Here is a 59655-nt window from a genome sequence, read left to right on the forward strand (position 1 = left end):
TTTTTTTTTTTTTTTTTTTTTTTAGTGGTGATGTGTTAGAGATAAGTGCTGTTGCAACCCAGTGGGCTAGGGTATTAAAACTTGTTAAGTCTGTTTTCTTATGACCCAGATCAATTTGTGGCACGTATTTATTTGCTTCCTGGGAGTTGGTAGGAAATTTATACAGCTCAGCAAGATTATTTTGATAGTTACTTTTGGTACTTTATATATTTTCAGGAAATTATGTATTTCCTTATATTTGCAGATTTATTAGATAAAAGTAAATGGTGTGGTGTTAAGACTAATCTCTGGAGGGCAGAAATGAGGGTTAGAATGCTGAGCTCTATGTGGAGCATTGGGCAATTTGTTTAACATCCCGAGGACCCAGTTTCATCCGTGGAATTGGAAAACAATGGCATCCTACCTTCCTGGTTGTCAGGAAGATTAAATAGAAATCTTCTACTTAACCACAACACCTGGCAGCATAGGGAAAGTTCCATAACTGCCAGCTGTTGTTATTTCCATTCTGCAGAGTTCTTTCCAATTAAAACAGCTTAGGGATTGTAAACCTCTGTGAACCAGTTAATTAAAATGAACTGGGAAGCCCTCCACTGTTTTCTAGGCCTTGGAACACTTTATGGAACGGAGACATTATTTGTTCCTTGAAAGTTGGAGGTTAGTTTCCATTCCTACTCCAGTCACCTTTTGAGGCCATGCTTTTCTTGCTTTTCCCGGGGAGGGGTGGAGGGGGGGGGACGGTACTTTCTGTGTACTACTCCTCCATTTTAATAAGAGTTTTAAATATAATAACAAAGAGGGTCAGCAAATCTTTTCTGTAAAGAGCCAAACAGCAAATATTTCAGGCTTTGTGCGATATACTGATGTCTTGTCAAAATTACTCAGCTCTGTCCTTGTAGTGTGAAAGTGGCTGTAAATAAATGGGTGTGTCTGGGTCCAATAAAATACAGCCAGTGTTATTTATGAACATTGAAATTTAGGTTTCATTTAATTTTCTCATGAAATATTTTTTTTCAACCATCAATTTTTTTTTTTTTTTTTGAGACGGAGTCTCGCTCTGTCGCCCAGGCAGTGGCGTCTTCTCGTCTCACTGCAACCTCCGCCTCCCAGGTTCATGTGATTCTCCTGCCTCAGCCTCCTGAGTACCTGGGACTATAGGTGTGTGCCACCACGCCTGGCTAATTTTTTGTATTTTTAGTAGAGACAGTGTTTCACCGTGTTAGCCAGGATGGTCTCGATCTCTTGATCTCGTGATCCACCCACCTCAGCCTCCCAAAATGCTGGGATTACAGGCGTGAGCCACTGTGCCCGGCCCATCTATTTTTGATTCAACCGAATTTTTGTATGTAGGCTGTGTGAACTGTATAAAAACACAGCAGACTGGACTTGGCCTGCTTGCTGTAGTTTGCTGACCCCTACCATAGTATTTCATGACATAGTGACTAGTGGTGTGATGTAGAGTCAGAAAGACGTGGGTTTAATACAATTTTGGCTCTGATATGTGTTAATTGGGTGTATTTGGGCAAATCAGCACATCATTCAGCCTCATGGTCTTCATCTTGCAATAGGCAGTAAACTTACCTACCTTTCTGGTTGTCAGTTGGGATAATACATATGAAGGGAGTCAGTGTGATAATCCACAGTGCTAGGAGTCCAGTGAATCATATATTAGCTATAGCATATTCTTTTTTGAGAGTTGGTTGTGTAGACTTAAGTGCTGGAGAGTAGAGCTAGATGACTTGGTTTTTAATCCTGGCCACTTTCTAGCCATGTGACTTTGTGCCAAGCATCTACCCTCTCTGTGCCTCCCCTTCCTCATCTGTAAAATAGGGATTATTAATAGTACCTACCTTAGTTGTGATGAAGATTTAAGAAGCTAACAATTACAAAGTGCTCAGACACATTCCTGGTACATACACATTCTTATGTCAAAATAAGGTATATTTGGGGTTGAAAATCCACGTGCTTTCTTCAAATGAAACTTTTGTCTCCTTTTGCTGAAATTACACAATTTATAAAGCATAAGAATTATTTGTTCTTTGGAAATGTGAAGAAAGTTGCCTATAAATGGCAAAGGCTTGGATAACTTTTTGAGGAAAGTACTCCCCTGACATTTGCCAAGTTTTTATTATCTCCCTTCCTTTCAAGAATGATCCATTTCATTATGGCTTTCAAATGTAATAGCCTAGAAATGTGCCTGTGGTGGTTGAGGGCTGAGGCTCACGAATCTAACAGATTTGGGTTTGATTTCTAGCTCTGCCACCCTTTAGCTTGTAACCTGGGAAAAGATACCTCTTAAGGCTTGCCTCTCATCTGTAAAACCTGGATGATAATAGCATCTACCTCATTAAGTTGTTATGATAATTAAACATAATAATTCACATAAAGTGCTTGGTGCCAGGCCTTACCCACTGTAAAAGTTTAATAAATTATAGCTATTATTTTTATTATTCTCCGGGGCACTCTTGAATTCAGATGCACTTGGAAGCCATCTGCTAGCTTCTTAAATGGACAGCTTCCCTCTTACTTTAGGTTTGAAATGCTTAATAGCATTATAGGTTGAGTATTCCTTATCTGAAATGCTTGACACCAGAAATGTTTGGGATTTCTGATTTTTTTGGATTTGGGATTTTCAACTGTATATGAATTATTTGTTCTTAGGAGGCTCCCTTCATGAACCTGTTAGTCATAAGTATGTTTTCTAAGAAAAAAAGGGGCCATTTATTGAAGATTTTCAGTGTATTTGCATAGGATTGTGTTGGGAGATAGTAAGCAATATACACAGAAAAACTCATATTTGATTTCTCGCCTTCTCAACTATTTAGATTATGACTCTGAGTAGATAGCATCCTCTCTGAGCTGCAGATTTCTCGTCTACAAAATAAGTATATTAGTTTCAGTTTCATTAAGGTTGTTGGGAAAATATACCTAGATATATATTTTTAATAACAGCCTTATCAAGATATAATTCATCTGCCTTACAATTCACCTGTTTATAGTGGGTACAGTTCAGTGGTATTTAGTATATTCAGAGTTGTACAGCCATCACTGCCATCAATCTGAGAACATTTTCATTACCCTAAAAAAAACCCTTCAGTCCTCATTCCCCTCTTCCTCCAACCATAGGGAACCATTCACCTATTTTCTGTCTATAGATTTGCCTGTTCTGGACATTTCATATAAATGGAATCATATAAGATGTGAGCTTTTGTGCCTGACTTTTTTTACTTAGCATACCGTTTTCAAAGTTCATCTATGCGGTAGCATGTATTAGAACGTTGTTCTTTTCTATTGCCAAATAATATTCTGTTGTTTGGATATACATAATTTATCCATTCATCAGCTAATGACCGTTTGGGTTTTTTCCCCTTTTTGACTATATTATGAATAATGCTGTTAAGAACATTGATGTGCAAGGTTTTGTGTGAACATGTGCAAGTTTTCTACCTACCAGTAGAGTTACTGGGTCATATGGTAACTCTAACGTTTTGAAGAACTGCCAGATTGTTTTCCAAGTGGCACCCAGATCTTTTCTAAAGCACTTACTCCAGTGCCTGGCACAGGGTGAGTGTCCCATACAAGAGAGCTATTCTTGTAACACATTTTCATTGTAAGAAATATGTTCTTGAAAGCCACTCTTCTAATTCAGTTCAATGAATTGGCAAGCCCTCGTCTTTTTCTTCTTAATGTCCTGGGAACTATCTGTGCAGACTAAGAATAATTTGTTCCTTAGGCATTGGAAGAACACTTCCAGTCAAATAGATTTCAAGTAATTTCTGTTTCCCTAGAAAATGATGCATTTCTTTAAAGTTTTCCAGCTTATTAATACAGAATTAACGTAGGATAGTGGTTGCAGACTCTGACTTCTGGAGTTACTTACTGGGTATGCTTCAGTTTCCTTATATGTAAAATAGAGGTAATGAGGTCACCTATCTCAGGAGTTGTGAGGATGAGCTGCAAATACATGTAATGCTTGATGCAGTATATAGCACACAGGAAATATTCAATACATATTAGTTTTATCTCATGGAACCTGTAGGGGCTAGATTATTAAAATGTACTAGAAAGTTTTAACATACAGGATTCTTTGTAAGAAGGCTTTTCTTACCTTTTTTTCCCCCCTATTCCTGTGGCAGTCAGTTTGCTAATTTTTATTTTCCTTGAAAATGTTCCTTTTCATTAAAATTTTCATAAGTACTCATCTAAAATCATATTGAATACTAACTTTTTTTTAACTTTTAAAAGGTAATATATTTGTGTGGTTTGAAATTCAAAAAGGAGAAAATTCCTGCTCCCCACATCCCATCTTCTAGCCATCAGTTTCCCTCTCTATACATAACCAGTGTCTCAGATGTGTTTGAGTCAGAAAAAGAAAAAAAAAAAAAGATAACCAATGTCAATAGTTTTGTGAATATCTTTCCAATGTTATTTCATGCATATAGAAGCAAATACGTATGCAGTGTGTTTCTCTTTTTATTTAATAAATGAAATATACTGTGTTTACTGTTTAACACCTTGGCTTTTCATTTAACAGTGTATCTTGGTGGTTGTTCCATAAGAGTTTTTGCATGCTTTTTTATCATTGTAGATTTTTCTGTTAAATGTATGTGCCATAATTTATTCATCTAGTCTCCTCCTTGTAAATATTTTACTTATTGTTAGACTTTGTTAAATCTATATCTCTTACCTCCAGCTGTTTTTCTGCTTTCTGATTCATGTTTTACTTTTATATCAATTATTGCCTTTTTCTCCATTATTAGGTTTATCTCATGATGGGCCTTAAAAACCAACCAGATAAAAATGCATTTTCTCTATCTGCACGATGATCTGCATTGTGGAAGCCAGAGTAGCTCTCCTTATCATTCTGGTCATGTTCTCAGACATTGACATGTGAGTATGTGTGGAAATCATGCTGTTTTTCAGGGGACGTGGTTGAGATGTGAGTGCCGATCTCACCTGGGAGAAATTCTTGTAGTGTGCTACAGTTGTGGGTTGTCTGGGACCTCCAGTCATTAAATGGCCTACAGGGTCTTACAAGGTCTGACTCTTCTCTGCTTCTGTAGCCTTTATCTTACGCCATTCTGTATTCTAGCTACACAGGTTTCTGTATTCCTGCAGCCTCATAACCCTTGTGCACACTGTTAACTAGGCATAGAATGTCTTTCCTTACTACCTAGACTGGGTCAGGCTCTCTGATATATGTTATAGTACAATGTTTGTTTCATCACATTTATTGCTTGTTACTTATGTTATTTATATGCTTATTTGATTGTTTGGCTTCATCAGTGAGCTATAGGCCCCATGAAGGCAGAAGACTATGTCTCCATTGTTTATCACTGTGTCTCTAGTGTCTGAATGTAGTTGATACTCATTACCTGTTTATTAGATGGTCGGATAAATGAACGTCTACCATTTTGACAGTTCAGGGTTAGAGCTTTCTGGCTGGTAAACCAACTTGAGCAAAAAGCGGATGAGTAACCCTGCGTTTTCTACGTGTACTACTTTGGTTACCATGTTATAGCTTGATTTCTGAATGTTTTTGCTTCTTATGAGAAATGGTGCCCAGTGACCTTTTGGACAGGGACATATAAGCTGAACTTTAGTTCTGAACCGTAATGCTGTCTGCCAGACTTGACATATTTTCCTTTTATCATATCTGATTCATGATGGGGGTGGGCTTTTGCCTGTCTTTAATTCTGTATGTAATTCATTGCTTTTGGGAACTGTTCTTTTTTTTTTTTTTTTTGAGACGGAGTCTCGCTCTGCCGCCCAGGCTGGAGTGCAGTGGCCGGATCTCAGCTCACTGCAAGCTCCGCCTCCCGGGTTTACGCCATTCTCCTGCCTCAGCCTCCCGAGTAGCTGGGACTACAGGCGCCCGCCACCTCGCCCGGCTAGTTTTTTGTATTTTTTAGTAGAAACGGGGTTTCACCGTGTTAGCCAGGATGGTCTCGATCTCCTGACCTCGTGATCCGCCCGTCTCAGCCTCCCAAAGTGCTGGGATTACAGGCTTGAGCCACCGCGCCCGGCCGGGAACTGTTCTTTTAATATTTGAACTTAGTAGTACTTTCTGTGAAAGGGTTGGTTACTTTAATATGAATGTTTGGCTTTATGTTGTCCTGAAACTCCTACTTGAGAGAGTTAAAAAAAAAAAAACAAGTTTTCCTTAAGGAAAATTTGTTAGATTTGCATTACTGAGGAATGGTGTACAAATTTGTATATGAAGATATTTATCCAGCAGCACTGAATATATACACACGAGTTCTAAATACTGAAGAACTGGTTTCTTTATCTTGTAAAGTAGTGTTTATTTTAATCTGACTATTCATGCAACAAATCAGCTATGTGTGGAGGACTTCAGAGCTCTAGCAGAGACCTCTCCAGAATCCCTGCTCAGTGTCTCCACTTGCTTTAGTATAAGTATTTTAAATATTACATGTCCCACATAGCTCTTGATGTTGTGCTCTTCCCCTGAAACCTGTGTCTCAGATACTCACCAAATAACACTTCTGTGCACCCAGTTGTCCAAACCAGAAATGTGGAACTCATTCCTGATTCTTTTTTCTTTGCCACACATATACAGATCATCAGCAAGATCAGTCTATATTGTTTCCAAAGTACATCTTGATTTGTTCACTTCTCCCTATCTCTGCTGCCACCATACTAGTTCAGAGCCCTGTCATCCTTTGCTGCCCCTTAACTGGTCTTCTTGCTTCCTCTGTTAAGTATCTCCAGTCCCCTAGTTTTCCACAGAGCAACATGAATCATCTTAAAATGCACTGTCAGGCCTTATTTAAAATCTTTAATGGCCCCATTACATTTAGGATTAAGTTCAAGCTCTTCCTCTTAATCTACAGTTCCTAAAGAGCTGGCTTTTGAATACCTGTACAACCTCATTTTACACCCCTCATTATCCTCTAGCCACTCTGATGTCTTTTCTGTTTTTTTTCCTTTATTATCTTTGTATATTGCTGTTTTGTTCTTTCTTTTTTTTTTTTTTTTTTTTTTTTTTTTTTTTTTTTTTTTTTTTTTTTTTTTTTTTTTTTTTTTTTTTTTTTTTTTTTTTTTTTTGAGATGGAGTCTCGCTCTGTTGCCCAGCCTGGAGTTCAGTGGCACGATCTTGGCTCACTGCAACTTCCACCTCCTGGGTTCAATCGATTCTCCCACCTCAGCCTCCTGAGTAGTAGCTGGGATTACAGGTATGCACTACCATGCCTGGCTAATTTATGTGTTTTTGGTAGAGATGGGGTTTTACCATGTTGGCCAGGCTGGTCTCAAGCTCCTGACCTTGGGTGATCCTCCACCTCAGCCTCCCAAAGTGCTGGGATTACAGGTGTGAGTCACCACGCCCTGCCTGTTTTGTCTTTTTGAAATGTTCTTCCCTTCCTCTTCCCCAGGCTGCTGGCTTTTTCAAAATTTAGTCTTAGTTTCTCTTCCTCAGAGATCCCTGACTATTCTGTATCTACCATACAAACACAACATTCCTCATCTCGGCATCCTGGTTTTTTGTTGTTGTTGTTGTTGTTTTGTTTAAAGCATTTACCATAATCTTTAAAGGTTTATTGAATGTCTCCTCCCAGCTGGACTGAAACTCCAAAGACATATTAAATAAATAAGTTATGGCAGGGGCCATTTCAGTTTGATTTACAGTGAACCATGAACTTGACCTAGCATTGGGTCTTATAAGTAATTGCAAAAACCACTATTACTTTTGCACCAACCTAATAAGATAGTAGGCACTCAAATATTTGCTGAAGCAATAGCTGAATAAACACTTACTGAGAGACTTCTGTGTACTAAGCTTTGTGCCAGGCCTTGAGATCATAGTAGTGAAAAAGACAGATTTCCATCCAATCTGCTCAAATAACCCAAACTATTACAGATTTATTGTAGACCACAGATTCTCAAGCTTTTTGGTCTCAAAACCTACTTACACTCATGAAAATGAGGACCCTAAAGAACTTTTGCTTACGTGGCTTATACCTATCGATATGTATAGTTTTAGATATTTTAAAAACTAGAAATATGGCCAGGCATGGTGGCTCACACTTATAATCCCAGCACTTTGGGAGGCCGAGGTGGCAGATCATGAGGTCAGGAGTTCAAGACCAGTCTGGCCAACATGGTAGAACACCATCTCTACTAAAAATACAAAAATTACCTGGGCATGGTGGCACGTGCTTGTAATTGCAGCTACTTGGGAGGCTGAGGCAGGAGAATTGCTTAAACGGGACCTGGGAGGCAGAGGTTGCAGTGAGCCAAGGTCACGCCACTGCACTCCAGCCTGTGCTACAGAGCGAGACTCTGTCTCAAAAAACAAAACAAAACAAAAAATAAAGCTAGAAATAAAGTCAGAGGACTTCAGTACTTGTATTAGTCTGATTTCATACTGCTGATAAAAACATACCCAAGACTGGGAAGCAAAAGAGGTTTAATGGACTTACTGTTCCACATGGCTGGGGGGCCTCACAGTCATGGCAGAAGGCAAGGAGGAGCAAGTTAAGTCTTACATGGATGGCGCCAAGCAAAGAGATAGCTTGTGCAGGGAAACTACCATTTTCAAAACCATCAGATCTCATAAGACTTGTGCACCATCATGAGAACAGCACGGGAAAGACCCGCCCCCATGATTCAGCTATCTCCCACTGAGTCCCTTCCACAACACGTGGGAATTATGGGAGCCACAAGATGAGATTTGGATGGGGACACAGAGCCAAACCACATCATTCCTCCCATGGCCCCTCCCAAATCTCATGTTTTCACATTTCAAAACCAATCATGCCATCCCAACAGTCCCCCAAAGTCTTAACTCATATCAGGATTAACTCAGAAGTCCACAGTCCAAAGTCTCATCTGAGACAAGGCAAGTCCCTTCTGCCTATGAGCCTGTAAAATCAAAAGCAAGTTACTTCCTAGATACAATGGGGGTACAGGTATTGGGTAAATAGAGCTGTTCCAAATGGGAGAAACTGGCTAAAACAAAGGCTGCAGGACCCATGCAAGTCCAAAATCCAGCTGGGCAATCAAATCTTAAATCTCCAAAATGATTTTCTTTGACTCCATGTCTCACATCCAGGTCATGCTGATGTAAGAGGTGGGTTCCCATGGTCTTGGGCAGCTCTGCCCCTGTGGCTTTGCCAGGGTACAGCCTCCCTCCCAGCTGCTTTCATGGGCTGGCATTGAGTGTCTGCAGCTTTTCCAGGTGCACAGTGCAAGCTGTAGGTGGATCTACCATACCAGGGTCTGCAGGATGGTGGCCTTCTTCTCACAGCTCCACTAGGCAGTGCCCCAGTAGGGACTCTGTGTGGGGGATCTGACCCCACATTTCCCATCTGCACTGCCCTAGCAGAGGTTCTTCATGAGAGCCCCACCCCTGCAGCAAACTTCTGCCTGGACATTCAGGTGTTTCCATACATCCTTTGAAATCTAGGTGGAGGTTCCCAAACCTCAGTTCTTGAATTCTGTGCACCCACAGGCTCAACACTACGTGGAAGCTGCCAAGGCTTGGGACTTGCACCCTCTGAAGCCATGGGCCAAGCTGTACCTTGGCCCCTTTTAATCATGGCTGGAGCAGCTGGGATGCAGGACACCAAGTCCCTAGGCTGCACACAGCACAGAGACCCTGGGCCCAGCCCATAAAACCATTTTTTCTTCCTACGTCTCCAGGCCTGTGATGGGAGGAGCTGCTGTGAAGACCTCTGATATGCCCTGGAGACATTTTCCCCATTGTCTTGGGGATTAAAATTCGGCTCCTGCTTACTTATGCACATTTCTGCAGCAGGCTTGAATTTCTCCTCAGAAAATGGGATTTTCTTTTCTATCATATTGTCAGGCTGCAAATTTTTCGAACTTTTATGCTCTGCTTCCCTTATAAAATTGAATGCCTTTAACAGCACCCAAGTCACCTCTTGAATGCTTTGCTGCTTAGAAATTTCTTCCGCCAGATACTCGAAATCATCTCTTTCAAGTTCAAAGTTATACAGATCTCTGGGGCAAGGGCAAAATTCTGCCAGTCTCTTTGCTAAAGTGTAAGAAGAGTCACCTTTGCTCCAGTTCCCAACACGTTCCTTATCTCCATCTGAGACCACCTCAGCCTGGACCTTATTGTTCATATCACTTAGCAGCATTTCTGTCAAAGTCATTCAACAAGTCTCGAAGAAGTTCCAAACTTGCCCACATTTTCCTGTCTTCTTCTGATCCCTCCAAACAATTCCAACCTCTGCCTGTTAACCCAGTTCCAAAGTTGCTTTCACATCTTTGGGTATCTCTTCAGCAATGCCCCACTCTACTGCTACCAATTTATTGTATTATTCTGTTTTCAAGCTGCTGATAAAGACATACCCCAGACTGGGAAGAAAAAGAGGTTTAATGGACTTACAGTTCCACATGGCTGGGGAGGCCTCACAATCATGGCAGAAGACAAGGAGGAACAAGTCAAGTCTTATGTGGATGGTGGCAGGCAAAGAGAACTTGTACAGGGAAACTACCATTTTCAAAACCATCAGATCTTGTGAGACTTATTTACCATCATGAGAACAGCATGGAAAAGACCTGCTCCCATGATTCAACTATCTCCCTCGCACAACACATGGAAATTGTAGGAGCCACAAGATGAAATTTGGTTGGGGACACAGAGCAAAACCACATCAGTACCTCACTTTTAGTAATGTATAGAGTATCCAAACAGAAAACAATAAGGATAGAGTAGATTTGAACAATACTGTAGGCCAAATGGACCTGACACATATACAGAACATTCCATCTAACTGCAGAAGAATATACATTCTTTTCAAGCACACAAGGAACATTCTCCAGGACAAATCATGTATTAGGCCACAAAACAAGACTTAACAAATTTAAGAAGATTGATACCTATATGAAGTATCTTTTCTGACTATAACAGTATGAAACTAGAAATCAATAATGAAGAAGAGTGGAAAACAACACATATGTGGAAATTAACACACTCAATCCTGAACAGCCAGCAGGTCAAAGAAAAAATCATAAGGGAAATAAAAAATATCTTGAGACAAATGAAAATGGAAACACAACATGCTATAACTTGGGATGTAGAGAAAGCAATTCTAAAAGGGAAGTTTATAGTGTTAAATACTATATTAAGAAAAACAAAGATCTCAAAGAACCTAAGTTTACACCTCAAGAAACTAGAAAAAGATGAACAAATTAAGACCAAAATCTAGAGAAAGAAGGAAAGATAAAGATCAGAGCAGAAATAAATGAAATAGAGAGTAGATAAACAATAGAAAAGATCAACAAAACTATGATTGTAATAGTGAAATCTGTTTTTTTGAAAAAATAAAATTTACAAACCTTTAGCTAGGCTAAGAAAAAAAGAAGACTCAAAATTATAAATGGAAGAGGAGACATTACAACTGATACCACAGAAATCATAAGATTCTAAAAATTCATAAAGAATCATAAGATACTACTATGAACAAGTGTACACCAACAAATTGGATAACCCAGAAGTGAAAAAATTGTTAGAAACATACAACCTACTAAGACTGAATCATGAAGAAATAGAAGTTCTGAGCAGATCAATAAAGAGTAAGGAGATTTAATCTATAATCAAAAACCTCCCAACAAAGAAAAGCCTGATACCTGATTGCTTCACTGGCGAATTCGACCAAATATTTGAGGAATAATTAACACACAGCCATCTCAAACTCTTCCAAAAATTAAAGAGGAGGGAAAACTTTTAAACTCATTTTATGAGGTCAGCATTACCCTGATACCACAGCCAGGCAGAGACACTACAAAAATAGAAAATTACAGGCCAATATCTCTGATGAACATACATGCAAAAATCCTTAACAAAATAACTAGCAAACTAAATTTAACAGCTCATTGAAAGGATCATACACTATGGTTAAGTGAGATTAATCACTGGGATGTAAGGATGGTTCAACATACACAAATAAGTAAATGTGATACACTAACAAAATGAAGCATAGAAATTGTGATAATTTCAACTGATGCAGAAAAAGCATCTGACAAAACTCAACTTCCTTTCATGATAAAAACTCAACGAATTATGTATAGAAGGAACGTACCTCGAAATATTAAAGGTCATATATGACAGGCCCACAGCTAACATCATTATCAGTGGTAGAAGACAGAAATGTTTTCCTTTAAGATCAGGAGCAAGATAAGGAAAAACAGAAGGCATACAAATTCGCACAGAAGAAGTGAAATTGTCTTTGCTGATGATGTGGTCTTATATATAAAAGACCCTAAAGATGCCACCAAAAACTTGTTAAATTAATAAATTCAGTAAAGTTGCAGTAAAAACCAATATTGTTTCCAGGTACTACTACCAATAAACTATCCGAAAAAGTAATCAAGGAAACAATTCCATTCACAATACCATCAAATTATTTAGGAATAAATTTAACCAGAAAGATGAAAGACCTGTTCACTGAAAACTATAAGACTTCGATGAAAGAAGTTGAAGACACAGAAAAATATCTGGTGTTCATGGATTGGAAAATATTGTTAAAATCTCCATACTACCCAAAGTGATGTGTAGATTCAGTGCAATTTCCTTTAAAATTCCAATGTCATTTTCACAGAAATAGAAAATACTCCTAAAACTCATATGAAACCACAGAATACCCCAAATAACCAAAGAAACTTTCAACAAAAAGAACAAAGCTGGAGAGGCATCATACTACCTGATTTCAAAATTGAGTATAAAGCTACAGTAAAAAAAACAGCATGATACTGGCATAAAACCAGACATAGAGACAAGTAGAACAAAATAGCCCAGAAATATATCCGTAATTTATAGTCAGTCAATCTTTGACAAAAGTGTCAAGAACACACGGCGGGGAAAGGACTTTTTTTTTTTTTTAAATAAGTGAGTGGGGAAAACTAGATATCCATATATAAAGGAATGAAATTAGACACCCCATATTACAAAATCAACTCAAAATGGATTAAAGACTTAAGACCTGAAACTGTAAAACTACTGGGAGAAAACATAACGGAAGAAACTTCTTGTCGTTGGTCTGACCAATGATTTTTGGATAAGACTTTAAAAGCACAGGCAGAAAAAGCAAAAAACAGAAGGGATTGAATCAAACTAAAAAGCTTCTAGTGTTGGCAAAGATATGGAGAAAGGGAACCTGTGTACATTGTTGGTGGAAATGTAAATTAATATTGCCATTATGGAAAGCAGTATGGAAATTCATTAAAAAAATTGAAACTACTGTATGACCCAGCAATCTCACTTCTGGCTATATATCTAAAGAAAATCAGTATATACTTTCATGTTCATTGCAGCATTATTCACATTAGCCAAGATGTGGAATCAACCTAATTGTCCATGGATTGATGAATGGATACATAAAATGTATATATATATAATGGCATACTTTTTCAGCCTTTAAAAAGAAGGAAATGTTGTCACTTATGACAACATGGGTAAACCTGGAGGACATAATGGTAAGACAAACACTGCGTGATCTCATTTATATGTGGAATCTAAAAAAGTTGAACTCATACAAGTAGAGAGTAGAATGGTGGTTATCAGGGGCCAGAGGAGATGAACTGATGTTGGCCAAAGGATGCAAAGTTTCGGTTAGATGGGATTAAAAAGTCCTGGCGATCTGTTGTACGGTATAGTGACTATAGTTAATGTATACTTGAAAATTGCTAACAGAGTAGATCTTAAGTGTTCTTCACACACAAAAATAATATGTGAGGTGATATGTTAATTAGCTTGATATCCTTTTTCAGTGTATATATATATTGAAACACCATGTTGTACACTATAAATATATACAATTTTTACTTATTATATCTTAAGAAAAAATTAAATATTTAAAATGTGTATTTTATTTAAAATAATGGTAGTAAACTTACAGGTTAATGGAAGCAACATTTTAATGAAAATAACAATTTTCAAAACCAAAGGTTATTGAGAAGAAGGGCATTGTTTCACATCTTTGTAAATCTCCTTAGCATCTGACTTAGTACAAAACAGCTGGATTCTCATCTGCTTCGGCCTTCAATTTGTCATGATATCACAGATCATACAGCCTCAGGCAAACTCCACACCACACTTGGGAAACAAGTGAAAACTATTGTAGTTCATAGAAGATAATACTTTTGATTGAGATGGTGCTATGATGCTATGAGTTTGTGAGTTCACAATTTACCCTCCTTTTAATATAAACTTGGAATAATAGGAATATTTAAGATATCCATATGGGTCAAAACTTGAACAGAAAAATGCAAGGAGGATATGTGGAATTGAAAACATAAACCTTCTGAACTAATGATCTTGAAAAAGGCAGAGGAAATTAGGAATCTGACTGCTCTTGGGTAATGAGGTCCAGAAGCACCCCATGAATATTGAGGTCCCAGGCTCATTGTGGCAAACAGGCACTAGATTGGGACTCTCCTGACATAAAAGGAGCCTGGAAAAACAACAACAACAACAAACAGTGATGGTTACCCAGGTTTTTTACTTACGAGTGGTGGCAGGGGGTGAAAAAACAGAGCCATGCAGAGAGGACCCAGCCTAAGCTTTAATCTTGCTCAGTGACTAATACGCCCCTTTTTTCACATGGCACAAAATCCCCAGTTGACAATACATGATTGTCTCTGGACTATGCTTCTCATGGGTGAGGTAGAGACAGTCAAAAAGACGTGGAGGGAAGAAAAGTTCAGAGAGGAGGGGAAACGATAACCCATAGGAAAAACACTTAGAAACTAAACTTGCAAAGCACTGGGTTAAAGTTAGGAAATCTTAAAATGAACAAGACAGCAAAACCAGCAATCGAGACATGAATTCAGTCCTTTCAAAATGCAATTCATATAATGTTAGTGTGACTTGACGATTTTTGAAGCAATAAAGAATAGTGTCCATGAAATGTTCATCCATTTGAGAAAGGTAGATATAAAAAAAGGTACCAATTAGAAATTATAGAACAGAAAACATAGTTACTGTATTTAAAACCTCTAGGGAAATGCTATTACCAGATGCCGTTAAAAAGAGGAGTTACTCAGCACAGAAAACAAAGTGAAAAATAGAAAGATTGAGACAAATGGAGGATGGATTAAGATGGGTCATTATACTTTATAGGTTGAAAAGAGTAGAAATGGAATGGCAGAAAAGTTATATTTAAAGACACACTAGCCCAAGAATTCTCCAGAGTGGAAGAAAGACCTTCATTGTTCACATAAATCCTGAACAGGATAAATAAAAATCTGTACATAACATCTATTCTGAAAGCTACCAGGACAAAAACTAGCTGTTATTAGAAAGGAACGTTATGCTGATGCAGACCTCCTCATCAGGTTTGTTAGAAGAGAATGGAATAATAGGAGAGAAGATAAAGGTTACCTAAGAATTCCATAACTGGCTAAAATGTCATTCAAAAATGTCTTATAAAGACATTTTTAGAAATACAAATAGACTACCTTATACACTTCCTGAAAGATACATTTAAGGATTTATTGCAACGAGAAAAAGTAAACCTAGAGGAACGAGGACTGAGATTCAAGAAACAAGAACGAGTGAATCAATTCTTGAAATAAACCAGTAAATATAATTAATCATTGACTGTAAAAATGGTTTTCCTTTGTTTATAAAAAAGGTATAATTAAAATTCTAGACAATATTAATGAAGGTGGGAATGGGAAATCCAGTGAATTGCTGACGTGTGCCAGCATGTTTGCTTTAGTACTTTATAGTCTGTTAAAAAATACATGGTTGTGTAGAAATTAGGAACTTAAAGATAGACACTGAAGTAATAAATATAATTGAAACCTCGCAAATAAGCAGAAGGAAAAGAGGGGACTAAAGAAAACTCGATCAATTCCATAGAATGCAGGAAAGGAGAAAATAAGTGACAAAAAGCATATTAAACAAATACATCAATAATTAAAAATGTAAACAAATTAACTTTCCTGTGTTTCTCAACAGAGTCATGGCCTTGTTTGCACCTAAAACATAGCCTTGAAATATATATAAAGCAAAACTATTAATTATAACGAGTGGCAGATAAAACCATAGGAATATTGGGAGATTTTATTATATCTAGAACAGATAGATCAGGCAGACAAAAAATTACCAAGAATACTAAAAATCTAAACACAGTTAACAAGTTGATCCTATGAACATAAATAGAAATACCTAACAATTAGAGAATACTCATTCTTTTCTAATATATTGAACAATTAAAATTAACCATATCTTAAGATCACCAAGGATGCTTTGACAAATGTGAAATAGTAGCATATGGGCCATGCTACATGAGTATAATGCAGTTAATTTGGAAATCTGTATTCAAAAGATAGTTTTTCCCCCCAAGGTCTTTGACCCCTAAACATGTTTCTTCATGTCGCAAAGAGGAAATCTAATGGAAACAGAAAGAACTACAAGAACTGAACAAGAAAGAACTACAGAGAGAACAGAAATTAATTACATGGAAAAGAAGGAAGAATATGGTCAACAAAATCAAGTCATTTTCAAAAGACAGAACTGGCAAATCTTTAGCAAAACTGATGGAGAAACCATGGAGAGAATAATAATATTAGTAATAGAAAAAGGGGCATAATTCCCAATGGAGAGGAGATTTAAACTATGGTAGAGAATATAAGAAGATAACAATCCAAATCATTCTATGAGGATGTTACAACCTTGGTAGCAAAACCAGACAAGGATAGTGTAAAGGAAAAGTATAACTCAGTAGTACCCAGCTGCATGTGTCTATGAATCAGATCCTCATAATCATGATCAAGCAGGGTTTAGGAATAGTTTTCAACATAAAACCTGCTTTATTCACCATATCATCAGATTATGTTAAATAATATCTTCCCAGTGGATGCAGAGAAGTCATTATATAAAATTAAACTTGTGATAAAATTTTTAAAAACTAGAACTTAAGGGAATTTCCTTAACCCCCAATAAAGAGACTGTACAAAACAAGTTTGCAATGAACGTTTTTACTTCTTAGTAAAGATGAGTATCCCTTTCAAATATAGGACGACTTGTTCAGTATCACCCCAGAAGTCCTAGCCAATGCATTATGTTAATGAAGTAAGGTATGATTGTCAATGAAAGTAAAAATGAAGTCATTAATTAGCATGTTAATATTTTAAAGATACAGGAACATTTTTTTCTGTAGAAAAAAAAAAAGTCAAGAAGTTCACTGGATCCAAAGTCAGCATATAAAAAGCAATAGCAGGCCAGGTGCGGTGGCTTATGCATGTAATCCCAGCACTTTGGGAGGCCAAGGTAGGCTGATCACAAGGTCAGGAGTTCGAGACCAGCCTGACCAACATGGTGAAACTCTGTCTCTACTAAAAATACAAAATTAGCCGGGCATGATGGCACATGCCTGTAATCCCAGTTACTCAGGAGGCTGAGGCAGGAGAATTGTTTGAACCTGGGAGGTGGAGGTTGCAGTGAGCTGAGATTGAGCCATTGCATTGCTAGCCTGGGCGACAGAGCCGAACTGTGTCTCAAAAAAAAAAAAAAAAAAAGGAAATAGCAGATACTCTTCTCAAAAATTCATAACCCAAATCAAGTTGTGAGAAAATATCAAACAAACTGAGTATTCTACAAAATACTGAGAAGCTGTCCCAGCCTTGGGGAGCCTAAGGAGATGTAATCACTAAGTGTAATGCTGTGTCCAGAATGAGATCCTGGAACAGAAGGAAGATAGTAATGGAAAAATGGGTGAAATCAAAATAAAGTCTGTAGTTTGTTTTCTGCTAATTATCTCTTCTTTTTGACAAAGTAGCAAGGTTACGTAAGGTATTAACATCAGGGAAAATGGGATGGGGAAATTTTGTACTATCTTTGCAACTTTTTTGTAATTCTGAAACTATTAAATAGCCAATTATACAATTAATGGGGGGAAAAAGGACCTCCTAAAGTCAAATAAGGCCTTTATAGGGAAAAAAATTACAGTGTATCATTGACGGCCATAAGAGTTAGGAGTAAATACTGATATAGAGGATGGTGAAAGATGAGAGATCTTGATATAATGTTTTCAGTTTCTCTAAATTGCTGTGTGGATTTAATAAAATGTCAGAATCTCAATAGGATAGTTCATCAGACTTTAAAAGCTGCTTCTAAAAATCATTTGAAAGATGGTAGGCTACGAGTCATATAATTTTGAAAGACAAGGTAGGGCCAGACACTTTGAAAAACAAGGCAGGGCAGTCACCCTTTCAGATACCGAGATACTGTAAAGGTGTAATAATATGGTGCCTTAATGCACAGAGATACAGAAATGGATCAGGGGACCAACAAGAGAGTTCAAGCACAGACCTGCTCATATACAGAAATATGATACAAAGTCTGGGGAAAATTAGATCCCTAACACAGAACATAGGCAAAAATAACCATAAAGAAAACTAAAATGCACAGCTATTTGAGTATGACATCAGTGTGGGAAAGAATTTCTTAAATTAGGCATTGAAGGAAAAGATTGTGAAATTTTACAGCACCTATATTTAATTGTCCTCTAAGACAAAAGATAATGTTGGCTCTTCTAATTTTGGGCTTTTGGACTTTAAATGCAATTGGGATGCGGGGCAGGAGGTCATTCAAGCTGAAACATGACATCTTTTTTGCTTTGCAAGATCACCCTTAATACTGTGTGGAGAATACTGGAGGAAGGGTTTGGAATGGAAGAAGGGTTTTTGTAGGAAGATAATGTTCCTTAGGACTACCATGGAAAGGGAAATCATGGGACAAATTTGGGATTTGCCTTAGATAGGGTCAGCAAGACTTGCTGATAAATTGGATGCTGGTGGTAAGGAAAAAAGGAATGAGAACAATCGTGAGGCTTTTTTGTTTGTTTTATTTTGTTTTGTTTTTTGTTTTTGGCTTCAGCAACTGGTACTGTTTATAGAAATGGGGAAAGGGGAAATTAATATTTGTTTGAAATGCTTTGAGTTACCTGATAGACATCCAAGGGGATCAGTCAGTTTCCAAGCAAAAGACGGCACTTTTGTGGACCTTCCTGTGGCAGAGGATTGGAATTTGGGAACCATTGGTATGCAGGTGGCATTTAAATTATGTGACTAGGTGAGGAGGGAAGGGCTGTTACCTAGGGAGTGGACATTGATGAAGAAGGCTAGTGGCTAAGTTCTGAGGCAAGACCCTCCAGTGTGTAGATGGTGAGCAGAGCAGAAGCCATTTATGACTGAGAAGAGACCACTGATAGGGGGGCAGAAACCAGGACCATGTAATTGTCACCAAAAATAAGAGAAGATAGCGTGCGATTTTGTTTTTGTTTGCTTGTTTTAATGAGGATGTTGACTATTACTGAGAGATAAAGTGTGGTTAAGAACAAGTTTCTTGGTCACATAAGGAATTGCTGAAATTTGTCAAGCAATTTCAGTGGGTTTGGAAGGGATGGAAGCCTTTGGGGCATGTATGTTAGCAGGAGAGTATGTATGGTAAGACCATTGAGTCAGCAACAGTAGACTGTTCTATCAGGAGGCATTTTCAGGGCCAAGAGGTGCTGAGCAAAGGAGTAGTAACTGCAGGAGCTCTGAGAGCATGTGGTGTCTGGTGGAAATTAATGATTCAGGATCCAGAAAGAAACTGGTATTGCAGATAGAGGCCTCTGAGGAGAGAGGGGGATGACGGAATCCTTAAAATATGTTAAAATCACCTACAAAACCTAAACCAGACATTAGGATTCCTTGGGAACCTGAAAAACAAAGATCTCTGTGGGACACTGGGAATCTGCATTGTTTAACCGCTCTCCAGGTGAGCCAATTTTGAAAATCTCTAACCTAAGTCAGGGTACTGCCACAGTCACCTTCAGTCTTCCTGCTGGGAACTTGTTTTGAACGTGTATTTTCATAAGCATAGTGTTTTCATTCGTATATTATGTTTATGTTGCACTGCCGGGCGAAAAGAGACTGTTGATGGTCTAGGGAATCTAAAACACATAAAGCAGCTTCTCAGTGTAGCAAGCAATCACTGATAACTCCTTGAGTATAATCAAAGTTTAATTTGGGGTATTAAAGTCTATGTGCTCCTTAGGTAAACACCTTTTGGTAATTAACCACGTCTTACAGATTTTTTCCTTTAAAGTTAAAATCATACAGCATTTTTATTAGCCACTGAAAATCGCTCTGTGTAAATTTACCAGAATACAGTTTAATTCTTTTCTATGGAGCACAGTTTCTGTGATAAAAATGATGCTCCGTGAATATCCCTGTATAGAATCTTCTGTATATCTCTGTATTTCCTTTGCTTTTTTAGTTCCTTGAAAGTGGAATAGTTGGACCAAAGAGTATATTAGTGAACTTTTAGTAATTCATTGATTTTACTGCCAGAGAAGAGATACGTACTTCTGCCAAGGAAATTCACAGTATGGATGGCAGAAGGGAAAAATCCCTCTTCCACCCCACATTCCTTGTCCCTAGAAGTAACCCATTAACAATTTCTTGCCTACCCTTCCAGCAGTTTTACCTGTAGTTGGGTTTATCCTTAAAAAACAAATATATGAGAAAACACTTACCAGTTCGTTTCTACAAACTTCAGTAACTTGTATATTTCACTAAATCTATTGAGAATTCGGTCCTTAATAATCCCATGCAACTCTACCTCATTATTTTTATCTCTCACTTTCTCGCTGTTTTACTAAACGGCAATGCAGTGGGCCCACGCAGTGGAAGGTCTGTATTGACGGCTGGTGGGAAACAAGTCAGTAGTGTGTGAGACTGCCCGCTCCCATAAACCGCACGTGCCAGGTGTTTCAGGTTTGCATTTCTTTATGCAAATAGGTCGTGATGTTTCCTTCGCAGGTCGGCCAGCCGTTTGGATTTTCTTGCGAATTGCCAGTTTTGTCCCCTTTGCCCATTTTTCTGGCTTGGTTTGGTCTTTATCTCGTTGGTTTCCAAGAGCTCTTCATTTATTAAGGAAATTAGCTCGGTGTCTTTCATGTGTCCCAGGCGGAGAAGTCTTGTCTTACCTGTTGGTCTTTAGACGTTAATGTATATGTTTTTGCGGCCAGGATTTTCATTTTTTTCATTTAGACAGTTGTGTACATTTGTCCCTTTATTCTTCAGCGGTTTTACATTTGAGCATCTCAGTGGGGTTTACTCCATTTCGACCCCCATTTCTTTGTTTGGGGCTGCACCCCACCACCCAACGCACCCCCCTTTTCCAGACCCGGCTTTGGGGTCCCTCACGGCTACTCCCTGACGTCAGCCCCCAGCCTTCGCGCCAAGCCGTTGCTGTGGCAACCGCAGCCTGATTGGCACATCACGGGGCCGTGGTGAGGGGGCCCGGAGAGGGCGGCGAGGCTGCTGATTGGCTAGCACAGAAGCCCCGCCTCTGCAGAGAAGCCCTGACAAGGAGGCGTCGAGCTGCCCCTCGGTGCAGAAGCCTGGGAGCTGCGGGTGGAGAGGTTTGGGAGGCGCGAGAGATGTCCACCCTGGGCTGGTGGCGCCGCCGGGCGCCAGGCGCCATGTGGGTGCGCTAGGCGGCTGTTCGCGCCCGAGGCTGCGCTGCACTGAGGTGAGGTGAGTGCGCCCTCGGCCGCCCGGTGCACCTCCTGTCCGCCGGACCTTGGTGTAGTGACGGTGCTGTGCCGGAGTGGCCGTCTTGCCGCAAGCCCAAGACCCCCGTGGCAAGCCAGCGACCCTTGTGGCAGGGCGGGCCGGCGGGCATGGTACATGGCCGCCCACTGCCCAGTCCGGGAGTGGGCACAGTGGCGGCCGGGCTGTGGATGGTTGGTGCCTTTTTGGGGCAGGGGTGGGCGCAGCCTGGGCTGCTGCGTTGGTGCCGCCATCTTGCGGGCCGGGGTCTGAAGGGCTGCTGCGGATTCTCCGCGCCTTCCTGACTGGCCGGGGCCACCGCAGCAACCCGGGGGCATTAGGGCAGACAGCCAGGGGCTCTGTCACGGCGAGTCCAGCAAGGTGGACACCAGTGCCATCCCTGTTGCCGCGGTGCAGTGCGGCTCTCGGGAGCCCTGGGCTGCCTGGACTGGGTCTGGGGGCTGCAAGAATGCCCCTTCCTGCGGGCTGCCATCGGCCTCACGGCGCTGGCGTGCCCGGTACCCTCTGGGGGCGGGGCCTGTTTGCCGCAGTGGTGGTGGGAGGGGCGAAGGCCACCAAGGTGGCGGGGCTGAGAGCTGTCCTGCCTGTAAGGGGTTTTCTTTCCCCGCCCTCTTGGGCGCGATCTTAAAGGAGGGCGGCTGAAGCTTGCGGCGCAAGCGCTGCCCTGGTTGGTTGGCGGCAGATGGGGCGGGGCAAGGCTAAAGTGACTGTGGGTGGCATTGGATGTAATCATCTGCTCAAGCCCCACCCACTGGATGACATCTTTTCTGAGGGTGGCTGAGGTTTGCCGCGCAGGGGCTGTTCTGGTTGATTGGCGGCAGATGGGGCGAGGCAAAGCTGAAATGACTGGGTTGCATTGGATGTAATGGTCTGTTCCAGCCCCACCCACTGGGTGCATCTTTTATGAGCGTGGCTGAGGTTTGCCGAGCAGGAGCTGTTCTTGTTGATTGGCAGCAAATGGGGCGGGGCAAGGCTGAAGTGACTGGGTAGTGTTAGATGTAACGGTCAGCTCAGGCCCCGCCCACTTGAGCGCCATGTTTGATGGGGGCTGCTGAGGTTTGCTGCGCAGGCGATGCCCTGGTTGGTTGGTGGCACATGGGGCGGGGCAAGGCTGAAGTGACTGGGTAGCATTGGTTGTGACGATCTGTTCACGCCCCACCCGCTTGGACGCCATGTCTGATGGGGGCTGCAGGCCCCGCTCTCTTGGACGCCATGTTTGATGGGGGCTGCTGAGGTTTGCTGCGCAGGTGCTGCGCTGGTTGGTTGGTAGCAGATGGGGTGGGGCAAGGCTGAAGTGACAGGATAGCATTGGCTGTGACGATCTCAGGCCCCGCCCACCTAGGTTTGCCATGTTTGATGGGGGCTGATGAGGTTTGCTGTGCAGGTGCTCCGCTGGTTGGTTGGTAGCAGATGGGGTGGAGCAAGGCTGAAGTAATTGGGTAGCATTGGATGTGACGATCTCAGGCCCCGCCCACCTGGATGCCATGTTTGATGGGGGCTGATGAGGTTTGCTATGCAGACGCTGCCCTGGTTGGTTGGTAGCAGATGGGGCGGGGCAAGGCTGAAGTGACTGGGTAGCATTGGATGTGACGATCTGCTCAGGCCCCGCCCACCTAGGTGCCATGTTTGATGAGGGCTGCTGGGGTTTACTGCGCAGGTGCCCTGATTGGTTGGTGGCAGATGGGGCGGGGCAAGGCTGAAGTGACAGTGTGGCATTGGACCTAGTGGTTTGTTCAAGCCCCACCGACCTGGGCGCCATCTTTAATGGAAGCGCCTGAGATTTGCTGCACAGGCGCTGTCGTGGTTGGTTGGGCGAGGCAAGGCCCGCCCGCCTGGGCACCATCTTTGATGGGGGCAGCTGAGGTTTGCTGTGCAGGTGTTGCCCAGATTGGTTGGCGGCAGATGTGGCGGGGAAAGGCTGAAGTGGCTGCGGGTGGCATGGGCGTGATGGCCTCAAGCCCCGCCCACCCGGGCGCCATCGTTGATGGGGGCGGCTGCGGTTTGCCGCCTAGGTGTAGGGTTGTCCGCAGGGAGGGGCGAGGCCGTGGCTGCTGTGCCTGCCTTCTTTGCGGTGGTGGAAAGCTGTGGAGTGCCACGCCCGTTGGGTTGTGTGTGCTGGTCACCGAGTTGTTTTGCCAGTGGGGCTGGCTCGGTCTCCGCATCTGCGGGAGCCAGGAGACCTGCCTAGAGAGTTTGCCGTAGCGGCCGCGGAGCCATTTGTCCTCAAGGACAGGGCGACGTTTGTCAGCGTGCTCGCTGTGTTTTTGGCTAACGGTGGCAGAGGCTCACCCCTTCCCCTGTTATTGCCTGACCAAGACTATGTTCACCTCAGGATGTGTGTGGCTCCATTTTGTGTCTGGGGGCGGCTTGGCGGGGGAGCTGCGTGGCGGGTTGCGGAGGCGCCTTGCTGCAGGGCTAAGGCCTGGGGCCCAGGACAGTTCTTCGGGACTGATAGGGCTGAGAGCACCCCTACCTCCACTGACCCCCGCCGCCTCCACGGTACTGGCTGTGCTAGCCGCGAGGGGGCGCCCGAGGTTGATTGCGCAGGCGCCATCTTGAGTGACACCTGGGTCGGCCCCAGGGCGGGCATGAGGGAGGGCTGTCTCAGTGACTGGGAGCTGCCAAGCCTGGTCTACTCTGGCGCAGTGTTTGGCTACAGTGGGGCACGTGAGGGCAGTTACACAGGCAGTGGTTTGAATGACTGCTGGGTTGGCTGTAGGGCCGGGCGCAGAGGAGTGACCCGGGGGCTGCATGGCCCTGCCCACCCTGTGGCATCATCGTGGCTGGCCATTAGGTGGCAGCCAAGGTTTACTGTGCAGGCACCATCCTGAATGACAGGCTGGCTGCAGGTGCGGGCCTGAGGGAGGAGCTGTCTTGTCTTGAGTGACTGAGGGGGGCCGTAGCATGTGTGTCTTGTCTGATGGAGCAGCCTGCATTCAATGTGGCGGGTGCACTGCAGAGGCGCCATTTTTGAATGACAGCTGCGTTGGCTGTAGGAGTGGGCGTGAGCCCCGCCCACCCTAGTACCTTGTGTGTTGGACGTTGGCGGGGGCAGCAGAAGCATACTGCGCAGGCGCCATCTTGAGTGACAGCAGGGCTGTTGGAGGGGGCTGAGGGGATTTCGAGGTAGGCGGGGCCGTAGAGCCTAGTTCATTCATTCTGTGTCATCTTTGCCGGCTCAGGGGTGGGGCCTGCGCGGGAGCCTTCCTGAGTGACCGCGGGCTGCACTGGCGTGCCAGCTGAGCCCTGCGCCTGCCATCTTGGGCAGCGCGCCTTCATGGCTGGTGGCGCTGGAGTTCCTCCACGGGGCGCCAAAGCCAGGTCTCGGGAAGCCATCGGGTTCAGCTGCGCAGCCTTGGAACAGTGAGGTCCAAGGCCAAACTCAGACGTTTTAAGAGATTTGGGGAAGGGTGGGATTTTAAGTGAGAAAATGGGAGGAAGTGCGCTGTGGGTGTAAGATTTGGGGTCTAGGTGATTTGGAGACTCTGGTGGTGAAGGATTTTCTCTCAAAATCCTACAACTGGAGCTGGAAAAATTCACGGCTGCAGGTGGTCCTGAAGAGAGGGGCAGTGCCTTGGAACTAGGAGGCTGCCCTGGGCAGGTGGGGGTGTGTTTGAAGGGGCTGTCCCAAAGGTAGGGTGGGTCCTTGGGAGAAACTATTCATGAGCAGAGCCGCTAGAGGGCTGCACAGCTTCCAAAGCTTAGTTTGGGTGGGGACCTCCCAGCCCTAGCTCTCCTACAGAGTCCTAGAGCTCACTTACCTAGCCCTGGCTCCACCCGAGAAGATCTTAAGTCAGCCCTTTTGTTTTATTTGAGGTAGGGAAAGTGACACATATGACGCTTCCTTCCTAGCCTGTCATCATCTCTTTTTTTTTTTTTTTTTTTTTTCCAGACAAAGTCTCGCCCTGTCGCCCAGGCAGTAGTGTGGTAGCGCAATCTCGGCTCACTGCAGCCTCTGCCTCCCGGGTTCAAGTGATTCTCCCACCTCAGCCTCTTTTGAGTAGCTGGGAATACAGATGCGCGCCACCATGCCCAGCTAATTTTAAATTTTTAGTAGAGCAGGGGTTTCGCCATGTTGGCCAGGGTGGTCTTGAACTCCTGACCTCAGGTGATCTGCCCGCCTTGGCGTCCTAAAGTGCTGATTACAGGCGTGAGTCACTGCACCCATCCTTTGAATAGTTTTTAATAAACTCTTTAACCTCACCAAAATATGCTCACCTGACTCTTGGAATATAAACCAGCCCCGTAATCATGAAGGTCCTTTCCCCAGCGACCTCTAATTGATTGAACACATACGCTGAGGTGTAGTGGGACTTGAACTATGTCCTACTAGTCCACTGAGAGCATGTTGATAAACCCTAAAATATTTCACATGATTAAGGGTACCATTACCTAATAATGATAGGATAGCGGTCCTAACATAGGGATGGCCAGCGCCATAAATGGGGTTCTTGAATTGATTCCTTAATCTAGAGCCACAGGGAAGGTTGTAAGACCCCCCAGAAACTAACTTGAATGCTTTTGATGTAACTTTGTCGGAGAAAGTCTATGAGTACATCCCAGGGTGTGACATGGCCTAAGGGAGCTATACCCATGGCCATTCATCCTGGATGGGATGCTCTTTATGGTCTCGTTTGACCTGTGCCATCATAGAAGATAAATGTGGAACTGTTGTGGTATTGTTCCCCCCTGAGCAACCCAGCAACTGCAAAATAAACTTGGCGAATCACATTTTCTTTTCCTCTACAGCTTTGCCTTCTTGGTCTTCCATCCTTCTTGGAGACGACTGGCGAGAGGAAGAGGGACTAGGTCCAAACGCTAGGTGGCTGGGTCCAGGTGAGTTGAATTTCCTCCTCAGTGCCACATCCATCTTTGAAGTGACCACCGCACTTCCTTACTCTGACACTTTCCTACTGCACACGTGTTCCACATAGCCACCCCAGCACCATTTGTGCCCTCTGAGAATACCCAGACTCTTCTGGTGAATTTTGTATTCCCTAGAAATTCTCCTTGGCCTCACACCATCCATTTCAGCATCCTCCCTCTTTTTCTCATACTCAGCTACTGCTTCAGGCCTACTCTTTTTCTTTTACCTGGTGATTAAGGAAGCATAAGAGATTTATCCACTCATCTGTGAATATTGACCAAGTGTGTACTTTGTGCCAGGTACTGGGACATAGCCCCCATGGGGAAAGGAAGTGTTTTGCAGAGTTTTTAGTCTATTTGGGAATTAAAGCTGTGGAAAATATAATTGTTTGATTTATACTTTTGCAAGAGAACATCTGCTAGCAACAGCCGACTTAATCTTGGAGAGGCCACATAGGGGCCTCCCTGAAATGGTCAAGAACATTAAAGCTGAGCCCTGAAGGAGTGTGAATGGTGTGTGTCATGGGGAGAGTAGTCTCAGCAGAGGGGACAGGGATGTTCTTGGGAGATGCAGAGAGAGAGGAGCTGAAAATCCAGGATTCCTAGAGCAAGGGAATCGTTGAGTGGCATCTGACTGAGGTAGGAAGAAGGTAAGTTGCGGCTTCATTGTGAAAAGACTTGTAATCGTGGTGAGTAACTGGGCTTGACCTGAAGTGCATCAGGAAGCCCTTTTAACCACGGGAGTATCATGATAATCAGATTTGTGGTTTTAAAAAGATCATCTGATTACAGGGTGCAGAAGGGGAGGGTGGACGCAGTGGGTGTAAGGAGGCCACCTTGGGCCTGGGTGAGAGATGGTGGCTTGGCTTGTGGTCATATCACAGGGAGGAGCGAAGTGGGTAGATTATTTGAGAGGTGCTAGGAGGGAGACTCCACAAGACTCACTTTCTCTGTTCATGGCCTGCTGACTGATTCAGAGCAGACACAGTGAGTCACATGATGTGGGAAAGCAAGCACATAGCCAGAGGTTGTCTGTTGGTTTATTTGTTAGCAAGCATTGATACTGGGCCTGATCCAGGACAGGATCATGCCAGGCTTGGAGTCTCCAGAAGTGAGTGGCATAATCCCTGGCCTCAGTGTCTACTGAGTGGAAACTACTCCCATCACAAGAAGAATAAGGATGTGTTGACCAAGATAGGTGGCTACGGTGGTGGTGGAATACTGCTTGGGGAGAAGCTAACATGGCCAGGTGGGCCCTTGGGATGGGTTGGTGTGTTCCTGGCCTCAGTGAATGCTCAAGATATCCATTATGGCGCTTAACCCTGTGGAGACTTGGAAACTTCCTTTGCCTGAGGGCTTGTGTTGGTAGATCCACGTTTAACTAAGCTCGGGAGACTTAAACCCGTACTGACGTGTGACTTATGATAGGATGTTCTTGTTCCCACAACTCTGGTTTATTAATTCATGGTAGGAAATCAACAGTAGTGGGGACCCAGGTACTCAGCAGTGTGTATGATCAGCAGATTCTCTCCCTGTGGGCAGACCTGCATGGGAAACACAGCCATAGTGAGAAGGTTGCTTGGTGAGTGTGGAATCAGAACCAAGAGGATGTGGGTGAGCTTTCATACCACTGGTTTGTAACACAGCCTGGTGCAGCCATGTAGTCACAGTGAAACCCTTGCTTAGGGTTACCAAGACACCACAAGCCCCTTATCTAACATCCTTGCCCTCCCCAAACTCCATTCGAGTTAGGTCTGATGAGAGTTGTTCACTATCCTGTAGATGGTTGGATGGACCATGCTTTGTGGCCTACTTTTTAGTACTCCCTCCCCTTAAAAAAATAAGATCAACCAATTATTGTTATTAGAATATAGTCAAATAATTCATACTGTTCTGGAAGACATTTTGTCTCTTTAAGTAGCTTTATTTGTCTGGAACCATTTTGTGCTGGTCATAAGACTGAACTCTTAGATATTATTTCCTCTCTTTCTAAACTTTTGGGGAAATCTCTCAAGGATGGACAACGACAAGGAGATTTTGCTGCAGTGTGGTAAGTGCTAAGCTTAATGTGGTAGAAGTAAGCCCAGGATGTTGAGATTATCTGAGAGAAGCCAGCCAACAGACCAGAGGGTGGAGGTTGTGGCCTTTGAGATGGAGTTGGTGGTCATTTACTCCTTGCTCCCATATAAAATTGTTCCCTCTAAAGACCCTGTGTCCCATATGTACCTTATTCATAGGTGATTGGACCAGACTGGATACCTTAGAGCAGTGGTTCTCAAAGAACAGCTCCTGGAGTGGTTGTAGGAATGCTTCTTTCCTGGGGAACCACAGACCTCCTGGGTCATCCCACCTGGAAAGGTAGCTTCGTGTTTCATAAGCACCCTAGGCAACTCTTCCGCACGTCGGAGTTTGAGAACCACTGCCCTAGAAGGAATCAGGCTGTAGCATGCACTTTCATACCGAGAATTTGGATTAAGGGACACTTGCGTGTCGGGCATTTAAACTGGGAGGTGAGGTAGGCCTGGGCTGGGACAGCATCTTACTCCACGTGCATGCTGAACTAGAGAATGTCGGTCTGCAGAGAGAGGCAGGAGAATGGAGCAAACAAGAAGAGAGACGAGACCACACACCACGCTGTCCCTGAGAGACGAAGAGAGTAACTTCCTCGGTTCCTGACTTTAAAGTTCTCAATTCCAGCCCCCTTTTAATGAGGTAGGTAGAATAAGTTAGGGGCTGAACCTAGGTGCACCATGGTGAGGGACCAAAGTAAGTAAATGTCAATGAGACTGAAAGAGACTTGGTGGATTTTCTCCTGCGTCAGATGGGATGTGGGAACCTGAGGCCAAACTGGAGTCACAGGATTTCCTCTCACACATAGTCCCAGATGCTTTCTAGTGCATGATGTGTTCTTTAATTAAGTTCTTCCTTGCTCAGTTGAACACTGACCCGTCATTTCTCTGATTAAAGCCATAGATCTTCCCCAACTTAATGGCAAGGATGCCTGATGAGTTTCATTTTTATTATGTATTATATTAATTGTGAGATCCATGCTTTTATTTTCTACTCATTTTAATGGAATAGAAGTAAAGTGTCATAAAATATTCAAAGAATGTCATCAGTACCACCATCCAGACTTCAATGGCAATGCTGTCTTACAGCAGGCTGCGCCAAGCTTATTCTGTATACAGAGAGGTTTCATGTTTAGATATCTAGTGTAAAGAACAGATCCTTTGGAGATCAAATAATGCCAGATTCCCAGAAGCACTCTTCCTGCCTGGCTGTGTAGAGGGATCCTTTATTAGTGGCCCATCACTTGGCGCCTCTCCTCCCTCCCCTTGAAGTTGGTGACCTTTCTTTGTCCCCTGGCACAGAAAGCTAGCCCTTGTGTGCTGCTAACTACTGTTGGCTACTACTTAACACTGAGTCCTGCTCTGAAGAGAGAGCAGAGGGAGATGTGGAAGCTTTAGTAATGAGGGGTGTGTGGGAGCCCACCTTCAAGTCAGGAAGGAGATGGATTTGCCCTGTGGCCAGAGTTCAGTCTTGAGCCATATGATGGCTAGACAGCTGTCAGTGAAGTGAGGATTTGGGTGTGGAGCTTGATGCCTACTAGCCCCCTCCATGGTACAGTCACTGGAGAGGGGAGATACAGATGGTGACCACAGGGTACCCTCGGAGGGAGTGCAGCAGGAAAAGGGGAGGGCCTGATGTGCTATAACAAGCTGGGCAGGAAGGAAAACAAATACACTAGGAAACAGTCATTGAATTTACTTCATTTTTATATTTATTTTTTTTCCTGATTGGGAAGTTAAAATAACATTTTAAATAGAGGTGGAAAAAGAAACAGAGACTTGTTATTGTTAATCATTTATTCTGATAGATTTCCCCTATTTTATAAATAGTCTTAGTACAAGTGTATGTGAGTTTTCTTCCAGTTTAGTTTGTATGTAGTTTAGTTTATATGTACTACCATATGTTTAACTATTTTTTACATACATGAGATCATGCCATTTATCAAACATTTCACACTCAAGGTCTCCGTCTATAGCTTTGCTTTCTGAAAATTGCATTATATTCCATTGTGTGGACATTATCATTCTCTGTGTACACATAAATGGGAATATTTGCAGAAAGAACAACATATGTATAGATTTTAAGATTTATTAATAGCAACAAACTTAATCAGTAGGTGTGGCTTGCAGTTTCTGTGGTGAATGTTTTGCAATACCTGAATGTAGTGCTGTGTTTTATTTTTATAATCAGAAAGTAAAGCCTTAATATTTCTTGACAACACGACTTAATGGTTATGTAACATTTTGCTTAATACTTTGTTTTCATTCGTTGTTTAATGAAAATTCAGGAGGGATGCTGATTTTTTGGGTGCAGTAACTCACTTAGAACAAAGTATGTTTGTCGTTGGCCCTAGTGGCCTTAGCCTTCCAGAAATGTGTAGGTGAAATACCTAATTTCTTAGGGGACGCTCCATGCCAGCAGTGGTTATATCGGCCTTTCCTAACGTCAAAGGCCAACTCTAATTCTAGAAATGCATGCTTGAGTAACCAAACACTAAAGTGTCAGCGGTCCTGTCATGGCCTTTTTGTTAAAGTTATTCTTTGCCATTTAGTTGTAAGAAAGTTCCTAGTTTGTATTTAAGTAAGGAATCCTTTTCCAGTCCTTTATTATACATTAAGTTCTCACGTGTCTGTAGACTTTCACACAGTTGAATTCTGGACTCTGTTGTGTCCCAGTGGTATATTTGTCCTTGTGCTTATATCCTTATATTGGAAAAAACACTTTATTTTCGTGTGTTGGAGTCATTTTACAGAGAAACCACCTCCCACTCCATATAGGCCTTACGCAGGGTTGTCTTGATATTCTTGTACATTTATTCTTCCAGAAGAACTGGATTATCGGTTTGTCAAAACTCCCCACCTCAAAATAAAAAGGAACTTTTAAAATGTGATACACGTCTTCATGTATTTATTTCAGACTTATTGCCCTTCTGTAATTTGTTTTGTTTTGTTTTGTTTTGTTTTGTTTTGTTTTTGGTGATGTGGTCTAGTTCTGCTACCCAGGCTGGAATGCAGGGGCATGATCTTAGCCCACTGCACCCTCCCCCTCCCAGGGCTCCCCCTGCATCAACCTCTCGAGTAGTTTGGATTACAGGCGCATGCCACCAACCCTGGCTAATTTTTGTGTTCCTCTGTAAACTTTTGAAATTTTTTTTTTGTTTTTTTTTTGTTTTTTTTTTGTTTTTTTTTGAGACGGAGTCTCGCTCTGTCGCCCAGGCTGGACTGCAGTGGCCGGATCTCAGCTCACTGCAAGCTCCGCCTCCCGGGTCCAAGCCATTCTCCTGCCTCAGCCTCCCGAGTAGCTGGGACTACAGGCGCCACCATCTCGCCAGGCTAATTTTTTGTATTTTTTAAGTGGAGACGGGGTTTCACTGTGTTAGCCAGGATGGTCTCGACCTCCTGACCTTGTGATCCGCCCGCCTCGGCCTCCCAAAGTGCTGGGATTACAGGCTTGAGCCACCGCGCCCGGCCAACTTTTGAAATTTTGTTTGAAGCTGCAGATAACTTTGTTAAACTTACTTATGGAGATTGATTTATTTGTTTTGCTATTCATGGGAATTATTTCTCTTGCTGTATTTACTCATAAGGTTTTGTAGTTCAAAATAATGCTGTCCCCATATTTATACTTTTTTCTTCAGTTGCACTAGCTAGGACTTCCAGGATTGTGTTATATTGTAGTTGTGATGTAGCTGTCCCTTCCTTGTCCCCACTTCCAGAGGAACACCTTTAGGGTTTAATAATGTGCTTGTTTGTATTTCTTTGAGATAAGTATTATGCTTAGATGGTCTCCTGTGTTTACTCTGCTAAGAATTTATGAGGAAAGGCTGTTGAAGTTTGCAAATGTTTTGTAACTTGAAATACTGCTCATGGGCTCCCCTTCCCCTTTCATCCTTTATATAACAGTTTACCCTTATGTGACATCCTCCTTGTATTCCTGGAATAGCCTTTCAAGATCATGGGCTATTATTTGGACTTTGTTAGATTGGGTTTGTCAAATGTTTTTGCATCTATGTACAAATAATATTTATTGAACACCTATAAAAATACAGAGATGAAAAAGGTAGCAGAGTCCTTGCCCATGGGGCCTTGCAGTAGGGTATAAATACAGGTGCTCTGTTGTTCTGTTGGATTCATACATCTTCAAGGACAGCTCTGATTAATAGGCTACATTTTTATTGATGGCCCGTTTAGGCCATCCTCGGGCAGACTAACTCCTCAGCCTTACTTAATGTTTCATTTGATAGCATCAGGCAAGCCTTTAGACCTTTCTTCCTCTCGGCACCTGCAAACACATATCTTCTGTTTTCTTCAGTGTAGGCGTGGCTGTTGCCACGGAGAAGCTGGCCTGGGGAAGTGGGGGCCGAGTGGGTAGAGCAGTTATGCTTTTGATTGGCCAGACTCGCTGTCACAGAAGGTCACCTGGGATCTGATCTTCCTCAGGCAGGGTAAGGTAAGTATGTGGCCCTGGCAGGTGCAAATTCAGCATCTGGCCCCTTTGCTAGTTGCCCTTTGGGCAGCAAGTAGAGGATGGGGTTCATGCCTGTACCAGCCAGCTTCTCTACACCCTCACTAGCAAAAATTTTCATCTTTTAAACATATGCCCATTTGACAGGTCAGAAAAATGTTTATTGTAATATTTTACATTTCTTTGATTTCTGATGTTAAGTGGCCTTTATTATCACTAATTTTATGAACTCTGTGTATTAGTGTTGTTTATTTTCATACTGGGCTATTTTTCCTAATGCCAAAAGCCTTTTACATTTCAAATATTAACTGTCATCTATGTTATAAAATACTTTCCCCTCACTTTTGCTTTGTTTTACTTTGGTTGGTTTTTATAGAGCAGAAAAGTTGGGCCCATCTTTATTTTCCTGTCTCCCACGTGGTGGCCTTTCAGTGGTCTCTGGAGCCTGGACTCTCTGGCCTGTTGCCTTCCCTCGCTTTGGGATTCTTCTTCCCAGCAGAGCCTTATCTGTGTTGTGCTGTCTGTGGTGTCTCAGTCCTATGGAGAAGGGCAACAAGGGAATAGTCCAGTCTCTAAGGTCTTTAGGATCAAGGCATTTGCATTGGATAGTGCCCAAGCTCCGTGGGATAACTTACAAGAGAGAACACGGGAAGGCAGTTTGCATAGGGAGGGAAGTGGGAGCCCATCACTGAGAGGAGTAAACATGAGTTTACCACAGTTACCACATTAATTTCCAAGTGAGAATGTCTAATTGAGACTCTGAATAATGGAAACACCTTCAGTTTTCCTTTAGACTTTTTTAAATTAAAAAATTTAAACTTGCTTTTCTTTTAAAACAAAGGGAGAAAATTTTGTTGCATATGGTTTTTTTTTTCTTCTCTGGAAGTAAAGCCAGTAGGTAGTTTATGCTCCCAGACCTCGATCTCTCTCCCATATCGCCCTACTTAGCTGCACCGGTTGTGCTGACAAGTCATAAAAATACGTAAGAAAACGTAAATGCAAGCAAAAATGCTTTAAGGGAAATGTATAGCTTGGTTACGTAAAAAAGAGGAGAGTTTGAAAATCTTTACGTTTAATAAATGGAAGGGGGCAGATAATAAAATAAAGACAAGGAAATAAATGAACTAGGTAAAGAAACAGTAAGAAAGGAATGTCAAAACAGAAAGCCGATTCTTTTAGACAGATGAGATCTTTGATGAGATTGATGAAGGGCAAAAGAACATACAGTAGCATCAAGAGGCACAGTGGTCGCTTGTCACTGTCTGAGGGAAAAATGTCATATTACCTAGAGTTGAGTACTTTTAATATTTTTGAGTGGTCTTCCATTTTTTTACATGTTGTATACTGTGTTTTAATGATTATGTTAAGGGAAGAAATGTTAGGGGAGGATTTGCCCCAGCTCCTACTTCCCTTTTCATTTTTGCTAATAAACGTGCTGACATCTGATTTTAGTACTGGCTAGGGCCTTGAACATTTCTCTTGTGCCTTGCATTGGGCAGTTAAGTCTTTTTAGGTATCTTAGTTTATTTCAGCTTCACAATTCTGAAAGGGATGGAGGTGCCGTTATTCTCCTTTCTCAGATTACAGAGACCGACTCTAGGGCATTAGACAAGTTTCCCACAGTCGCCTAACAAGTTAGTAGCAGATCTAACTCCTCAAGAGTAGGTCTGTGTGAAGCCCAGGGATCGTGCTTGTAACTGCTGTGCTGAGGCCAACTTCGTGCAGTTGTTTGTCTCTTTCCTGGCGACTCCCATATCCCAAAGCATTGTTGATGCCCCTGGTAGGGTGGCCTCCACTGCTGCCTGGTCCTCAACTTCTGGGACATGTGTATATCTCCTTATGATCTACAGTTCCCTGAGTACTGACAGTCACAGGCTGCTGTGTCTTTCCCGTTGACTCATGTTTGATTCCTCCAGTGAAAATTTTACTTAGAGAAATGCTGCCTCCAAAGCACTTGTCTGCCACCACACCTAAGAAGTCCTGGGCCCCAAATCTGTATGAGCTAAACAGTGACTTGACTAAGGAGCCGGATGTCATCATAGGAGAAGGTCCAACTGACTCTTAGTTTTTTCGTCAGAGGTTTCGGAACCTAATCTATGTGGAATTTGTTGGGCCTCGGAAGACCCTGGTCAAACTCCGAAACCTCTGCCTTGATTGGTTGCAGCCGGAGACTCGTACCAAGGAGGAGATCATTGAGCTCTTGGTCCTTGAGCAGTACCTGACCATCATCCCTGAAAAGCTCAAGCCTTGGGTGTGAGCAAAAAAGCCAGAGAACTGTGAGAAACTCGTCACTCTGCTGGAGAATTACAAGGAGATGTACCAACCGGAAGGTAAGAATCTCCACGGGGTGATGGTGGTCAGTGCAGGCCTCAGGCGTGCCCTGCGGCTCTCAGCCTCCACACTTCCGACATGGTCTGGGCTGGATTACTCTCTGTCCTGGGCAGCGGTGGGGGTGTCCCGTGTACTGTGGGATTGAGCCGCATCATGATTTTCTGGATGTGACCACCACAAGTGTCTCCACACATGCCCAGGTATCCCCTGGCAGCCAAAACCGCCCTGGCGCAGAACCACCATCCTGAGTTAGGAGAGGGAAGGGAGACACTTCTGTGGAAGGGAGAAAACGTCTTACGGCTCCTGCCCTTTTGGTGTGGCGCGCTAGGAGATTGCCTTCTGGCTGTTTGTGTCTGGGGGTGAGGTCGGGGTGCTCACAGCCACCATGTTCCCCCCCAGTTTTTAGTATGTCAGGAGTGGTTGGAAGCCACTAAAGGGTTTTGAGCTCAACAATGTCAGGATCAGGTCACTCCAACCATGTGTATGTGTGTGACAGGGAGATGCAACTCAGGGATTGGGGGGAACTATTGTGAGAATATGGGCCAGAGATAGTAACCAGGTCGATAGTAACCAGGTGACCGGTGTCCTCTCAGACGACAACAGCAGTGACGTGACCAGCGACGACGACATGGCCCGGAACAGAGGAGAGTCCTCACCACCTCACTCAGTCCATTCTTTCAGTGGTGAGTACCCATCCCCCCGGTCAACCATGGGCAGGCGCTGCCAGATGCTTCCAGGTGGAGACACGGTGGGTTGGGGCCTCCATGAAGATGCCCCGCCATCCCCAAGTGGTCAGCTTCACTCAGAGATCTGAGGAGAGGGTAAAGTAATTTATGGCATAATGAGATATTTTTATATCTAAACAGACACCTTAAATACTTAGTTTCGTTTTATTCAGCGATAAAATGTTTAAAGCTATTTGGAATTTGCAACAGGCTGCTTCCAGCTGTACCCCAGCCTCCCCAGGAAGGTTCATTAAAGATGCTTCAGTGAGCTTTTATAGGGAGCACTGCTTTCAGGGAGGGTGTGTGTTGTTTTCTTGGGTTTTGTGTTTTTTTGTAGTAGAATGACATGCACTTTAAGATTGGCTGCCAGACAGTAGACGGTCTGCAATCCATTCTCCTGAATGTGGACTCAGCCCCTTAGGAACTGGGAATGTGGACTCAGCCCCTTAGGAACTCAGTTCCCCTTAGGAACCAGCAAAGAGTCTGAAGTGGGGGTTAGCTACTGGACTGAGCTTTGGAACTTGCTTGGAAGCAAGCCCCACTTGTGCAAAGCCTGCAGAAACCATGTTGCGGGTATATGATAAAGAAGGGGCCAGATGAGCCTGGGAATCTGGAGCTCTCTGTTCTGGATCCATTTCCTTGTGGGAAGAGGGTAGGATCTCTTTCCAGAGGGGTGTTTGTGCACATGCAGGGAAAACAGGTGTGTCGAAGTGCTTTGTTAACCACTGGAATATCTCACCTGCTCAGGTGACCGGGACTGGGACCGGAGGGGCAGAAGCAGAGACATGGAGCCACGAGACCGCTGGTCCTACACCAGGAACCCAAGAAGCAGTGAGTCTTAACCACTTTCTTTCTTAGTAGGAGATACAGAGCATGTGCTGTGCACAGGTTCAAGGGGAAAGTGCCAGGGCCTCGAAGTTTCTGCTGCTCCATTTGGACTATATTCTGCTTCCCCAAAAGTTTAGTCTGAGCCTCCTATTGGTGAAGTTCCACTCTGTGCCACCAGCACAGGTTTCACCACATAGACCTGTTGCCTTCTGAACTATTTGCTCAGTGTTCTTAAGCTGGTGCATTTTTTTTAAAAAGCTAGAAGTTTCTGTATGAAAGATTATGCTACTCTAAAAATTGAAAACTAGGCCAGGTGCAGTGGCTCATGCCTATAATCCCAGCACTTTGGGAGGCCGAGGCGAGCGGATCACGAGGTCAGGAGATGGAGACCATCCTGGCTAACACAGTGAAACCCCATCTCTACTAAAAATACAAAAAAATTAGCCGGGCGCAGTAGTCCCAGCTACCCAGGAGACTGAGGCAGGAGAATGGCGTGAACCCAGGAGGCGGAGTTTGCAGTGAGCCGAGATCATGCCACTGCACTCCAGCCTGGGTGATAGAGTGAGCCTCCATCTCCAAAAAAAAAAAATTGAAAACTATTATAAAGTGCCATAGGCAGAAAGCAGAATGAAAAACACATTATAACAATGTTGTTAACTAGGAATGTCTGCCATGACTTCTTGCAGTGTTAGGGAAGTGCCACATCTGAGCACCAGGCCTGAGATTTGAAAGGGAATCAATCATCACACCAATGTGGTGTTGGTGTCCATACTGCTGGAAATCATTTCCTCTTCTTCCTGGACTTGGAGAGCACTGCTATGGGCAGCAGGGCACCCCTAAAATTGATCAGGAGAAGGATATCAGGAGTGAGTGACTTTTAGTGATGGTTCACAACACATTAGGCATTGTTCAGAGACATGAGCCTGTGGGACGGTGTCTCCGATGCCATCTCCCTGTCACACTTGCAGCTGGGGAGACCCAGAGGTTGTGCCCAAAGGATGAGGCTAGTGGGCACTGCACTGGACCCACACAGCTTGGGCACAATCTGAACCACCTGCGAGACTGGGAGCAGAAGGACGAGGCAGGGCCCCTGGCCCTGCTCTGGGTCTGGGTTTTTGTAGGGCCACAGGTTTTATGGGACTCCTCAGAGGCTGCCACAGAGTGCAGAGAAGAGAAAGGCACTTGCTGTCGTACACTCACACCCCAGCCGGCTTCACAGTTGAGTAGGACAGACCTGGGACCTGCAGGATGGACTGGGCCCTGCTTCTTGTTGATGCCTTTTCTCTTCCCAGGGCTGCCTCAGCGAGATCTTTCCCTTCCTGTGATGGCGAAAACAAGCTTTGAAATGGAAAGAGATGATGACAGGGACTCCAGGGCTTATGAGTCCCGATCTCAGGTATGCTCAGGTTTCCTCTCTTTCTAGAAAGGCCATCTTCATTTCGTGGCAGAGATGCCTTTCTTTCCTTGGATGTTGTGTTTATTTATCTGCCCCTTAGAGTCCCACCTGGGGTGAGAGCCCCAGCCCTCCAGGAGGAGCCCAGGCCCATCCCATAGGTGATAAGTAGCCCAGGCTGCTGCTGGCTGTCTGTGTCATTCATGTGGTCAGAGGAGCTCCTGCCCCTCAGCATGTGTGTCACTTGGTAGGTTGGTCACATTGCCATTCCCTACAGGGCCGGGGAAGCAGAGTGACTGTGGAGATGTTTCTGGTCCTCAGGAGGGAGCCAGGAAAGCTGTGGGTCTGCAGAGTAGACTGGCCAGGGAGAACAAAGGCTCTGGAGCTGACAAGAGCTGGGTTCAAAGCCTGGCTCTGCCACTTGCTAGCTGGCCTTGGGCCATTTACTCAACTAAGCTGAATTTCAGTTTCCTCATCTGTAAAATGAGTATGGTGATTGCTCCCAGGGCTGCTGTGAAAAGTCACTCATACACATACATAAAGTACCTGGCACATGGTAGGCATACCATTAAATGTTATGGCAGTTGTGGTTTAAGAGGCAGCATGTGCCAGGGAGATGCATGAAGGGAAAAAAAATGTGGGACTTGAGCTTGTTTTTTAGGAAGGAGGAGAGGGGTCACTTAGACATGGTGGAGTGTGGAGGAAGACCCCAGCACTGACTGGACTCAAAGAACGGAGGAGCCATTGGGCTGAACCTTCCTTTCCTTCATGTATCAGTACCCACCCCATGTCAGATAGCAGGCCTAGGCCCTGGGGGGCACAGCAGTGAGCAACATAGAAAGGGGCCCTGCCCTGAGAAGCTTTTGACAGCTGCACAAATAAATATTGACACAAATGTTGTATATGACTGCTAATCGTTCTCAGTGCCCTCAAGAAAAAATAGAGAGTTAACAAGAAATTATAACAAGGGCCTTGATTTGGATTGAAGGGAAATGTCTTGGAGGCATTAACAGTTGCCGTTTAGAGCCAGGAGCAGGCTGGGTCAGGTGTTGTGGGAGGGGACCCCAGGCATTAGGGAGAGCTCAGCTAAAGTTGTGGGATAGGAACTAAACAAAGGGCCAAGTGACTGGGATACAGGAAGAAGGCTGCAGGCATATGTGGGCCTGGCCATTGGTATCCTGGTAGTTGGGCTTTGTCTCGTTTTGCTTTTTAAATGCCCTTCCTTGACAATCTGTGAAGAATTGGCATCCAAGCCCCATGACTGCATAATCAAAAGTCTGGAAGCTACTGATTCCTACTGATGCAGTATAGTAGTAACCCCAGCAGCAAATGACAAATTACATTTTGGAGGTGTACAAAACAGAAAATTCTCTCATCTTCTAGCATCATGTGTAAATCTCTTAATTGTTCACATGTATGGATCATGTTGTGAAAATTACATTGTGCCATACTAGCATTGTTTTCAGAACAGCATCTCTTCCGTTGAACTTGATTGCAGTTTGTATACATTAAGATGTCATTGTTGATTACAAACACGAAGTGAACAACCAATGTAGGGCTGCCCACTTGCCTAGATTTTAATTTCAAATCAAAGTGTGCTTTTTCTTTCATGTGAGAAAATAATTTTATTGTGAAGCTCTGCTTTGTTTCCTTGCCCTACTTAGTTTTTGTCGTTGTTTTTGCTTTTTTGTGGCAGGACACAGGCAGTGCATAAATAAGGCTTCCCTCTTAAACCCAGATGCCCGTACCTCTTTGTCTTTCTTGATATATACCTTATTCAGCAAACCCTCTTTTTTTACTACGTTTTTCATGTTGCTGCATGCCTTTTCCCAGCAATAGAACTATGGTGGATTTAATATCAAAACATATGTATTTCCTTTACATAATTTTTCTTAGTATTTAAGCAACACATCACATTGCCGAAAATCCTCACCCACAGTATTGCGAAGCAGATAAATGCACTTCTCCCCATTTTACAGGTGAAGAACCTGAAAGAAAGGTTCAAAAAGATTTCCGTTCCCAAGGTTGCACAGCTCATAATCGGTGCGATCCTCCTTTGACCGAGATCTCTGTCCAGCTCCAAAGCCTGTGGGCTTCCCATAGCACCGTCTCCCTCCTCAAGTCTCTCTCCAGCCTCAGTGCCATTCTTCCTGGGACCATGACTCCCTGAAACCAGTGGTGTTCTCGTCAGCCCTCTGGCAATAAGCAGAGGTCCTTTAGGATCCTAGTAGAAGGTTCTCCTGAGTAATTCGAGGAATTTTTAAATTCCTTTTTAGGTAAATGTCCATTAAAACAGAAAAGGCAATTATAAAAATGCCCTCAGGGCTTACAGTTATTCCTGGGTTATTTGAAAATTCCGCAAACTGGAAACTCCCTCAGTATAGCCATGCTATGCCATGGAGAAACCAGGAGGGAGGTTTAAGTCACATCCTGACCAGACGTCTGCCTGAATGTGTGTGTCTTCTTTCTGTTCCCTGAGTACTCCATGCCTGTTTGATATTTAGTCTGTTTAAGTTTTTCCACCAATCCCTTTCTCTATGTATCATAACCTCACCCGCTACTTAAGGCCCCACCTGCCCTCCACAAACCTTTGCACACTGTTCAGGCCCACCCTGAACTGTCCCTCTACAAAACCCGTTTAGCACTTATTATCTGTACCCCAATTTATTGTTTATTGTTCTCTAATTGTTTCATGAGTCTTTTCTCTCCAACCAAATTATAAGCTGCATGAGGGCAAGGAATATGTGTCATGCGTCTTTGGGATCTGCCTCAGAGTGTAGCACCAAGGTAGGTACGATGTAGGCCCCTAGTAACACTTGACTTGGATCACTCAGAACCCCAATACCGTGAGCACTTACTATATAACTTCATATATGTAGCTCCCATGTCGCCAACATTATTCTGTCTTTGGATATCGGTGGGGACAGACTCCATTGAGAGGTCTGTGTTTGCTGTTTTAGGATGCTGAATCATACCAAAATGTGGTAGACCTCACTGAGGACAGGAAACCTCACAACACAATCCAGGACAACATGGAAAACTACAGGAAGCTGCTCTCCCTGGGTAAGCAGCTGCTTCTCAGTCACTCCCACTCCAGTCGTTGGAGCATTTTGTCATCTTGCTCCTTTTTAAGCTGGATGTTAGAGTCCACATTAATATATTTGGACTTCAAGGGTAGTAAGAAATCTATGAAAGATTTCAAATGAGGGAGTAAATGATGAAATTTGTGTTTTTAAGAAATGCCTCTGGCTTTGTGTAAAGATATATTGTACAGGGTGGGGACAAACAGGGAGATGCTTCTTGCCACAAGAGTTGATACCTTTTTCCAGAGCAGTAGCACTGGAGGTTTTTAAGTAGACATTCAGGATGGAATTCTGAGTTCCCATGTGGACTTTCCTGGAAGACATCTAGCCCAAGTTGGTAGTGGGCAGTTGGCTGTCCTGCAGGTCTATAAGGCCACAGGGCCTCGAGGGAGCGGGTGGAGGAAGAGCAGTCGTGAGGTAAGAGGAAGAAGGCCAGTGAAAACGAGGACTTAAAAAGTGGTTACAAGGGCCGGGCGTGGTGGCTCAAGCCTGTAATCCCAGCACTTTGGGAGGCTGAGACGGGCAGATCATGAGGTCAGGAGATCGAGACCATCCTGGCTAACACGGTGAAACCCCGTCTCTACTAAAAAATACAAAAAACTAGCCGGGCGAGGTGGCGGGCGCCTGTAGTCCCAGCTACTCGGGAGGCTGAGGCAGGAGAATGGCGTAAACCTGGGAGGCGGAGCTTGCAGTGAGCTGAGATCCGGCCACTGCACCCCAGCCTGGGCGACAGAGCGAGACTCCGTCTCAAAAAAAAAAAAAAAAAAAAAAAGTAGTTACAAGAAGGTGAAGACTAAAAGACAATGCACTGATTTCAGGGACATGTGAGGTCTTTGTGCACATTTCCGAGTGGAGTCAGAAGAATTACTTGCAGATTACAATGGATTAGGGAATAGATAGTAGGGAAATGAGACAGCAAATGTCTTCTGACATCCAAGGAATCAGATACGGGCCACCTCATATTTAGAGGCTCAGTGAAAGATGAAGATCAATTTATGGGGATGAGTCTTGGTCCTCAACTTGAATTTGAGGCACCATATTGTCCTTGTGACCAGGAGTGCAGCTTGCTGAAGACGATGGCCACTCCCACATGACGCAGGGCCACTCATCAAGATCCAAGAGAAGTGCCTACCCAAGCACCAGTCGAGGTAAGCAGGAGGCACATCCCACAGAGGAGCCACACAGCCAGTAAGATGCTATCAAGGAACCTTCTACACTTTGCATTCCTAAACATCACAGAAGGGTGCACCCCTCCAAGTCCCACTGATCTTTCTATGGGGACTAGGGAGTATTTACATTTAGGGTTTCTTTCCAGGTCTAAAAACTATGCCTGAAGCCAAAAAATCAACCCACCGGCGGGGGATTTGTGAAGATGAATCTTCCCATGGAGTGATAATGGAAAAATTCATCAAGGATGTGTCGCGCAATTCCAAATCGGGAAGAGCAAGGGAGTCAAGCGACCAGTCACAGAGATTCCCCAGAATGTCAGATGCTAACTGGAAGGACGTTTCATTGCACAAGAGGGAGTCAGTGATCCAGCAGAGGGTTTATGAAGGGAATGCATTTAGGGGAGGCTTTAGGTTTAATTCAACCCTTGTTTCCAGAAAGAGAGTTCTGGAAAGAAAGAGGCGCTATCATTTTGACACGGATGGGAAGGGCTCAATTCACGATCAAAAAGGCTGTCCCAGGAAGAAGCCCTTTGAATGTGGTAGTGAGGTGAGAAAAGCCGTGAGCATGAGCAACTTGAGCAGCCTCAGCTCCCCGTCCTTTACCGAGTCGCAGCCAATTGATTTTGGGGCAATGCCATATGTATGTGATGAGTGTGGGAGGTCGTTCAGTGTCATCTCAGAATTTGTTGAGCACCAGATCATGCATACTAGAGAGAACCTCTATGAGTATGGTGAGTCCTTTATTCACAGTGTGGCTGTCAGTGAAGTTCAGAAAAGTCAGGTTGGAGGGAAACGTTTTGAATGTAAGGACTGTGGAGAGACCTTCAATAAGAGTGCCGCCTTGGCTGAACATCGGAAAATTCATGCTAGAGAATATCTTGTGGAATGTAAGAATCAGGAGTGTGAGGAGGCCTTCATGCCTAGCCCAACCTTTAGTGAGCTTCAGAAAATGTATGGGAAAGACAAATTCTATGAGTGCAGGGTGTGTAAGGAAACCTTCCTTCATAGTTCTGCCCTGATTGAGCACCAGAAAGTCCACTTTGGGGATGACAAAGATAATGAGCGTGAACGTGAACGTGAGCGCGGGGAAACCTTTAGGCCCAGCCCAACGCTTAATGAGTTTCAGAAAATGTATGGTAAAGAGAAAATGTACGAATGTAAGGTGTGTGGGGAGACTTTCCTTCATAGCTCATCCCTGAAAGAACATCAGAAAATCCATACTAGAGGGAACCCATTTGAAAATAAGGGTAAAGTATGTGAGGAAACCTTTATTCCTGGTCGGTCCCTTAAAAGGCGTCAGAAGACTTACAATAAGGAGAAGCTCTATGACTTTACAGATGGCCGGGATGCATTCATGCAAAGCTCAGAGCTCAGTGAGCATCAGAAAATTCACTCTCGAAAGAACCTCTTTGAAGGCAGAGGGTATGAGAAATCTGTCATTCATAGTGGACCCTTCACTGAATCTCAGAAGTGTCATACTATAACACGACCTCCTGAAAGTGATGAGGACGAGAAGGCATTCACCATTAGCTCTAACCCCTATGAAAACCAGAAGATTCCCACTAAGGAAAATGTCTATGAGGGGAAATCATATGAGAGGTCTGTTATTCATAGCTTAGCCTCTGTGGAAGCTCAGAAAAGTCACAGTGTAGCGGGGCCCAGTAAACCGAAAGTAACAGCAGAGTCTGCCATTCAGAGCTTCGATGCTATCAACCATCAGAGAGTTCGTGCTGGAGGGAACACCTCCGAAGGAAGGGAATACAGTAGGTCTGTTATCTATAGCTTAGTGACTTCCAAACCTCCAAGAAGTCACAGTGGAAATGAATTAGTGGAATCTAATGAGAAGGGAGAATTCTCCATTTATGTCTTAGACCTTAATGATAAGCGACAGAAGATTCCTGCCAGAGAGAACCCTTGTGAAGGGGGCAGTAAGAATCACAACTATGAAGACTCTGTCATACAGAGTGTATCGCATGCCAGACCTCAGAAAAGTGTTCCTGGAGAGGGATCTGGTGAATTTAAGAAGGATGGTGAATTCTCTGTTCCCAGCTCAAATGTCCGTGAATACCAGAAGGCTCGGGCTAAAAAGAAATACATTGAGCATAGGAGCAATGAGACCTCTGTAATTCACTCTCTACCTTTTGGTGAACAAACATTTCGCCCTCGAGGGATGCTCTATGAATGTCAGGAGTGTGGGGAGTGCTTTGCGCATATCTCTGACCTCACTGAGCACCAGAAGATTCATGATAGAGAGAAGCCCTCTGGAAGCAGAAACTACGAATGGTCTGTCATTCGCAGCCTGTCCCCTACTGACCCTCAAACAAGTTATGCCCAAGAGCAGTATGCTAAAGAGCAAGCGTGGAACAAATTTAAGGAATTCAGACAATTTTTTGCTACCAGCAAAGACCTGAACACACACCAGAAAATCTATGACCAAGAGAAGTCTCGTGGTGAGGAGTCTCAAGGTGAGAAGACCCGTGGGGAGGAGACCCACGGCGAGGAGACCTACAGCGAGGAGACCCATGGCAAGGGGACAATTGAAGACCCTGTCATTGAAGGCTCAGACATGGAAGACCCGCAGAAGGATGACCCTGATGACACAATCTATGAATGTGAGCACTGTGGCCTGGGCTTTGTGGATCTCACAGACCTCACAGACCATCAGAAAGTCCACAGCAGGAAGTGCCTGGTTGACAGTCGGGAGTACACACATTCTGTAATTCACACCCATTCCATCAGCGAGTATCAGAGAGATTACACTGGAGAGCAGCTGTATGAATGTCCAAAGTGTGGGGAATCTTTTATTCATAGCTCATTCCTTTTCGAGCATCAGAGAATCCATGAACAAGACCAGTTGTATTCCATGAAGGGGTGTGATGATGGTTTTATTGCCCTCTTGCCCATGAAGCCAAGGAGGAATCGTGCCGCAGAGAGGAATCCTGCTCTTGCTGGGTCGGCCATTCGATGCCTTTTGTGTGGACAAGGCTTCATTCATAGCTCTGCCCTTAATGAGCATATGAGACTTCACAGGGAAGATGATTTACTGGAGCAGAGCCAGATGGCTGAGGAAGCTATCATTCCAGGCTTAGCCCTCACTGAGTTTCAGAGAAGTCAGACCGAAGAGAGACTCTTTGAATGTGCAGTCTGTGGAGAATCTTTCGTCAACCCAGCAGAACTTGCAGATCATGTAAGTGTTCATAAGAATGAGCCTTATGAGTATGGGTCCTCCTATACTCACACCTCATTTCTTACTGAGCCCCTCAAAGGAGCTATACCATTCTATGAATGCAAGGATTGTGGCAAGTCCTTTATTCATAGCACAGTCCTCACTAAACATAAGGAGCTTCATCTGGAGGAAGAAGATGATGATGATGATGAAGCAGCAGCTGCAGCAGCAGCAGCCCAGGAAGTTGAAGCCAATGTCCATGTTCCACAAGTAGTTCTGAGGATTCAGGGGTCAAATGTAGAGGCTGCTGAGCCAGAAGTGGAGGCTGCCGAGCCGGAAGTGGAGGCTGCTGAGCCAGAGGTGGAGGCGGCTGAGCCAAATGGAGAGGCTGAAGGGCCAGATGGAGAGGCTGCAGAGCCCAATGGAGAGGCTGAACAGCCCAATGGAGAGGCCGAGCAGCCAAATGGGGATGCCGATGAGCCAGATGGTGCAGGGATTGAAGACCCAGAAGAAAGAGCTGAAGAACCAGAGGGAAAAGCTGAAGAGCCAGAGGGAGATGCCGACGAGCCTGACGGTGTGGGAATTGAAGACCCAGAAGAAGCTGAAGATGAAGAGATTCAGGTGGAAGAACCATACTATGATTGCCATGAATGCACAGAAACCTTCACTTCCAGCACAGCATTCGGCGAGCACCTGAAAACTCATGCCAGCATGATCATATTTGAGCCTGCAAATGCCTTTGGGGAGTGCTCAGGCTACATCGAACGTGCCAGCACCAGCACAGGTGGTGCCAATCAAGCTGATGAGAAGTACTTCAAATGTGACGTCTGTGGACAGCTCTTCAGTGACCGCCTGTCCCTGGCCAGACACCAGAATACCCACACTGGCTGAGGGCATGGGGTAAAGGTTAGAAAACCTTCACCTAGGACTTGACCCTTACCAAACCACAAAGAATTCAAACCAATCCATGATAATGTCAGTAGGAGACTTAACCTTAGTGTGTTACACACCTGACTTAACATCTCCAAACTCATATTGAAAAGAGAATGAATGTGGAGATTCCAGTCTTAAGCTTTCCCCTTCAGATGTCAGTGTCTGCATGTGGGAAAGCCACAGCACACATCTTACCTTTCTAAGTAATCAGATTGAGAAAACCCTATGAGTATTCCATACTACAAAGGTTGCCCAGACCAACTGTGAATGACACTTGTGTAATGTATATATAGTGTTTCCCGAGGTGTATATAAAATAGCAGATTATGGCAGAACAGTGATCACATATATTTGGATTTAATATGATATACAGTTACAGTTTACAGAGGTACCTTACCTGGTACTCTAAATTTTTTTTTTTTTTTTTTTTTTTGGAGGAGGAAGAGAGCAACAAATTTGAATATATTTGTAAGTGTCTTAGATCCCAAGAAAGATTTATTGTGCATTATTTGAACCCTGTCAGTATCTTTTTTGAGTAATTGTTTTGTTTCTTACCCTTGAACAGTTTTGTGAAGGTGTGGGCATGATAGATAACATGTCTTTTACTCTTTGCTGTTTGAAAAGAGAAGTACTTTAGCTTCTTTCTGCAGCCATTTCATCTGCACCAACACTTTGGAACCTAATACTGTGTAAGGCTTTACAATATACGGATTGACTTTTTTGTGACCCAAATTGATTGGTTCCCACATTGTTATGTTTGTTGAAGTGGTTGTCCTGCAAAAATATTACAAGTTTGTTTTCTGGATTTTTTTTTTTTTAAACCAACTCAGTATGTGTTTGATGATAGTGAACTGATAAAACCCGAAGCTTTTCCCTGTAAATCTTACATCTTTGCCTTTAAAGAATGGGTTACAACCATCACTAGATCACAGTAGTGCCTAATGAAGGTTGAGAACCGTAGGAGAGGCTCTCATGCTGTAAATAATGATGCAGGCTAATGACCTTTCATCACTTCCTTTGTGCGCTTCCTGCCTTAAGTGACAAGTAGCAACATGGCTTGGGTCCCCTGTGCAGCACCAGCCTATGCTGCCACAAGTCAGTTTGCACCCTAGGTGCCCAGGAGCTAGTATCCTTAGATCTTTCTATCGCTAACTTAATTATCTTCGTTATTTGATCCTCTAACTCCATGTCTAACTTGCATTAAAAAAAAAAAAATTGCTTTCTTTACAGTCAACCCAAGCTTAACATGGACTCAGGTTCCCCAGCAGCCTTAATTTGTTTTGTTAACATCTGTTCCTTCTTTTTCAGCTCTCCTAGAGTATTTCTGAGTGTCGCGTTCATCTAATCTTAGTATTCCTTTTAATCACAAATTGACCTCACAGCTTGAGGTTTCCTGTGTCCTATTCTGTGGACTACCTGTGCTCCTTTGCTTCCCCTCCCCTTGCATAATAACTATATTAAGAGATTTTTTTTTTTTTTTTGGCCTTGAGTTGGCTGGAAAAAAAAAAATTAAAATTTAAAAAATTAAAAAAAAAAAGATTTGCAAAATGTAAGTGTAGATCATTTGAACAAGCAAACTTAAAATACCCACTGGGGGAAATGTGTCTGAATCTTACTCTTCTGGATCTGCAGGATTAGGGCTTGGAAGTATGTCAAAGATGCAGGGAGTGTCAAAGTTTAGGAAGATTGTAGAGCTGAGAGCAAGAAGCAGAAATGAGTAAGCCAAAGAAGGGAGTCCTAATATATCACCAGATCTAGGAGGGGAGAGGAGACAGACAGAAGAAAACACCAGAGGCAAGAACTGTGGAAGGCCAGGTTGCTGAGAAGGAATTGAGTAGGGTGTCCTGAGCAGTTTGGAAAAGGAGCCTTTGATGGTATGGTGTAGGTGAGAGCTGGCTGCATAGGAAGACCTGAGGTTGGAACGGACATCGGGAAAGCTGAGGGGCAGTGAGGTGTACTACATGGGAAGAGGACTCTTGAAACGAGAATCAGTGTTGATGTCGGGGTGAACTTTGTGGGTTCGTTACTTGGTGTTAACATTGTTGGCTGTGGTAGACCCTTTTCAGAAAGCACCTTGCCATAAGTCAGGGTGTCCGTTCCAACCTTAAGTTAGTGAAAAGGTAGTAACAAATGGTAAACAAGAGAGTGATTGCTTAAACCTATCTGTGGACACTTAATGCAGCTGTTTAAAAATGATAATCACGAGTTATGCAGCAACGTGGAAATATATTTACAGAATATTAAGCGGAGAAAGCAGGACATGAAAGTATATTTATACTGCAGTTATAACTGTTTAAAAATATATGCTTATAGTCAAAAGCTGTTGTGGTGGTGTTGTAGGCTTATAGTTGAGCATTATTTTCTTAAATTTCTTGAATGTTCTTTATGGTAGTGTTACTAAAAAGTTTATGATCACATTTTCATTGTGAATATAATTTGAACTCATTATCACACAATTGGAAATTACAGAAAAGTGGAGGAAAAAAAATCATATTCCCACCATCCAAAGACAGATATAGTCTCCTCTATCTTGTTTATTCTTGTTTCTGTGCACAGGTTTATGATTATAACTGTGTCAAAATGTATATTCAAAATAGCTGTTACGTTACCTTTGTGGAATTATGGTTAAATACTTTCACCTTAAGTTTTTCAAATGTTCCCTATAATAATGTCCTGATAACAGTGTATTATGTATGTCTCCATTGTGTGCATAATACATACCCAGAGGAAAAATTAGAAAATACAGTAAATTATTTTTAAAAATTACCTATATTCCCAACACCCAACAACTACTGCTAACATCTTGATCTATTTCCTCCATCTTGTTTCAGTGCACAAGTTTGTGATTATAAATTGTTAAATATGTGTGCATAAAGTCTAAAATGAAAAGATGTGGAAAATAGCTAAAATAATGTTGTCGTTGTGGGAATTTGGTTAAATATTTTGTCTCAAATTCCTTAAATAATCTTTGGTGTTTTGGTAATAAATTTTATGTATGTATTTTTCCATTACAAATATAATACATACTCATAGAAAACTTTGGAAATTCAGTAAAGAAAATTCACTCATATTCCCAACACCCAACAATTACTGTTAACATCTTGATCTGTGCACTAGTCTGTGATTATTAGGGTGTTAATGATAAGTATGCATAAGTGTCAAAGATGGGAAGAAAGATGGAAAACAAGAAATAGTTGTGTGGTTGTTGTGGGATTATGGTTATTTTGTCTCGGTTTCCTTGAAAGGTCTTCATCATTCTAGTGTTTTGGTAGTCTGCCTTTATTACATATATTTCCATTATATATGAAATATGTGTTCATTATAGAAACTTCAAAGTTACAGAAATGTAGAAGAGAAACTCACCCATGTTTTCACCATCCAAAGACTGTGGTTAACATCTTGATATATTTTCTTCATCTTGTTTCTGTGCACAGGTTTTTGGTTTGTTAATATGGTTGTGGTTGTTCTATCTATCTGTAATAGTATCAACAATAAAATAAAGTTAAAATAAATATTTCCCAGTCTCTTTTGTCTGTTTTGTGTTTGGGGTTGTTAAATATGTTCTTTTGTTAGAGTTATAAATCCAAAAACTTAGTCCCTCCTTAAGCCTAAAAGTTTTGGTTTGCAAATCTTATTCTATTTTTAAGTATTACCTATTTCAACGATTACTTCTAAGGGATTTTAAAATACTGTCTGATGTCACATTTGTAACTGCCCTTATGAAACTAAAACATATGTTCCAACAATGTTTTTAAACTTGATAATGAGCACAAGTACATCGTAGTTACTTGAGTGGGCATTTTTAATTGGAAATGTGAGATTGTCTCAAACATAAAAAAATCACAGAAAATAATAAACCCTTAACATAAAAGTGTTAATACTATGTTATATAATCTCAGGTGTTTATTCCTGACTCTTGCCTGAGGTTAAAAGGTAATTATCCTGAGTGGGTCATCTCCGTACCGTTTTTCCCCCAAGTTCATTAACCATACTTTAACCTGACTTCCCCACCAGAAACATCCCATGCAATTCAGCAGGTTGTCATCCCTGATAGTAATTTTTAAACATGCCTGTGATTCTATAGTCTTCAGAGCTTTTCAGCCAGCTTGCTAACTGGAACCCAGTTGGCGACCACAGTGGGTAGCACCATACCCAATTTGCGACTGCTGTGTCCCCGATTCCATAAGTCGGAGGAGATGATTGTGTATTTCATGTCGTTCATGTCACATGATTGGATTATGCTCTTAAGATACAAAAATGTACTTGCCACTAATTCTAACTAGGGTTTGACAGAGTCCTGCATTCTTTCATGTTCTTAGAACTTTATCTCTTGTGGCATCTGACTGTTTTGGTCACAGCTTCCATGGTGATTCTGTGATAAGGGTCATCAGCATAGGTCAGGGTGGGAGGGTCGGGACTTTTTAAGGATGGATTCCCTAAATAATGTGTTACAAAAGGCTGTAAAGGAAGGGAATGAAGTGGGTATCATTAGGGGTTGTTTGACCAATCCTTACACTCTTGGGCAATTCCTTCCTCCACCCCACACCCAGTTGAAGGAGTAACTAACTTCCCTACTACTATGCTTATTCTGTTAGACTTGACCTCTCCCTCGTGTCAGCTGATTGATGCCCATAGGTTCCTGGTGTCCAGTCAGACTCAGAATGAGGGCTACCTAGGTGGTCATATGGGTTGGGACTGGGTATACTCGTGAACAAACAGACCTAGAAGGAAATAGGCCATAAAGCCAAAGGGAATCCTGGTTCCTGGTGCCTCACCCACCCCAGTGCCTTGTGGAGTCTGGCTGAACTGCCTGCCCTTGGGTTTCTTTTACATGGTTAATCCACTTTTTGACAAACCTCTCAAGGATTAATGGATGTTGAATCTAAACACTTAATTGTTGGGGATCAGAACATTGCAGGGTGAAGAGCAATGAACATATGCTGTCTGCAGGCTAGCCAGCTCTCGAGTTTAAGTCACTCCTCCCCTAGAAAGGCAGGAGTGAGAAGCCGGGACTGGTACCATATCTCCCCAACCAGCCAGACAGCAGATTGATCATACCAGTCCCTTTTAACCACAGAGAGGGCAGTTTTCTAGCCTCATGGAATAGAGATTCATCCTGGGCTTAGATTTTTCTTTTCCTGCCCGCCAGCCTCTCACGAATGTCTGCCGACTTACTGTATGCCTCGTACCACTTACAGACCATATACAGCAGCAAGGAGTACAGAAAAAATCTGGAGAGACTACTCTCAAACCAAAGTAGTTCAAGAAGATTCACCAGGATAATTGCATGGTTTCTTCCACAAAGCCAAAGGGTGAATTGTCCAGGATAGCTCTTCTGTATGTCCAACATCCACTAAATAACAGCACACTGCATGGTTTTGGTGAACTATCCTGACCCCATTCCTTCTGATCACCATCTCTGCCCCTCCCTCTTGCCAGCAAAGGGATAATTACGGGGTTTGGGGTAGACCAATCAGACTTCCTTACCCAAGAATTTGAATCTTCAGCAGAGCATACATGGATTGAAGGTGTTCAAAGCCCAGTCATTCTTATGGCCACACTGAGAAGAGACAGTCTATTATTTCCCCCTAATGAGATTAACGAGTCTTCTCTGATTGCTGTCCTACTAGAAGGACTGATTGTTAACTCTTTACTCACTATTTTAAGCTACACAATATTATTCCAATAAGATTCAGTTTTCCCCTTAAATTAACCTGAATGAATTTATGTTGCTTGCAAGCAGAGAATTCTAGCACAGATGTGGTTTCTTTTTAATTTTAATTCTTTCTTATTTATTTCTTGAGACAGGGTCTCACTCTGTTGCCCAGCCTGAAGTGCAGTGGCACAAACACAGCTCACTGCAGCCTTGACCTCCTGGGCTTGAGTGATCCTCTGGCCTGACCTTCCTGTGCAGCTGGGATCCACAGGCAGGTGCTACCACACCCAGCTGATTTTTTAATTTTTTGTAGAGACAGGAGCTCAATATGGGTCCCAGGGCTCAAGTGACCCTCTTGCCCTGGTCTCCCAAAATCCTGGGATTACAGGCATGAGCCACCGTGCCTGGCCTAAACATGTCTGTTGTTGTTGCTCTGTCAGAGATATTGATGACCATTCCATACTCAAGAATACTTCTTTTCAAGGGAATCTGTCCTATCACAGCTGAACAGATGGAAAGTTTCTATCTGTATAATCATAACATGATACAAATGTGAACTCACTTTCTCAAAAAATTCTGATTTAAGTTCTTTATTCTCTTTTTTCCCTCATCCCATCATGAGGAAGCACATAAAGAAATATGTCGGTCATTTGCTTGTCATCCTGAATTAGTCTTCAGGGATCACTGTGAGAGAAGTCAACTTTCATTTTGGTTTATAACCATATTTTGCCTTTATTCAAGAACCATGAGGTCTCATCCCCATGCAAAGTCTTCTTAAAATTTCTCTGACTCTGGGCCGGGCGCAGTGGCTCAAGCCTGTAATCCCAGCACTTTGGGAGTCAATTGGAAGGCCGAAAGACAGAGAGCCGGAAAAAGAGTCACACGTACAGGAATATACAAAGGTACAGAATTCGAGAAACCCTATCCTGGACTAACCTAGGTGAAACCCTGAATCTACGACTAAAAAAAAAACATTAACACAATATAAAACTAGACACGGAGCACAATGGTGGTCGGTGTCGCCCTGATAAGTCCAGATACACTCGGGGAGTGCTGAGGTCAGCGAGAATGTGCAGTTACCCAATAATAAATTGGGGAGGAAAAACCGGAAGCTATGCCATGGTGATGCCAGAGATTAACGGAACCACTACACTCCACGCCTAGGGCACAGACGCAAGTACTAACCGACATCAAACAAAATATCAAAAAAAAAATTTCTGACTCTGAAGTCTCAAGCCACCTTCCTTCACTCAATAATTGATGGGCCATTTGTAAGTGTCAGGTACTGTTTGGGGCATTTGGGATTCTGTGGGTGACAAATCAGACATGGTCCCTACCCTCATGGAACCAAGAATATGTGTATATTTGGGCTGCCATAACAAAATATCTTAGACTGGGGAATTTATAAACAATAGAAATTTATTGCTTACAGTTCTGGAGGCTGGGAAGTCCAAGATCAAGGTGCCAGCAAATATGGAGTCTGATGAGGGCTTGCTTGCTGCTTCAAAGATGATGACTTCTTGCTGCATCCTCACATGGCAAAAGAGGCTAGGTAGCTCCCTTGCATATCTTTTATAAGGGCACTAATCTCATTCATGAGGGCTTAGCCCTCATGACCTAATCTCCCCTTAAAGGGCCCACCTCTTAATACTATTGGATTGGGGTTTGAACATCAACATATGAGTTTTGTGGGGACACAAACATTCAGACCACAGAAGTATGTATGGGGAGGAAGGCAGTAGCAATGTATCTCCCAATATACATTCTCCTGCTCTTACTAAATGTTGACTGGTTATGTGGCTATTTAGAAGAAGTAAATATTTTCTCAGCTTCCCTTGCAGCTAGATGTAGGCATGTGAGTAATGTCTGGTCCATGAGATGAGCACAGTAAAGGTGTGTGTCATTTCCAGGTCACAGCCAGCCTTCTACTCTTTTCTCCCCGTTCCCCACAAGCTGGAATGTAGATACGATGGTAGGAACTGGAGCAGCCATCTTGGATCAAAAGATGGAAGCCATATATTGAAGATGTCAGAGTAATGAGATAAGAGCTTGTGTCTGATGATTCTTGACTACTTATCCAGGCTTTTACATGAGAAACATCTGTCATATTTAAGCATGTATTAATTGGGGACTCTTCATTACAGGAATGAAACAATAAAACAAATATTGGGAAATAATTTAAAGCTCATGGGAACGTTGCAAGCATAGTACAAAGATCACCCATCTTCACTGATTTGGTAACATTTCTCCTATTTGTTTTGTCATTTGCATATTATTCTATATAAACCCAATACATTATTTTTATAACCACTGAGCATAGATTTCCCACATCACAAAGCTCACCTCTAAATACTTCAGTCTGTCACCTAAGAATAATTATTTTCTCTTACATAACTGAGGTGCTATTATAACCTTTACACATTTAACACTGACACAATGCTTTTATCAAATCTGTCTATATTCTAATTTTATCAACTTGCTGAATACCCTCCATTTAAACATTCTTTTTTTCTCCAGTACAGGATCCTTTCTAGGGCTAGGACCAGGCCTGTGTTTAGCAGTTGTAAAGTAGCCTCCTTTAATCTGGAAAACCTCGTCAGCCTTTCTTTGGCTTCTAAGTCACACTCTGACACACTTTGGGGTTTGGGGGGCCATTTTCCTATGAATTAGGTTCAGTTTATGCAGTCGTTCCTGGAATACCACATAAGTGATTCGGTGTCCTCTCAGGACCTCACATTTTAACCTACAAGAGATCCATGTGCCATCACTGGTGATGCTAGTTTTGATCCACCTAGTCAAGGTGTTTGCCTGATTTACCCACTGAATACTTTCTGGTTTCCCTCCTTGCAACTAATAAACAATCAGTGGGAAACACTTAGATAAAGCAAATAAGGAAGGATTGGGGAATATTTCGATTGGTCCATGATGGGTCACATGTCTGCTGCTGAACCAATCCACAACTGGGGGATGTAGGACTCTTATTGGCCCAGCCTGAGTTGCATGCCTAGCCCTTCCCAGTGGAAGGTCCCAGACTCTCCCTAAAACGAAACAATGAAATTGTGGAGTAAGTCTGTGGTTCTCAAATGGGATTGAACGATTTGCCCTCCAGGGCACATGTGGCAATGTCTGGAAACATTTCTGGTTGTCATAACTGAAGGGGTGATGCTACCAGCATCTCATGGATGGAAGCTGCTCAATAACCTATAATGCACACGACAGCGCCCCCACCCCCGGGACACAGAATGAACCGACCCTAAATGTCAGTAGAGCCAAGGCTGAAAACCCCTGGAGCAGAGGAAGGATGGTTCTGCAAAGGAAGGGGCACAGAGCAGAGACCCAACCCTCCTGTCCACTCTGATGCCTCCCAGCTGAAAATGTCAGCCTGGTGAAGCTGAAAGCCCAGACTCTGGGGTTTAACTGCCTGGTCACAAATATTGCCTCTGCCACTAAAAGCTGTGAATCTTGGGTTATTTCCTTAACTATTCTGTGCCTCAGTTTCCTCATCTGTAAAATGGGACTGATGTTAGTACCCCCGTTACGGGGTTACTGTAAGGTTTGAGTGCATTACTTGTACCATTCTTGGGACATGCCTATTTTATAAATGTTTGTAACATAACTGATTGGAAATTTCCACCCTCGGAGGTTAGATGCACACTTCTAATCCTAACCCTCTGCCTGCCCCTTTCTAATCATACTGAGTGGGACAAGTTACTGAAGCTTTGTAGTCTCAGTTTCCTCTTCTGTAAAATGGAGAAATAACAGAGGCTACCTTGTGAGGTTTACATGAGATCATAGCACATCAACCATGTAGAAAAGGAAATACTCAACCATTAGATAGGAATAATAGTCTTGATAGAAATTGCTACACCTACTCATTGCTTACCTGAAGACTGTGGTTTCCAGGTAGTATGTGGGTGCCATCTTGTTTCTAGGCTTTGAGAAGTAGCTTCAGTAATGGAAGATATGAATGCTGGTCCCTCAGTTGGATTGACTGAGGCAGCCCAAATCTTGGGACAACTTTCTTTAATAGCACCTTTGCCACCCGATGTGCAGGGTCACTGCAGGTGGCAAAGGCTTTTACCCACCCTGAAAAGGTGTCAGTGAAGATCAGGAGGTATTTAAAGTTCCCCAAGGCTCTGGGCATAACTATGAAATCAACTTTCTCACCTTCCCCTGGACATCTACCTTGGAACTGGACCAGCTGAGGAGCCCTCTCTGAGTTCCTCTCACCCCCACTATCCCCCCATGGGGTGGGTATCAGGGGTTATTAACATGGCAGGTGGGATGAGTCCCAACCACCTTTTTGATTGACTCCCTGGAGTTTGGGACAGTCATGCTTTCACAAAACCAGTTATAAAGGATTTTTCTCACCAAAGTGGGTGTTAGAGTAAAGTTTTTTAATGGCCTGCAGTGCAACTGTTTTTAGGAAAAGAAATTGTGCACGACGGTTTATTAGCCATCCTGGATGGTCAGGATTCTTGGTATAAGCCCATTTGGTGGCCTTTTTCCATTCTTTTTGAGAGAAAACGGGTTAAAAGAGCAGGACCCAAGAAGAAAGGCAAAAGTGGCATTTGAAATGTGACCTTCCCTAAAGCTGCCTGTTTGGACACTAGGTTGGATTTATTATTTTCTTTAATTACCTCAACGTCCCATTTCTGGTGACTGCGGCAACGGACTATTGCCATGTAGGCTGGTTTTCTTCCAGCTTCCAATAATCTTAGAATGATGGCAATACCTGTTTATTATGAGTTTAACCTGTCCCTTTCCTTCCAAATAACCCCACGTGGGTGTAAAATGAAATACACGTGCCTGGAATCAATGTATATGGTGAGGACCTTCCCTTCACCCAACTCTAATGCCTGGGTTAGAGCAACAAGCTCTGCTTTCTGTGAAGAGCATCCTGGCGAGAAAGCACTGGCTTGTATAACTTCAGTGGAAGAGAACATAGCACATCCTCCCCTCCTCTGTACCTCTTGCAGGTTGCTGCTCCTACCAGTGAACTATTTGACTTCCACATTTTCAGTAGGCTCACTTTTAAGGTCTGGGCTACTGGAGTACACTTCACCATCACCCCTAAGCAGTTGTGAGATAGGTAGCCATCTTCAGATGGAAGGAGGGTGGCAGGCTTCAAGCTGTCACACACCTTCAAAGTTATGTGGGGGTCATCAATAAGCATTACCTGTAACTGGAGAGCCCTGCCTTGGGACAGTCCTTCTGCCCCCTTTCTTTTAGGAGGTCTGGGTATGGTAGGGAGTCCAGACAGTTAACTTTTCGGTCTCTTTTGGAAGGACGGACATGACCATCCCCAACCAAAGGCAAGGTGGCCATCCTTTAGCAACTGAGTTCAGCTGCTTGGAAAAGTAGATCATCACCCAGGTCAGTGGGTCCAATCTTTAAATGTGTAGTCCTAGGGCAATTCTTCCCCTCTCATGAACATAAACATGGAAAGGTTGCTTAAGTCAGGTAGGGCTAATTCTGGGTCCCTCATGAGCTGGGTTTTCAGCTTTTTGAATGCTTGATCACAGTCTGCCATCAGATCCTCCAGCTTCATGGCTAGGGACTCTCCAGATATTTTGGGGGAGTTTTTGAACACCTGGGTCAACACAATCAATGTTAGTTGCTGTTTCCTGCCTGTCTGAGGATCCTGCCATTTGAAAGTGAAGAGGGGCTGGGAGTCTGTGGCCAGTGGGATGCAGAAAAAGTCATCTTTTAGATCCAGGTCTGAGTACCATGTCCAACTTGGAGGCAGAGTGGACCATAGAGTATAAGGGTTAGGTACACTGGGTTTATGTTTTCTGTGACCTCATTAATTGGCCTTAAGTCTTACACTAATTGGTATTTTCCATTTGATTTCTTAACACGGAGGATAGGAGTATTGCAAGGGGATTGACAGGCCCTCAGAAGTCCCTGTTTTCTAAGCTCTTTAATCATTGGGGCCATCCCTTTTAGTGCATCTCGTTTGATCTAGTTTATATTTTAGGATCTCAATAAAGGGGCTATCTTTTGCCTTCCCTCACATTTCCATAGGCAATTTTGGTGGGTGACCTTATTCTTGGGGGTGTTCAGAACCAAGTAGGTGGCCCCCTATGTTGACCAAGAAGTCAACAGGCTTGTTCCCCATGCCCAGTGTCAGCCTGGGCTCCTAGCAGGACAGACACCTGGAGGGCCAATTGAGGAGTACCCAGGACCTGTCAATCTTTTTTTTCTACTTGGACCATCTGCCTCTGTGAGGCACCTGGTGGGACGTACCCTCTTCCCCCTCCCTTCAGACATGAAGGAGACAGTCCCTTTTCCAGTGATCCTCCCCCTTATAGAGAGCATGTTGGTTTTGTCCTAGTCCCTTAGGTCTTTAGGATCCTTTCTGTTTGTTAGGGGACCAGGGATCACTCACTTCAATTGTGGTACTTTATGGATAGGTATCCTGTGAGTTTTCTAGCTGGCACTCGAGAGCAACAGCCAGTAGGTGGGCTTGCCATTTGTCCTGTCTGTCTTCTTTATGTTCTTTCTCCCTATCCCAGTTGTTGGACACCTTACTGCCTAGGTCTACTAGTCTTGAGATGAGAGCATCGAGCTCTAATTTTACTTTTTGGAGTTTATGTCTAATGTCCGCTGTGCTCTGAGAGCTAAAATAGGATTGTTTGTCTCTTCTCTATGGGATTGGTCCACTTCCTCCCTGACCCTTTTGAGAGCAGAGGTATTTTTCTGTTTCACTGAGGAGAATATCAAAAGGGATTGAACATCTGCCCAGTTGAGGTCATGGGTCCAAAACTATTCTGAATGAGGTTTTGAAACCCCTCAGATCTTCCCTTAGTCCTTTAGAATGAGACTTTCAGTTATAAAGCTCTGAAGTTGTGAAGGGAAAATGTACAGCAAATATCTCTCTTTCCCCACTGGGGACCTGCTGGAAGGGGCATCATAGAGTAAGACTGGTAAATGTCCTGCTCCAGGTAGTGGTTGGGCTGAGTCCCTGAGAGGAGTCTGAAGGTGATTGGTAAGAAGGGAGTGTGTTGCCTGCAGAGACCACTGAGACTAAGGGAGCTATAGGTCAAAGATTATAGAATTAAAAATCAAAACCTCTTACAATTTCATTAATAGTAAATTAACACAATAAAGAGGCCAAGAGAGGTGGCTCACACCTGTAATCCCAGCACTTTGGGAGGCCGAGGCAGGTAGATCACGAGGTCAGGAGTTCAAGACCAGCCTAGCCAACATGGTGAAAGCCCTGTCTCTACTAAAAACACACAAAAAATTAGCCAGCCTGGTGGTGGGCACCTGTAATCCCAGCTACTTGGGAGGCTGAGGCAGAGAATTTCTTGAACCCAGGAGGTGGAGGTTGCAGTGAGCCAAGATCACACCACTGCACTCCAGCCTGGGTGACAGAGTGATACTCTGTCTTAAAAAAAAAAAAAAATGG

At 43.4% G+C, this 59655-nt stretch overlaps 1 protein-coding gene and 1 long non-coding RNA gene across 10 annotated transcripts; one reads left to right on the forward strand and one right to left on the reverse strand.

Moving 5' to 3' along the window:
- Positions 1-21316: 21316 nt before the first annotated feature.
- On the forward strand, positions 21317-50102 carry PEG3 (paternally expressed 3). Of its 9 annotated transcripts, XM_017885448.1 has the most exons (11): positions 21352-21522; positions 26308-26394; positions 28440-28474; positions 29006-29136; positions 35123-35288; positions 35883-35972; positions 36762-36845; positions 38135-38238; positions 41196-41298; positions 42374-42466; positions 42634-50102. In XM_017885448.1, the coding sequence occupies exons 5-11, from the start codon at positions 35273-35275 to the stop codon at positions 46542-46544; spliced, it is 4401 nt and encodes a 1466-aa protein (XP_017740937.1). In that variant the 5' UTR covers positions 21352-21522; positions 26308-26394; positions 28440-28474; positions 29006-29136; positions 35123-35272; the 3' UTR covers positions 46545-50102. The 9 variants fall into 9 exon arrangements, with proteins under 9 accessions (XP_017740932.1, XP_017740937.1, XP_017740935.1 ...); XM_017885446.1 differs by lacking the exon at positions 28440-28474; XM_017885447.1 differs by lacking the exons at positions 28440-28474; positions 29006-29136 and adding an exon at positions 32806-32943.
- LOC108537758 (uncharacterized) lies at positions 35986-38159 on the reverse strand. The gene is made up of 3 exons (XR_001887918.1): positions 38077-38159; positions 36754-36822; positions 35986-36099 (listed from the first exon to the last, which is right to left on the reverse strand). It is a non-coding gene; the product is annotated as an uncharacterized LOC108537758 (long non-coding RNA).
- Positions 50103-59655: the final 9553 nt, after the last annotated feature.

This window comes from Rhinopithecus bieti, unplaced genomic scaffold (assembly GCF_001698545.2).
Source record: "Rhinopithecus bieti isolate Rb0 unplaced genomic scaffold, ASM169854v2 scaffold_15006, whole genome shotgun sequence".
Taxonomy (NCBI): Eukaryota; Metazoa; Chordata; class Mammalia; order Primates; family Cercopithecidae; genus Rhinopithecus; species Rhinopithecus bieti.

Excerpts from the sequence above, each read along its gene's own strand:
- PEG3 (XM_017885443.1), top strand. Across the intron at positions 36,846-38,134 it reads CACCAGGAACCCAAGAAGCA|GGCTGCCTCAGCGAGATCTT; the intron begins GTGAGTCTTAAC and ends TTCTCTTCCCAG. Across the intron at positions 38,239-41,195 it reads CTTATGAGTCCCGATCTCAG|GATGCTGAATCATACCAAAA; the intron begins GTATGCTCAGGT and ends TTGCTGTTTTAG.